At 31.5% G+C, this 71,361-nt stretch overlaps 1 long non-coding RNA gene across 1 annotated transcript; it reads right to left on the bottom strand.

The window, feature by feature from the left end:
• Window positions 1–18,057: 18,057 nt before the first annotated feature.
• On the bottom strand, window positions 18,058–40,523 carry LOC134245208 (uncharacterized). Its single transcript, XR_009987367.1, has 4 exons — window positions 40,467–40,523; window positions 21,033–21,087; window positions 19,931–20,012; window positions 18,058–18,076 (listed from the first exon to the last, which is right to left on the bottom strand). It is a non-coding gene; the product is annotated as an uncharacterized LOC134245208 (long non-coding RNA).
• Between the last annotated feature and the right edge of the window lie 30,838 nt (window positions 40,524–71,361).

The following is a 71,361-nucleotide window of genomic DNA, read 5'->3' as shown; positions in this document are numbered from 1 at the left end:
GAGTCTCCCATTGCATCCTACATCATTTCTTTTTTTTTGTACAGGATTTTCTTTACATCGGAGAGAATTCAAACAGTACTATAACATGAAAAGATGATACATATATATGAATGCGGGTTTATTACATTCCTTATATACCTACAGTTCTCCGGGGACAGCTTTGATTACTTATTATAATTTAAATCAATAATCTATAAATTGTCATTTTTCTCTTCTAAAATTTAAAAAAAAACATTATCGCTTAACTTATTGTAAAATTAATAATACATTAGCTATTATTGTTTAGTTTAAAAATAATTCTAGGATAATGAAATGACCATATATATTAATTTTTAAATCTTTATTTTCGATCCTAGAAAGGGAAATAACGCTGTAAAGCGAATCCTGTAGTAAGAGGACTATATCGGATATTTTGAAAGCAAGAATTAAAACTATAATTTTATTTATGTATTATTTATTTTCCCATAAATTCAACGTTTAATAGATTTTTTTTCGTAAACCCGACAAAAGACCTTACTTCGAGATATCGACCATGTAAAGTTTGGACGGGTCCATCTTTTTGAGCGAGGGTGTCTTAACTTAAACTGAACGTGAATTTTTTGTGTTCTTTTTCACCCTAGCTGGATTTCAAGGAATTTTAATCAAAATTCTTGGCTATATTTAAATATTCCATCCCCATCATTTATTATACCCCCCGCTTGAAAAGCGGGAGGGTATATAGTAATCGTTAATTCCGTCCGTCCGTCCGTCAGTTACGCTTTGGGGTACCCATCTCTTATCCGCAACTCCTCTCATACCACTGAATGAAATTTGATGAAACTTTCACAGAATCTTTATTACATATTGCCATTGTGCACCTCCTATTTTACTTTTTGATCCGACACATATTTTGGGTTTCCCGGCCACAGGAAAACATGGACTTTTTCACCAGTTATGACCATATGGGAGGCGGGGGGTGTCATTTAGTGAGCTCATCGCTCACAGTACCTCTAGTTGCTTTTTACTTTTGAACAAACTGACATTTAAAATAAAAAATATGTCCAGAGTTTAAAACCTATCAGAAAAAAAGAGATATTAAATACGCATTGTAGTGATCAGACATAATTAATCCTTTAAATGAAGCTCCGCCTACACGTGATGATGGACATTACTCTACACGCGCTTCGCTGACTTTTCTCTGGATGTTCAGTAGTCGCTTGTATTCTGTTTATTTTTATCAGACTAAACACATATTAAACATATAACAGAATTATCAGAATTAATGAAGCTCCGGATTATAGACTTCCTTATGTATTAAAGGTACATAAAAATATATTATTAAATTCCTTCAAAATCAGATCCTAATAAGAACATTTTAAAACTTTGAATGAAAAAAAATAAACAGATTTAATTGTTGATTTTTTTAAAAATTTTAAAAACAAGCAAAACATGCTTGCGATCTTTTGTATGCTTCCTCAGCAATGCTCAGTTGAGGGAGAAATGATGAACCATAATTATTTTTATTTATATTACATAGTAATAGTCGTCCAGTCCCGTCTCCGAGCACTGTCTACATGTACTTTCAAAATGTTAATTTCAGATTTCAAAATTAATGGCTGATCCCACCTCTGATGTTTCGGAGGTCCGTGTTTGCTCTGCTCTTATTTTGTATATTTGTTTAATGGACGTTGAGATTGAATACTGTTCGTTATTTCCATATCCTTCTTTGATAAAAGTCTATCATTAGGAATAAATTCAAAAATTAAGCCCCAAAGGGGGGAGGGGGTGTACTTTTATGGGGTACTCACAAGGGTGGATCTGATCAACTGCTGCAGTGGTATGGATGTGAATTCTCTATTTTTCTTTTTTTTTTAAAAAAACTATGTGAAATTATCACTTCAAAAACAAAGAACCAATCATATGATATGTATGGAAATACCTTATTATGGAATCTTTAAATTTTTTTTTCTGTATCATGTGAATACGTAATATCGCGATTACCTCGTAGTTATCTAACTTACTACCGCTCTTTTGCGGGGGAGTCGAGAAAGCTCAAATCTCACGAGATAACCGGGGCACATGGCATTGTTTACAGTAGTGCAATCAAATGATTTGAACAATTTTATGCCAAAAGTACAATGTATTGCCAAGAATTGAATTCCAAATAGTAGATTGTCAAATAAGGAAAGTTTAGATTATTTCATCAGCTTTAAAATGCCACGAATTTCAATGCAAATTTAATAAGAAGAGCCCGCTTAGTTAAAACTATTGTAAAAAATGTAACATTTAAGGATTAGCTCAGATTAGGCTGGTTCAGCGATTGTTAAGAAAGGTATTCCACCAGGATTTTTTACTTATCTGTCCTTAATAAATTCTACAATGATCGATCTTGCATTGTATTCAATAGCACATTTGTCCCCAGCCAACAGATGTTCCCTACCTCCATCACGAAAGAGTTCCAATAAGTTAAGTAATCGCGATATCAAGTATTATTCATATCTGGTGAGATGTTATTATAATAGAATTTATTAAATGATCAGGAATTTTGGTGCTCTCTGATTGGTCTAGACACCTTTTCCTGACATGTACATCCTTGATCAGAGTGACTTTACCTCATATGACGTTCTGGGGGGTTTATTCGGATTTTTCCTCTTGATCAACCATAGATGTGCATACAGTTTTTTCAACCAATCAGATTGCATGTTTCAAAGCATGTGTTGGTGTGAATGTAAACATGTCAGACGCCAGTACCAAGGAGATTAAACACTTTTGGTAGTAAATGGTTGAGTATTGATTGTTTAATAATATTGTTTTCCATTTTTAACTACTAGTTGTTATAAGCTATTGAAGTATAACAACATGTGAAAAGTTTTGTTACACTTTGCATTTTATTATTTAATTAGTGTTTCTATTTGATGTAGACAAGAACGAAAATGTCGAAAGTGTGGAAAAACTCCTGACCATTTAATGAAACGGTTATTGACTTCGGCCTCGCTCAACCAATACCTGACCAGGTCTGTATAGTCACGAGTAGACCTAATCAAAAGTCAATAATTGTATAATATGACATATTACGTCAAATATGAAAGCCCTATCATATGTCATTGAAGAGTTAATTCAATGTAGAACCATTTTTTTTAATTAGGTCAAACATGAAGGTAAATATCAAAGGGTCAGGAATCATAGCATGCTCAGAAATATCATGCCACAGTTAATGCACATGTAAAATATGAAAGCCCTATCTCTTCTAAATCAAAAGTCACATGGAAGACTGAATATTTTTGAAAAGTAGGTCATACTTCAAGGTCAAGGTATCATGGTCAAAATCATAATAAAAAACATACATGTACTAGTTCATTAAGAAAGGAATTGCCACAGGTAATATATGTATAATCTGAACATGTTGAAAGCCCCATCTCATCTCATTCAAAAGTTTTGACCAAGGTTTTTAAGTTTTTGTGACAGATGAACAGACCAACAGACTTACAGATGACAGATGAATATTGAGATTCAATTAATGAACTCTTTGTATTCGCTAAACATGCTAAAGTGGAGGACAAAAATCAAGAGAACCATACACTAAAAGGGATTTACTGACCTTGACATAATGATGCAATGCTTTCTATAAAAAAAAATTAGGTCTTCTTTTAATTAATTAACAATAATTAATATTTAGAAAGTTTAAGTATCATAAGATAAAAAAATCAAGTTTGACATGCATGTAGATCTATTTCAAAAAAAAAAAAGCAATATCGCCTAACTGCACCATGCAGGATGAAAATTCAGTTTTCTTTTAAGGTCATACCCAAGATATTTTGTTTTGTTAAGTAGTTCGAACTTTATTAGGTTCTTCCCTGGAGTTTAAGAGTTTCACTAAATGAAGGACCTGTGTGCAATACTTTTAATGTCTATACATGTATATGGATCCGTACACCTCTTCTTAAACAATGTTTGATGAAAAAAATCTGGAAATTATGTTTTGTAATTTTGTTTTTTTCTTTGAATAATGCAAACATTTTCACAATTTGATATCTTTTCGAAACCCCTGGTAACATGTGCTGATTTTTTGTCAAAGAAAATGAGGTGAGATTAAAAGTTAAAATTTAGAATATCTTGATAAATTATCAGTAGGTAAGGTACCTTGCCTATGTCCTTAATTTCAGAACTTCTTTTTTTTTTTTAAATTAGAAACAGAAAGAATTTTTGTTGACTTCCTATATATAAATTCTAATATTAATTATAATGAACATAATTTATGTAAAACCTTAATTTATTTGTTATCCAATGTACTTTTTAATAGTCGAGCTGGTGGATGTGATCGTGGTGATAGGGATAAATTTCAAAAACTTACTAGTAGTAAATAAAGTACCATAGTATATCTATGAATGCTTTTATAAAAATGTTGTCTTATTTCATCATGTTCATTGTACTTGTTTTTTTTTTTTTTTTTTTTTTTTTTTTTTGCTGATATTAAGTGGTTATTTCAGTAAGGTTTATCAAGAGAAACATACAGATGCAATTAAATTTCATTCTTATTATTATTCTAATTCATTCTAACAATTATTGCAAATTTATTTCAAACATTTAGGTAATCTTTCTTTGTGTGATAAGTGGTGGATCAAAGGCATGTATATTTTACCGATAAATGTTTTGATAGTTGTGGTGGATAGATATATTTTTAGATATTTGTAATGTGTCAAAGGAATCAATAATGATCATGTGATGATTATGGTTAATTGATTTTAAACATTTAACGTATATTTCATATGTGATCAAAATCTAAACTTATAAGTGGTGAATCCAAGGGGGTGGATGTTAATCATTTTTAAATATTTGTGGTGGATGCAGGATCAAAGAATGTTAATGATCAATGATTATGGTTAATTTATTTCTGACATTTAGCTTATATGTCATGTGTATTCATGATCTTAATTTTAAAGTGGTGGGTTTTGAATATTTGTGGTGGGTAAAAGGATATTGATGATTATGGCTAATTGATTTCAAACATTAAGCTTATATGTCATGTGTGATCGAGATCTAAACTTATATAAGTGGTGGATCTATGGGGGGTGGATATTAATTTTATTTTGTTTAAATATTTGTTGTGGATCAACTGACAAAGGATATAAATCATTATGGCTAATTGATTTCATCATTAAGCTTTTATGTCATATGTGATCAAGATCTAAACTTATTAGTGGTGGATCCATGGAGAGTGGATATTAATTTTATTTTGCTTAAATTGTGGTGGATCAACGGATATTAATGATTATGGCTAATATTGAGTTCAAACATTAAGCTCATAATTGATTTCAACATTAAGCTTTTATGTCATATGTGATCAAGATCTAAACTTTTAAGTGGTGGATCCATGGGGAGTGTATATTAATTTTATTTTGTTTAAATATTTGTTGTGGATCAAATGATTATGTGTAATTGATTTCAACATTGAGCTTATATATCATGTGTGATCAAGATCTAAAGTTATAAGTGGCGGATCCATGGGGAGTGGATATTAATTTTATTTTGTTTGAATTGTGGTGGATCAAAGGATATTAATAATAATGGTTGATTGAGTTCAAACATTAAGCTCATATGTCATGTGTGACAAAGATCTAAACTTGTAAGTGGTGGATCCATGGGGAGTGTATATTAATTATATTTTGTTTAAATATTTGTTGTGGATCAAATGATATTAATGATGAAGGGTAATTGATTTCAAACATTAAGCTAATATCATGTGTGATCATGGTCTAAACTTACACGTGGTGCAGTAAATATTTTATTTTTTCAATATGTGTGGTGGATCAAAGGATTTTTATAGTTTTCTTTTATGATATTTAACTGATTGATTTCAGCTACATGTAATTAATATTTTGCTTTATGATATATTAATTTATTGTACCTGAATTAATTAAATCCAACCATATAAGTGGTAAATGCAAGGGGAATGGAGATTAAGAAATCCACAAACTAGACACGATAAACATAAAAATCAAATATTTTCCCATCAGTTAAAGGAAGAGAACCTCTTTGGACACTGTAAATTAGTTTCTTTTGTATATATTATGTTTGTATTAAATTATCTTGTTTCATTTCCTTATTTAAAGACTACCTACATATATTCAGATTAAATGTCATTGATCAAATAATCTGCAAAAATTTTATAATAAATATTTCATTATAGGAGACAGCTGCCTAATAGAAACCTGTTTTCATATAAATCTTCTTTTACATAAGCATAAATTTGAAGAATGAATACTTGAAAATTTGAAAAAAATAATAGATATTTGTGATAACTATTCACTTTTATAGAACGACAAACAGAGAAGATACTAAGGATCCATTAGTTTAAGAAAAAAACCCAAGTTTTTAAGAATTATCTCCAGTAAAAATATCAATATATGGGATTTTAAACCCCATGTCTCGGATAAAGAAACTTGGGAGAAAAAACCCCACATGACAATATAAGCAACATATGGGTTTAAAAACCCCACATTGAATTTTATGGGTATATTTCGCCCATGGGGGAAATTCTAAACCACATCGGGTTTTTGTTGGTTTTTTCATGGGGTAATTTTAAGTACATGATTCCCAATGGATATTTATTTTTGACACTAAATATCTCAAAAACTAGCAGAAAATGTTGCATTTTTTATTTTAGAAATTCATATAGGTAGAAAAATCCCACCTTTTAAAAAAAATCCTAGAGGATAGCTTCAAAGGAAAAGGGTGCACAAGTTCGGAAAAATGTCCATTCCGAAGTTGTCTGTTCCACTGTTCAATATTCATTTGTAAATGTGTGTTTTCATCTATATTTTTTCAAAGTGATTCTTTCTTTGGACCATGTTGACACAATATAAGGTTTATTGCTGATTTTTAGCTGTAGCTAAATGCAGTTGAATCAAATTCAAATAGGAGAAGAAGAAATCCTATAGGAATTTAAAATTTCCTACAGGATATTTTTCTCCCTTAGGAGCAAGTAAATAATTCAAAAGTGAAAAAATTTCCTACAGGAATTTCTGACTGAAAAAGAGAATCCTACAGGAATTTAAGAAATCCTATGGGATATATTTTTCCTAAGGGATTTTTTTCTCTCTCCTTTAGGAAACTGTATTCCTACAGGAGATTAAATTCTCCCATAGTAATTTAATTTCCTGTAGGATTTCTTAAATATCCCACAGGAAATTAAGAAATCCTGCAGGATTTTGATAATATCCCTCAGGAATTTTATTTTTCCTATAGGAACTTTATTTTTCCTATGGGAATTTTTTTTTCAAAGGTGATTATCTCACCTGACAGGTGATATTTACCTGTAACAAAGGTAGTTATGAACTCTGTGAGTGATGGTCTACCACTTGGTATACATGATTTTTATGTGATATAAGGATTTGGCGGGCGCCAAAATGCCACTTTTGAAGTGGCATAATTATCCGGCACAGTGTTTATAATTATTTCATTGCAAAAATTATCTTTGGTATTTATATTTCTATTATTATAACTCAGCTGTTACATATTTCATGAATTTTCCCTGGAAAATAATTACATTAAGTATCTACATGTATGAAGAACGATTCTAAAATATACTGAAAGGAAAAAGAAACGCACTTTTGAGGTGAATTAAATTTGTTTTTCCTAAAATACTTTTTAGTTTTCCTATCTACCTTTTAAAATCATCTTTTAAAAAGATATAACCAAGTTCTCATATGATTTTGTCTAATTATTCATGAGTAATTGAAGCTCAAATGACGATACCCCCCAAAAGTGAAAATCGAAAACTCTCATTCTCTTCAATGTCTATCTCGTGCATTTGTCAGAGTCTTGTTTCTCCTTTGCATGGAATTTCATCAGAGTGTTTATCTTTCAAACCCTGGCTATATTTAGCATGGGTAACAAGGCAAAAAATAAGTCAAACGGCGCGCGCATGCGCCTGTGAGAGGAATACAACCGTAAGTTGACTGGCTCAGAAAACGAAATTGCGGAATTGTTTTCTTTCAAATTCCGTATGAATAAAATGATTATAATCGTCTACCCTAAAAATGGCTATTTTTGTGGTAGCAAGGTGGCGATTTAAGAGATGGCAGGACGAATAGCCCGCTCGTAACATGGCTCTGTTTCGCGTTATCGTCATCGTCACGGTTGATTGAAAACCATTCCAGACCCTCTCTGACAACGGGTAAAAATTTTTATGGGGGGAAAATTTACAAGAATGCTTAGTAAGCCGTTGTTGCCTTTTTCATTAATTAGGCATTTCGAAAACAAGACCCCATTGAACTTCCGTAAACTGTGCCAAGATTGCAATAAATTCATAATGTGTCTTAACATTGAAAAACGATGTGCATACCTCATATGCATCAAATAATGCAACAAGATTTGTTTACAAACTCGTCATTTTCAAATTGCACGTGTTTTGGGCTTTTTAGCGTTTTCCCTACGTGACGTCATAAATTTTACGATTGAGTAATTCTGAATATTGATTTTGATGTACAGTAACTAAATTTCCCTTCCGACCAATTTTCGTAATTCTCGGTCATCTGGTCAATTTTTTATCAAAAATTATAAAATTAGAAAACATAAAAAAATATTTCTACAGTAACACGTATTTAAACTACATGAAGGTTCGAGAATTATGTACAGTACTGCAAAAATTCAGTTAATTATTAAATATCTTTAGAGCTTATCAAATTGATGGTGTGGTATTAAATTAAAGAAAAGACCAACTGTTTGAATAGTCTATTATTAGAGAAGAAAAATTCCTTCCTTCGACGTACCTAAACATATGTTTAAAAATATGTTTTTTGATATTCAGTATAATTAAGACCTACCCCCCCCCCCCCCCCACGGTGCCTTTGCTCCCGAAATAAAATTCTTATTGAGTTTTTTCAGTATATTTTAATATTTATTTTTAATTTTTATTGTAACACAAGAAATTCAGTCTTAAAACCAACATCAAACAGTCTTTTAACAATACAATTTTAGTATCAACTTGTGCCGCCAGTAGTATTTTAAATTGGCAGGGAATATGTTTCACATTCAACTTAAAACATAATCCTTTCAAGTATATATTCGAATTATTTTTTTTCTGCGTGAATGCAAAAATAAGATCTAGAAATGATAGAGATAATATTAAAATTTCTTGGAATTGACTCTTTGCCTTCGGCATGTTCGGTCAAACGCGATTTCCACACCTCCACTGTGTCGAATTATTTTGCTTGACAGCACAAGCACGCTACTACATATGTAGCACGGACTTCTTGTGAACTGTGTGAACTTGATGATGGAAAAATAAAAGCCAATGATCACTGTCATATTGGTTTGTTAATAAAAAAAATTACCTTTATTGTTTAGAATATTTAAGAAAAAATAATCAGAATTGTTATTTGATACAACATATATCTGAGAATCGAGGGGGTTATCTCTCTCTCTTTCTCTCTCTCTCTCGCTCTCTCTCTCTCTTTCGTACATTTCTCTGTTCAATAAAAACTATGACAACACATTGCTTATTTAATTTTGAAAATTTAATCTACAATGGAATTACAAATAATTTGAATGCCTCTTTCCAACATCTTGAATCACGGCCGGGAAATGTCTACAGATACATGAAGAAGTTAGCTGAAATAATCGTCATAAAAGAATAAAAAGGCACATAAATATAGAATATTTTGCAGTAGAATTAAATAAAACGAGAATTTTTATGCAGTACGATAACAGTCGATGTCAACAGATAATTGTGAATTTAAAAAAAAAAAATCCGTTATTTTACTCGGAATCGCTTTGGCTCGGAAATACATGTACGGTTGTTTCAACCCCGTACAATGTAATTAATTCATTCTATAAGTAGAAGTTTTATCTTCAGAAGTCCAAATTATTTTATAAGTGAAAAGAATAAGCATAATTATTTACTATATAAGTAGATTAATTTATGATTTAAGTACAAGCGGTAACAAATACACGTTTTACGGCGATTAAAATCATGTTATTAAAATATCGATTTAAACATAGGTATGTGCAGAAAAAAATGTTTTTTTTTTATTAATTAATTAATTTATTTATTTATTTATTCATTCATTATCTATTGTTAATCTCAGTAGTAGTATTATCTTATAAAATCCACATTATTTTATTAGTTAAAAGAATAAACATAATTATTTACTACATCAGATTAATTTATTTTTTTATTATTATTATTTATTTATTGATCTATTTATTTTTCTTTTGTTTATCTATTGTTTATATATTTTCTTATTTTGACATTTGATTTATACATGTAGAATTAAAGAATAATTTCAATACAAGGAAAAGACCAAGGCATTCCGAATAAATCGTTCATCTTACGCTCACTTTGCGCTCGCGTTCGAGCTCCGTTCGCGTTCTGCGTTCACTCACCGTTCACCTTTCACACATCCTTCACCGTTCGCACATCGGTCACTAGTAATAATGACTAGCTTTGCCTATATTCGATTTTTTTGTTAATTTGATTACAGGCTCTGCGATATATCTAAACAAGCTAGTGAGAAAATAATGATGTGCCTTGCTTTATAATGTAGGGGGATGTATTTTTAAAATTAAGTAAAACATGAAGGTCAAGGAATAGAAAAATCATTAAGTGATACACTTTGCAGAAGGAAATATAAACAATTCGTAGCTAGGTTAAAACGCCCATGAGAAATACGACTTAAAACATTCCGAGAAAATCTATATTGTGTAGATTTTATCTTAATGAACATAAAGTTTAATTTCATGGGAATTCTACTTTTGCATATGTATGAATTGGGTCTCTGCCACGTTAGGCCAAGTTGATTTCACGTACATAGCTGTTTTGTTTGTCCGACAAACTTCTTCCTGTATCTTCAAAAAACAAGGTTGGTCAACTCGGCAAGAAATTTCTGTACAACAGAAAATATTTCTATTTCTAGAAACCCATTTCATAGATAAGTGGTTGAATATTTTAGCCTTTTTAAAGAAACCATTCAATGTTCAATTCAGTGTTGTTGTTTTTTTTAAACAATCAAAACATGTTAATATTTTTTTTTGTATTTTCGGATAGTTTATTATAAATACCAAAAGTCATAGTCTATACGCATGTCAAACTGTTGTGTAATCTTATTAATTAGAGGAATATTTTCAAATCTCTATATATCATCCAAATCAGATCATTAAGAATTTACTAGGCTGGCATTTCAATCTAAAATGTAATTATTCAGCACAAAAACCCTTTCCTTTATTTAACACTACGTTGAGTACAACAAATTAATTCCTGAAAGATGAGTACATAACCAATTTATCCTGATAATGATTTCAAATTATATGTACGTTTTAGATTGATATTTAGGAAGGTACAGTTTGACGAATTGCAGTATTTTTATGAACAAATGTAATAAAATAAATGTTCCTACTTGGTATTAATCTTTTATTATCTTTGATTTAAGTGATTACAATATTATATTCGATATCTTTTAAATGTATATAATAAAAGCAAGCTTAAACATATTAAAAGAACCCCCCCCCCCCCCCAAAAAAAAAAAAAAAAAAAAAAAAAAAAAAAAAAAAATTGTAAACTTTTATTTGAGTTCCAGTTTTAAGTTATATAATTTTTGTTTAAGATAATTCAGTTCTTGAATTTCTGAAATAATGAATGAAATATAAAGAATAGAATTGAATTAAACCCTCCACCTCCCATACCAAGCCTACAGCAAGGATACACAGACAGCAATGGAAATGGAAATTAAATTGAATATAATATAAAATGGATAATTGTGATTTTTTTTCCCTTCAGATTATCATTTCGGATGTCTTCTCTTTTCAATTATGAAATCAGAGTACCGTTTGTTTTCTTTCCGTGAATAAAAGACTTATTCATATACCACCTATTTATCAAAATTGAGATTTTGTATTAAAATCAGAGTAGCGTGTTAAACTTAATTTATTTTTAGGTCCGAGGCAACACAGTGTAAGGCCATGTACAGTAATCTCTTTTATGTGAACTTAAATGGTTTTTGTATGCAAAGCAGAAATATGTGCAGCTATTTTATAGTCAAATTCACAAAGAACCACTATTAACCATAAACACAAACGCTCATATGCACATGCTAAGCTTTAGATTAATTCATTTCATACACAAATGATGTAGTAATTATCAATATCAAATATATTAAATGGAAAATATAATATTGAGTATATTTTCTTTATTTTATATACATATGCACTCCAGTAATAAATTAAGTTTGATATGTTCACATAATGTGTGAGCCATAGGCATTTATATCATATGTTGATCAATATTAATCATTGAGTCCTTCAAAAAACTACTTATCGTAAGTAATTTATTGATTTTGAAAATAGGACGTTAGCTTGATCAAAAATATCTGGTTAAAATGCAGTTAAAAAATGAATGTATTTATTAGGAAAGTTTATCAAATAAACTGGACTTATATTTGAGTTAGAGAATTTCAAGGTTTATATCAGAAGAAACTTATTACACTGCACTGTGTTGGGGTTTAGCAAATATTATACAATTATAGCCTTTTGATGAGGTCAATCCCTCGATATATAGACGTTAGAGAAAGCATATCGACCGAGCACGAAGTGTGCTTGAAGCTTAGAACAGTATTTGAACGTTGACAAATAAAAAATAATCATAGAAATCAGAGTGTTCATTGAGGGCGGAGGCTATTTACGAAACTTGTTTCACGAGTCATACCATTATAGATATTACAGTTTTACAGCTTTGACAATGTCACAAGATCAATGACATTTTTATGAATATGTGTAACAAAATAATTATCATACCTGCTGCTTTTGTTCGCATTGTGCATTTGAAATATTCTATGAACACAATGAAAATGTAAAAATAAAACTCGAATGTACTTTCTTACGTTTATTGTGACGTCCTTCCTAACCCTCTTATGCTACCAACACAACACAAGGACAGTTATCCTGTTATACAGAAATTTCTGTCTCTTTAATAAAGAAATAATATGCAGGTTTTTGCACACTGTAAATGACTACCTTTGCCAATATTCTATTGGTGGACTTCAAGTGATTCGAATTTTTGTTGTTTGCTGTTAGGTTTTGTTTGTTGACAGGTTCTGTGATATCTCTAAACAATCTGGTGAGAAAATCATGTTTTGGTTGTGCTTTACTATACAAGTAAAATGTGGGTCAAACTTTAATTTTTTGAAAATTAAGTAAAACATTAAGGTCAAGGGGTAAGAAAAATCATGAAGTAATACACCTTTGGGAAGGAAATATAAAGAATTCGCAGCTAGGTTAAGAACGCCCAAGGGAAATACGCCTTAAAATATTCCGAGAAAATCTTTATTATTTAATATTATTTTTATGAGCATGAAGTTAAATTTCATGGGAATTCTATAGATACTTTTGCATTATTTCTGCTAAATTTAGCCAAAATGACTTCACGTACAGAGCTGTTTGTCGTATGGCACGTTTAAAGTAAGAAAAAAAAATGTATGGCTACAAGAACAGTAGAAGACAAAAATATTTCATATGTAATTAAAAACACGGGCTTAATATCTCTAGACAGCGATGTCCTAATTTATGATAACCGTTAATAAATAAATACGATGTGATTTTTTTATTTACTTGCTTTGATCTGCCATTTTATAAGATCTTAAACACTGAGCCAATTTTTTTCATCTGTATCAATGAGCCTTTATACTATCAAGAATATACTATACTAGAACTGGGGTTCTACCATTTTGTATGTAAATACATTTCCATGTTTAATGTGATTTATTTTAAAGTTAATACAAGACAGTTCATAACACTAGGATTTTACTTTTTAAACATAAAGATTGGTATGAAAGAATGTTAAATTACATTTGGGAATTTTTTTTGCTTTTGCTTAACGGAAAAATGAAGGCCTAAACTTGCTCACTTTATAAGCTTGTTTTCCGCTTATCGTTCTTGATTTTGTGTTTGCATGACGTCACAACGACCCATTGATGTAAACAACGCGTTAGATCTAGTGTAATTTTACTGTATTTTATTGAGTTAATTGTAGTTTTTTTTGTGGACATAAATGTGATTATGTTTTTAGATGAGCTGTCTGATTCTAAAGAACAGTTTACTCTATTTAAACTTTTTGTTAATTGGGCACAGCAACTAAAAACGAGAGCTATTCATTGTAAGTTGATCCTGGTGAACACCCTGATGAAATCAAGATTTTTCACTCAAACCAGGATTACTTACTGAGTATTTTAAATTAATACTTAACCTTAGAAACAACAATCTCCTTGCTTGTTTTTTTTAATACTTATATGATACATTATGTAACCCCCCCTTTCCTAAATTAACACGGGGATGTTGAAGTTTATGACAAACATTGATCTATGAAAAGTCGTCGTATTTGAATGCACACTTCTGCTAACTGGAACACGAGAACTCATGAAAATGATATAGAGAAATAGGAGGTTAATTACGAACTCATCGCACTTTTGCTGTCACAAGAAACGAAATTTAAAAAACTTACAAGCATTACAAGCATGCACGTAAATATACCTGTACTGTGATGTTACAATGATGTTACGGTACTGATACTTTTATAACAGTTGTGTAACTGCAGCTAAATATAAAATACTCATACAGTGCGTGAATAAGATGATCCTTGAAAAGAAACCCATGCCCCCAATGTTTATTGTTTGCGAGACTGAAGCTAAACAATTTAAGAATTAAAAATGTTTACAGTTAAACATTCCTTTTTGCAACATTTAATCTTTGTTGATATAGATTTAGAAAATTTGATTTGTAAATACATACAGAAACGTAGGATTACATATATAAATAGAATTGTGTTTAAAGTCCGAGGCTAAAAAGTCACATAGTACAGTGTTATGTGTAAATGTATCGACATTGGTAAAAAAAAAATACAGGATGAGAAAGAGTCAATGAGAAAGGGAAAGCCAAAGAAAGAGTTTAAGGAATAACGGAGAGAGGAGAAGGCGACGTAGCGATATCATAGAATCATTTCATTTGCATAAACAGTTAATAAATGACATGATTTATCCTTTGGTGTAGTTTCACTTTCACACACCGCTGTCAATGGAATCTAGCTTTATTTACATGTATATGCGCATGCTACCGATCGATAATCGATAGTGTTAACATTCTGATCGTTCATGAATAAAATGGAAATTTAATAAATCATCTTTTCGTGTTGGAAATTTACTCAACTGTAATGCTATTTGACAGCCTTTATATTTAAATATTACTCGAGCACTCTTTGGCCATCGTTTTTCCCTCTCTCTCATTAGTAGAAGGATGACAAAAACTACACGGATAAACATGCTAAAAGCTTGCAAATATGCAACAGGATGTTTAAATACAAACACTATCTGGTTTGAAAATCGTATATTCAGGCACAATTTAGTCAAGACAATGCTATTTCTTCAAAATTACGCTGCATAAGACATGATCGGCTATATAAATATTAGAACTGAATGTAGCGAGTAGGTCTTATTTACGTCATAAGCAAAGGAAGATAAGCCGCGCTAGCTGAAATTCATCTTCGCAGTCAAGTATCTTTTATCGTCTCTGCTGCCTCCAACTTGCCTTAAAAAATCCAAAATGTTATTTCAGGCTGATTAATGGTCCTCAGATGAACTCGTTTCCGTATTAAACCCAAAATACGCAAGACATTGTTTCGTTTGACCTTTAAATTCACTTTTGGGCATCAATTTTTATTTTAAAAAGATACATAATTGGCACTGGTAAAATGGATCGTTCAGTTCAACTGTGTTGACCCGCGTACACTCTACAGGAGAACCCCGACAAAGTACAGTGTACGTGCGGTATTCGTTACACATAATTACATATTATTGATAATTCAGGGCTAGACAGTTTGGAGTTAATTGTTTCAATTTCCAGTAAACGATTATTAAATTCTCAACACCTAAACTTCGACCACACAATAAATACCTTCGGTCCTATGGCTATTTTCAGCGAGGTGGACATGCTAATTTAAAAGCAATGATCTAATAAAATGTTTTAAAATTGGAAAGAGTAAGATAATTCATAAAAAAATTACTGATACCAAAGACAACAAAATGTTTTAGCGCTACACGTGTAGCACTAATCCATGAATAGACCAGCCACTCCATACCTGGTGATCGCGCTAAATTTTGAATAAGCCAATTTTTTCTACACATTCAGTATAAGGGAAATCTGTCACCATTTAATTAAATAGGTTTTCTTCAAGACACATTCCTTAAACCAAAAAGGGTTTGGAGCAACTTCCCGATGCCAAGGAATGATACAAAATTTAGCCGTTTTTGATAAACTTTGTACATTAACATTATTCGAATTAAAATGTAGAAAAAAGAAATAGCTTAAAACGTGCTCCCAGCACTTTTCAAAATGGTAGGGACAATGGCTACATATATCTTTAAAAAATCGTAATTTATAGTTTAGCGGATATCGTTGAACTTTTGACATTTTGGAAATCATGTACCTTTGATTGTAGTACGATTATGAATATGTGCAGCACTGGGTTATTATATACTCAACCAAAAAAAAAAAAAAAAATAAACGCATATTCAGAATAATGTGAAAATCTAAGTTTTCAGTTTAAACCTTATTTTATTTAAGCAAATTTAGAAAGTGTTTTTATAAAAACTAAATATGTTCTATGTTGCAAATTGAAAAGTCAAGTTGATGTCATTTTCATCGCTCCCAAATTCAAGGGGCATAACAATATGTACTGTGCGACGTCTCAATGCTAGTGGGTTTTCAACGTACGGATATCGTGGAGGAATACCATCTCTTTTCAGTCTCTTGCAAACAATTTATGCACTTTTATGCTGATTTTTCATCCAGCAATTGTAGCAGCAGTTTGTACAGCACGTTCTGAATAGCATGAGGTGCTGAAAAGGGGGGGGGGTGTCTGACGGTCCTGCCTGGTTGTGGTTACCCACGGATGACCAGATAATGGTCTTTAGACGTTACTTTAACGGTTGCAAAGACTATTGATTTATTCCAAATACAGTTGCAACTTCCTGTTGCGTAGCTCCGTTTAGTATCATCGTTAGCCTGGTTTTGATAATCATTGTTTCACCATGGCATTGCAGCATCAACACTGCATTCAAATCTTACATCTGAGTTTGATAGGATTGTTAATAGTTTCTCTAAATCCAAAATATCAACGAAGATAGACATTCGATTTAGAAGAAATTATGAAAAACACTACTTTTATAAGCATGATTAATCAAGGGAGATAATTCAACACTTGGGTTTTAAAACCCCATGTTGTCCTTTAAATAGGTCACAGGTATCCAATGATATAAAAAATAAATGTTCGATGTACATTTAAAAATGTCTAAAAAACGTTTCTTTTTTTGTTGAGTATATACGGCTTATTCTTTTTAAATTCAATAACTCTAATGAATTGATAAAAACAGTCAAATATATGACTAGATTATAATTAGATCACCCATATCTTATTTAAATTTTCTAATTTACAGACAAACAACGTAATTTTGCATGTGCGGATCCAGAAGGGGCTGCGGGTGTGGGATGTGGAGGGGGTCTGAATTGCAGAAATATAAATTTATAAACAGAAACAAGTAAAAAGTGACCTTCGCTCTTATACAAAACAAGCTTAGTCAACTCTGCAAGATATTTCTGCAACCAACGGTACATATTAAAGGTTCTTTTTTCTAGAAGCCCATTTCAAAGATGAGTGGTTGAATATAAGTTTAATTTCAGATAGTTTATAATAAAGACATAGTCTATACGCATTTCTAACTCTTGTTTAATCTTGTCTATAAGAGGAATGTTTTCAAATCTCTACATATTGTCCAAATCAGATCATTAAGACTTTTCTAGGCTTGTATTTGAATCTAAAAGGTAGTAAATCAGCACAAAAACCCTTTTCTTTATACAACACACAATTGACTAAAAAAAATGATTCCTGAAAGATGAGTACAGTGTAGTTTGACGAATTGCAGACTTTGCAGACTTTGTTTGAACAGATGTAATAAATTAAATGTTCTTACCTGGTATTGAACTTTTATTTTCTTTCTCTTCTTCTTTGTGTATGTTTTCTTTTTTACTTCATAGATGGATATGTTCAATCAACACACTGCAGATAAAGAAGAAAAAGCATTTAGTAGAAAAAGTATATGAAACATAAATTAGTTGTGAATTTGCCTAACTCCTAAAAACACAATTTCAAGTATGGTTTTCCAGTTTTCGGTCATATATTTATTTGTCACATGATCACTAAATGGTTGTGAATTTTGTTATGGCTGCCTCCCCCTATTAAATTATTGTTTAAATTACATAAACGTATCGTTATTATTAAAACATTTTTTGATTAGTAAATTCAATTAAACAATTAAACTGGTATCTAAGTGACATTTAAGTAATTACAATATTACATTGTTTATGTCTTTTAAATATACATCAAAGAACAAGCTCAAACATATGAATGATAAAAAAACAAAACTGTAAGTTATATTCTGGATAAAGGAAGAAAAACCTAAAATTACTTGGATATCTTGAATTCCAGTTTTTAATTTTTGATTAAGATTTCAGACATTAAATTTCTGTAAAGATAAAACTTGGTTAAATGAAAGATGAAGAATGGAATTGAATTACACCCTCCACCTCCCATGCCCAGCCTGGAGCAAAGATACACAGACAGGGAGGATATAATGAAAATTAAATTGAAAATCATTGAAAACGGATTACACTGTATTGTGATTGTTCCTTTAGATTAACATTTCAGATGACAGTCCACTCTTTTCTCATTATTCCAATTGAAATAAAGAAAAAAGCAACAGTGCACAACTTGCTCATAGCACTTTTCGAAATAGTAGGGACAATAAGCTACATATGTCTAAAAAAAATCATTATGTATAGTTTAGCGGATATCGTTGAACTTTTGACATTTTGGAAGGCTTGGGCCATTGATTATTGTATGATTATGAATATGTTCAATACTGCGTTTTTGTTTGAGGCTTATTCCTTTTCAATTTAATTAAACTTATAAACTGATAAAAACATTTAAAAAATATGATTAAATTTTACTCAGATTACGGTTATTTAATTTCAATTATCTAATTTACAAACTGCATAATTTTACATGTGCAGATCCAGAACGGGGGGGGGGGGGGTGTCTGGAGAGTATCCTAACCCGACTTGGAAAATCCAGAGTTACAAATTTATAACTTGAACTAAGTCAAAAGATATCTTCGCCCCCATACAAAAAGTAGACCCCTTGAAACCCAGATATATGTGAAACTGATATGAAATATCATAAGTGCTTAGTAGTCAACTAATCAACTATCTAACACACACCCCTACACACCCACCACTTCAAACCCACCCAACGAAATAGGATTTTACGTTAGGGCATGATTTTTTTTTGGCTTGTTCAACAAATTTCTGTCTGCTTAGTTAAAAAAACCACACACTTAGTCAACTCGGCCGGATATTTCTGCAACCAATGGAACATATTGTAGATTCTTATTTCTAGAAACCCATTCCATAGATAAGTGGTTGAATATTTTTGCCTTATTAAAGAGATCAGTCAATATTCAATTCAATGTCTTTTTACGTTTAAATCAAGCAAAGCTCGTCTTTTTTGTAATTTCGGAAAGTTTATAATAAGGATCAAAAGTCATAGTCTATAGGCATGTCTAGATAAGAGGAATATTTTCAAATCTATATATATATATATCATCTGAATAAGATCATAAAGACTTTACTAGGCTTGTATTGAATCTAAAAGGTAATTAGTCAGCAGAAAAACAATTTTCGATGTACAACACACAGTTGAGTACAACAAACTGATACCTGAAAGATCAATACATAACAAAAGTATCATAATGATTTCAAATTACATGTACGTTTTACTTTGATATTTAGGAAGGTGCGGTATGACGAATTGTAGACTTTGTCTGCACAAATGTAATATCATAAATGTTCCTACCTGGTATTGAACTTTTATTATCTTTCTCTTCTTCTTTGTCTATTTTTTTTTATTTTATAGATGAAAATGTTCAATCAACACACTGCAAATTAAGAAGAAGAAAACGCATATAGTAGAAAACGTATATTAAGCATAAATTTAAAGTTTTGTGCCTGTTGTGAAATTTGCCTCACTCCTAAAAACACAATTTCAAGCATGGTTTTCCTGTTTTCGGTCATATATTTGTCACTTGACTCATACATGGCTGTTAATTTTGTTTTGTCTGCCTCGCCCGTTTCAAATTATTGTTTAAATTACATAAACGTAGTTATTATGAAACCAATTTTTTGATTAGTAAATTCAATTAAACAATTAAACTGGTATCAAAGTGACATGATATTTAAGTGATTACAATAGGGCCGCCACGGTTCAGACATTTTTCGGTTCGAAAATAAATTCTCGGTTTTCGTTTTTTTCGGTTCGATTTTCATTTTGAGAATTTAAATAAAACATCTTTATATATATCAAAGGATAATAAGGATTAAGGACATTGTAGAAAGTACTATTTTGCCGACACAAATTTCTATCCATTTTATTCAACAGAACAAGTTGTTAAATGTAACAAAAAATAACAAAGTAATAAACTTCTTGTTTAAAATAAAATAAAATAAATAAAGTTATTGACTAGAGTTATCTTGTTTCAAACAATTGAAAATTCAAAACGTGAAGTATTCCCACACTTTTGATTTGGTTTTCCTTCCACATGTGTATGCCATGTTTAAATGTCTTCGATGTTACCTGTATTTTCTTTGGTTAAAGAACATTTCATTGAAATAAACAACCAATCACAACGCGTGTTGCAAGCAAATTAGTATTATATCAAAGATTAAAAAAAAAGGAACCGAATTCCGGAAAAACTGACTTGAACCGAACCGAACGCCATTTCGGAGCGGTTAACCGAGTTTTCGGTTAACCGTGACAGCCCTAGATTACAATATTACATTGTTTATGTCTTTTAAATGTACATCAAAGATCAAGCTCAAACATATTAAAAATGAAAAAACCTAAAATTGTAAGTTTCTATTCTGGATAAAGGAAGAAAAATCTAAAATTAATTAGATACCTTCGATTCCAGTTGTTAGTTTCTAATTTTGGTTGAGATTTCAGATATTGAATTTCTGAAAAGTTAAAACTTGATTGAATGAAATATGAAGAATATAATTGAATTACACCGTCCATACTTAGGCAGCATTGTCACAGCCACTGGTGGAACAGATGAAGACATAAAAGCTAGAATTAATAAAGCCAGACAAATCTTCACCACCCTCAAGCCTGTGTGGAGCTCAACAGCACTATCCACACACATAAAACTCCGCATCTACAACACCAATGTTAAGTCTGTGCTCCTCTACGGGTCTGAAACATGGAGAGTCACCAACACCACCTCCAACAAACTACAAACCTTCGCTAACAGATGTCTGCGCCACATATTAAACATCAGATGGCCAGAAACTATAAGCAACAAGATCCTGTGGGAAAAAAGAAAGACCAGATCACTTAACAAATAGCCCGCAGAAAGTGGTGATGGATTGGACATACCCTCCAAAAACCACCAGGAGACATTACACACCACTCACGGAAACGGAACCCACAGGGCAAACGGCGAGTTGGGCGTCCCAGGAAAACTTGGCGAAGGTCATGTGAAGAGGAGATCAGGCAATGTGGGCACACTTGGGAACAACTGAAAAAGGCTGCCCAGAATAGAGTGCGGTGGAGAACTGTTGCCGAGGCCCTATGTTCCACCAGGAACCAAAAGGAACCATGACACCGTCCACCTCCCATATCCAGCTTGGAGCAGAGATATATAGACAGCAAGGGTATAATGGAAAGTAAATTGTTTGTCATTTAGGGGACCTTAAAATTGATTATTATGTTTTTTACCTTCAGATTAACATTTTAGATGACTATCTACTAGGGATGTCAAATCCGTCAATTTTCAATACTCGGTTACTCCGACGTTTTTCCGATCGAGTACCCGGGTACTCGGTAAAAGTGTTAATAATAATGAACAAGTAAATTGAAGACTGTAAAATATTGTCAACTCTTGTAGAAATAAAACCAGATGCACTGATAGGAGGCTTATCCGTAAAAGTATTTCTGTTGTACTAATGATGAGCACTTCGTGCCCGACGAAATTTAATATAGCATTTTTTTTTAATTCAATTTATTCATCAGATCAATACAGGAAATAAATTCATAAGTTGTTCACAGTATTTTTGTTTAAAAAAATAATCTTCTCCCTAATTGTAATTTAACATTTTGTCGCGTTTGACGACCAGTTATCACTCATCAAAGCTGCATACGGTATCAATTTGAACTTTATCAAGTTCTCCTAACAGAGCGGATTTACGATTTTTTGTACACTTTTTTGATCCTAGATTTCATAATATTACGGGACGGTATTTTGTAGTTTGGTGCAACGATGGACATCAGTTTTTCTTCAAGCCTTTGCCTTCAACCAGTTGTATTGTCATGTAATCAAACACAACCGTATCAACAATCTCACGTGTAATATCATCCGCTCTTTTCCCGAGAATTTACGGCTTCTCGGAGAATTGACAAAATTGTTTAATTTATTAGACATAATGGATCTTAAACGATGTTTAGTGAAAACAAATAATTAAAGCCAAAAATTAAGGAAGAAGGCAGCCAAAGGTGAGAAAAGCCAGGAACCCCAGGTGCTTCTTCACGATAATTACTGTATAAACACTGCCACAGGCAATAACGGTCATTTAGAGTCCTAGTAAACCTACAAGTGCAATGAGAATTTTAGGTTTTAAAAGAGATTGTTTAATGCATTAATAAATAAGCTTAGAAATATTCGAAAATATTCATGCGAGTAACAGAGTACCGATTTTAGTATTCGATACTCGGACGTTCGATCGAGTACCCGGTTAACCGGGTAATCGTTTACATCCCTACTATCTACCCTTTTCTATTGAGAAATCTAAGTCCAAGTCGCTTTCTTTTCTTGAATAAAAAGAATCATACATGTACCATTTATTTATCAAAATTGAGATTCTGTATTAAAATCAGACTAGTGTGTTTAACATGCTTTATTTGTTTAATTTATTTTCAAGGTTCGAGACAATACAGTGTAACACCATGTACAGTATTTTTCATCATGTGAACTTATACGGATTCTGCAAAGCAGAAATATTAGAGGTACTTTTGCAGTCTTATTCACAAAGAACTACTGTTCATCATAATGCAAACGCTTACATGCACATGCTAAGTTTTAGAATAACTAATTCCAGACACAAATTATATCTTATGTTTAATAAAAAAAATAGTTAATGGAAGATAAAATGTTTAGAATATTTCCAATATTTTAAATACTTATGCACACCAGTAGGTTGATTAAGTTTTATATATAAAATGTAAACTGTAGCCATTTGTATTATATGGAAATCAACGTTGCTCAATAAGGCATTGAAAATACAATTGATTTTAAGTAATTTATTTATTGTGAAACGTGTAGTCACTAGATTGATCAAAAGCATTTTATTTTTATTCAGTAAAAAGATTTTAATGCTTCTTCCAGGCAATTTTTTTCAAGAAACTGGACTAAAATGTGAATGTACAAAGTTTATACCACCACAGAAATACTTCTTTACATTCCACTTTGTTGGGGTTTAGCAAATTGCAACAAATTGTTCTCATGTCATTATAAAATACCACAGGTGTGATTGTGGCAATAAAATTTATTTTACATAATGTTGAATTATGGAAAACACTGTAAAAATTTGCTTAAAGAACAACTGATGAACGTTGGCAAATAAAAAAAAAATCTCATAGAAATCAGTGTTTATTTCGGGCGGAGGATGTTTACAAGCACTTGTGTCAAGAATCATTACATTACAGGCATTTCAGTTTGAAATGTCTGACAATGTTGCAGGATCAATGAACTTTTAGAATATATGTAACAAAATAACTACCCTACCTGCTTCTTTTGTTTACATTGAAAATGTTAAATATTCTATGAACTTAATAAAAGAATAATAATAATAAAACTCAGATGTACTTTGTTACGTCTATTGTGACATTTTTGCCTAACTCTCTGATGCTACTAACACAACACAAGCACGGTTTTCCTGTATTACAGAAATTTCTCTGTCAGGTGAATAAACAAAATAACACTTCAACTGTGTCAACCCGCGTACGCTTTATAGGTGAACCCAGACAATGTACATTGCACGTGCAGTATTAGTTACAAAATACTACCCTGATATAATTACACATTAATGATCATCCTGGGCTAGAAAATTTGAAGTTAATTGTTTCAATTACTAGCAAATGGTTATACAAGGCTCAACCCCTTAACTTCGACCGCACAATTAATACCTTACGTCCTAAGCCTATTTTTAGCCAGGTGTACCCCCTAATTGAAAAATAATATTTTTAACACCACATGTGTAGCGTTAATTCATAACTACGCTAAACATCCATTGCTGGTGATTGTGTTAAATTTTGAATAAGCCAATTTTTGTACACATTCAATATAAGGAAAATCTTTCACCATTAAATTGAATGTGTTTTCTTCAAGACACATTTCTTAAACAGAAAATGGTTGGAGCAACTTCCCCATGCCCAGGAGTTATATAAAATTTAGACGTCTTTTGATAACCTCTTTCTATTAACATTATTTGAATTGAAACATAGAAAAATAAGCAACAGAGCACAACCTGCTCCCAGCAGTTTTCAAAATAGTAGGGACAATGGATATATATATCCCTAAAATACCATTATTTTTAGTTAGGCGGATATCGTTAACTTTTTGACATTTTTGAGGTGTTGTGCATGTGTAGAACAATTATGAATATGTGCAGTACTGCAGTTTTTTTATGAGGCCTAATCGTTTTAAATTTAATAAGATTAATAAATTGATTAATACATTCAAAATTAGGACTAAATTTTGGTCAGATCACCAATATTGAATTCAAATTTTCTTACTTACATGCTTCATAATTTCGCATTTGCGGATCTAGAGGGGTGGGGGGTTGCAATTGGAAAGGGTCCGGACCCCACTTGGAAATTGCAGAGTTATAAATTTATAACTTAAACCAAGTTAAAAGTAACCATCGCCCCCACAAAAAAGGTAGACCCCTTGAAACCCAGATATGTGTTAAGCTGGTATGAAAAATCATATTTATTTAGTAATCAACTACATAGCACACACCCCTACACACCCACCACTCCCAACCAACCCAACGAAATAGAGTTTTCAGGTTTTGGTGAGATTAACCTTTTTTTGCTTATTTAACAAAGTTCTGCCTGTCTGGTCAAAAAACAAGCTGAGTCAACTTGGAAAGATACATGAATTTCTGCAATCAAGAAGAAAAATTAAAGATTCTTATTTCTAGAAACCCATTTCATAGATAAGTAGTTGAATATTTTTGCCTTATTAAAGAAATCATTCAATCTCAGTTCAATGTCTTTTATTAATCAAGTAAAACACATGAAATACATTTTTTTTGTAATTTCGGATAGTTTATAATAAAGACAAAACGTCAAAGTCTATACACATTTCTTACTGTTGTTTAATCTTATTTATAAGATGAATATTTTGAAATATACAAGCATATGTATCATACAAAAAAGATCATTAAGACCCTACTAGCTTGTATTTGAACCTAAAAGGTAATTAGTAAGCACAAAACCGTTTCCCTTATTCATGTACAATACACAGTTATTAACAACAAAGCGATTCCTGAAAGATGCGAACATAACCAAAGTATTTTAATGATTTCAGACTAGATGCACTTTTTATATTATTATAACGTGCAATTTGACGAAATCCAGACTCTGTCTGAATAAATGTAATAAAATTTTATGTTTCTTCCTGGTATTGAACTTTTATTATCTTTCTCTACATCCTTGTCTATGTTTTTTTTTACTTTATAGATGGAAATATTTAATCAAAGCGCTTCAAATTAAGTAGAAAAAGCATTCGTTAGAAAAAGTACATAACGAAATTATAAAAAAAAATTCTGTTGTGAAATTTGCCTAACTCCTTAAAACACAACTTCAAGCATAGTTTTCCTGTTTTCAGTCATATATTTGTCACGTAATTTTTATAATAATTAATTTAAAATTTTGTTTTGTCTGTCTCGCCCCTTTCAAATTAATGTTAGAACATAAACGAATATTTATTTAAAAAAACCCAATATTTTTATTATTAAAGTCCATTAAACAACTATCTCAGTGACATGACCTTTAAGTGATTACAATATTATATTGTATATGTCTTAAATGTACATCAAATAACAAGCTCAAACATATTAAAAAAACAAACAAAATTGTAATCATTTATTCTGGATGAAAGAAGAAAACGCTAAAATTAATTGGATATCTTCAATTCTAGTTGTTAGTTATATATATATTTTTTTAGATTTCAGATATTAAATTTCTGAAAAGATAGAACTTGGTTGAATGAAAGATGAAGAACATGAATGGATTACATCGTTCACCTCCCATATCCATCCTGGAGCAAAGATTGACAGAGAGCAAGGATATAATGGAAATTAAATTGAATATCACTTAAAATGAATTATTGAGCGGTAATTTGGAAGTCTATTTCACAAAAAAAACCCACTGTTCCTCATAAACAAAAACATTTACATGCACATGCAAAGTTTGAGAATAACTAATTTCATATGCAAATGATATCACTATTATTAATATAAAATATAATGGAAAATAGAATATTTAGAATATTTCCAATATTTTGAATACATGTACATATGGACAGAAGTAAGTATATAACCTTTCATATGTTGAATTTGTGGGCCATAGACATTTGTATCATATGTTGATCAATGCTGATCAATAAGACCTTGAAAAATTATTGATCGTAAGCAATTTATTGATTATGAAAATCAGACATAAGCGTGATCAAAAGCATTTGGGTTTTATTAAGAAGAAAAATTATGTATTAATTGGGAAAGTTTATCAAATTCACTGAACTTTTATGTGAACGTACAGAGAAAAAAAAAATTCAGTATCTTCCACTGTGTTGGGGTTTAGAAAATGGCAACAAATTATACTCATATCGATATTGATATATCAAGTATAAATGTTTCAATAAAATTTATTTTTACATAAAGTTGAATTATGGAACACATTGTAAAAGGAACCGTTTTTGAACGTTGACAAATTAAAAAAAAAACAACTTATACAAATCAGTGTTCTTTTGGGGTGGGGGCTGTTTACAAGCACTTTTGTCAAAAGTCCTAAAATTAAAGAAATTTAAGTTTTATATCTTTGACGATGTCGTAAAATTAATGAACTTTTTATTAATAAATGTAAAATAAAAATTATCCTACCTGCTGCTTTTGTTTACATTGTAAATGTTAAATATTCTTTGAACTCAATGAAAACATAAAAATAAAACTCAGATGTACGTTGTTACTTCTATTTTGATATTTTTGCCTAACTCTCTATTGCTACAAACACAACACAAGCACGGTTTGCCTGTTTTACAGTGATTTCTCTGTGACATGAATACAAATTTATAGACAGGATTATCGTAATAATGAATACCTTTGCATATATTCTATTAGTGAACGTAAAGTGATTCGATTTTGTTTGTTTGCTGACGGGTTCTGCGATATATCTGAACAACATGGTGAGAATAGCTGGTGAAAGAATAAAGATAAGTTTATAACCAAAGGATTATACTGATTTCTATTTATTTCTGGTTAATATGTAAAAATATGCAGTAGTAAAAATTACTAACTTGCCACAAAGACACGTGATAAATTAATCTTTTAACCAGATAATAAAATTTTAGATTATTTTCTTATTTCTTGTCTAAATTTTTACTTTGAGTATTGTTAAATAAACACAGTACATAGTAAAAAAAAATAAAAATAAAACTTTTTTTTAACCTCGATGTGCATGTTGAGATAGTTTTCCTTTAATCGTTAGCACGATTTCCAGCACCTGTTTCCTGTTAATCATTGATATATATTTGTCATGTGATTCATACAATATTTGATTTTAGACTGTGCTTTCGTATGTCTCAAGGGCTTCGTGTCATTATAAATAACGAGGTTAAAGATGTATGGCTAGAAGAACATTAAAGGGCAAAGACACTGTAAAAATACCCAAAAAATTGTTAATTCCTATTCTGGATAAGGAAGAAAACACTACAATTAATTGGAAATCTTCAGTTCCAGTTTTAAGTTTTATAATTTTGTTTCAGAAATGTCAGATATTGAATTTCAGAAAAGTTACCAAAAAAATTGGTCGAATGAAATATGAAGTATAGAAGAGAGAGAGGGGAGAGAGGGGGAGAGAAAGGGGGGGAACCCTCCACCTCCCATTCCCAGCCTGAAGCAGAAATACGCAGGCAGTAAGGATATAAATGGAAATTAAATTGAATATCACTTAAAATGGATGATTAGGATCTTCCCTTCAGATTAACATTTTAGATGACAGTCTTCTCTTTTCTATTTGGAAATCTAAGAACAGTTCATTTTTTTCCTTGAATAAAAAGACTCATAGATATACCATCTATTTATTGAAATTGAGATTTGTATCAGACTCGTGTGTTTAACATGCTATTTATCTAATTTATTTTCAAGGTTCAAGACAACACAATGTTAGACCGTGTACAGTGTTCTCCCTCATGTGATTTTATACGGATTTTGTATGCGAAGCAGAAATATCTGCTGAAATTTCGCAGTCTAATTCACAAAAAAACCACTGTTCATCGTAATTACAAACACTTACATGCACATGCTAAGTTTTAGAATAATAATTTCATATTATTGCATTGTCTTATCTCTATAAAATATAATTCAGGGAAAATATAATATTTGTCCAATATTTTAAGGGCATATGGACTCCAGTAAGTAAAGTACATTTTATATGTTGACATAATTTGAGGGTCATTGGCATTTTTTATTATATGTTGATCAATGAGGCCTTGAAGAACCCACAGATCGCAAGAAATAAATGATTATGAAAATAAGACATTAGCTTGATCAAAAGCATTTGGATTTTATTCCTTAAAAAATGAATGTATCTACTAGGAAATTTTTTACAAGGTTTATACCTGGAGAGAAAAACTTCATCACACTACACTGTGTTGGGGTTTAGCAAATGGCAACAACTTTTTCTCATATCGATATAAGATTCCGCAGGTATGATTTTTCAATAAAATTTATTTTACATAATGTTGAATTATGGAATACATTGTTAATGTGTGCTTAAAGAACATTTTTTGACCGTTGACAAATAAAAAAATCGTTGAAATCAGAGTGTTTATTGGTGGCGGGGGCTGTTTACAAGCACTTGTCATAACATTATAGACATTTCAGTTTTACATTTTTGACAATGTTGCACAATCAATGAATTTTGTATGAATATATGTAACAAAACAATTATCCTACCTGCTGCTTCTGCTTACAGTGTAAATTTTAAATGATCTATGAACTGAATGAGAACATAACAATAAAAATCAGATGTACTTTGTTACGTGTATTGTGAGTTTTTGCTTAACTCTCTAATGCTACTAACACAACACGAGCACGGTTTTCCTGTTTTATAGTTATTTCTCTGTCACGTGAATACAAATGATTATATGCAGGATTATCGTAACAATGACGAACTATATTATATTGGTGAACTTTAAGTGATTCAATTTTGTTCGTATGCTTACAGGTTCTGTGATATATATATATATAAACAAGTTCGTGAGAAAATCATGTTTTGGTTGTGCCTTTCTATATAACGTAAGTAAGGTATTCATCAAACTTTTATTCTTTTAAATTAAGTAAAGCATTAGGGTCAAGGAATAAGAAAAATCATGAAGTGATTCACTTTTGCTAAGGGAAATACAAAGAATCTGCAGCCAGGTTAAGAACGACCATGATAGATACGCCTTAAAATATTCCGAGAAAAGTTGGTCCCTCAATACAAAAATGGGTGAAACTGTTTTATCCTAATATAAGCTCCACAATTAATCAAAGTCGTAATTTTTCACAAAGCTTTAATATACAGAGAGGATGTAGACAAGGGGATCCTCTATCACCTTATATCTTTATCTTGTGTGCTGAAATTTTAGCAATAATGAGTAGAAAAAATAAAAAAGAATCAAGGCAATCACTGTAAAAATCATGGAAAAGAAAATATCCAAACTAGCAGACGACACCTCAATCCTTTTAGATGGTAGCAAAGAATCATTGACGGAAGTGATGAAAACATTAGAGAAATTTACCGAAATGTCTGGTTTATATATCAACTGTTCAAAATCCCATGCAGTTTGGATTGGTTCCAAAAGATTTAGTCAAGAAATAATTACTCATGAGCATAATCTTAATTGGGAATGTACAAGATTTACCTTACTTGGAATTCATTATGATGTTGATTTGAATAAAGTTGAAAGACTCAATTATGAACCAAAATTAAGACAAATAAAAGCTATAATTAGTCAGCGGAAGATGAGATATTTGACACCTATTGGAAAGATAACTGTTCTTAAAACTTTTGTTTTACCGCTGCTTAACCATATATTAATGGCTATTCCTAATCCACCAGAAAACCTTTTGAAGGAATTGGAAAAATTATTTTTTCTCTTTTGTATGGAATGGTCCACAACACAGACTAAAAAAAGATGTCTTAGTAAAAAAATATGAAGAAGGCGGACTAAAAATGATAAATCTTAGAGCTTTCACTGCATAACTTAAGTTATTTTGGATGAGACAGCTTATTCTGTCAAATAAAGGTTTACAACATTTTTAACTTATATAGCTTTGATAAAAAATATTAAGTTTTAGATTGATGTCTTTGAGGGTTGGATTGAATTTAAACAATAAACACTATACAGTATGTACTAAGGTTGCAGGAGACATATCATTTTTTATAACCCTAAAATTGCCATATGTTGGAAAGTAATTTATAACAAAAATATGTATGATCTGAATATTAGATTTATTAATGATCTTATAGATGAAAAAGGTTCCTGTTATAATTATGAGGAATTTCTGGCATATATCCAAATGTAAGGCTTAATTTTTTCGAATTTGCCGGTATAATACATGCTGTAAAGGCATGGATGAAAGCAACAGACACTAATGATATAATTGCAAAATTACCTAACCCATTAATTTTGTCCAACACTCATATTATTTCAAAGTGTAAAAAAGCAAAACAGTTTTACGAAATAATAAATGTAAATGATATTTAACCCACTGGGAAAACAAGATGGAATGAAATTTTTAATTTAGGGGAAAGTGAATGGTAAATGATTTTTAAACTTCTATTTAAAATTACAAAAATTAGTAAACTTCAATGGTTTCAATACAGAATTTTAAATAAAATACTAGGTACAAACTCATATCTTTGTAAAATTAGGAAAAGAAATGATAACTTATGTTCTTTCTGTAATATGGAAGAAGAAACAATTACACATTTTTTATGGGTGTGTGACAATGAACAGACCTTCCTCAACAGTTTTGAAAGACACTGCAAACAAAGCACAGGGTTGCAACTTTCATTTACAAAGGAACGTTTTATTTTGGGATTTCTAGTAAAAAACAAAGATATTCATAATTTGCTGGCCCTATCGATAAAATTTCATCTATATACAATGAGATGTTTAGAAAAAAAAATTAGATGTCAGACTTGCGACTTCACATATTAACATGCATTCTCTGTAAGCACCAAAAAATTTACTATAGGGCTTGGAAACGACATATCTCTGATTTTGATGAATTTTGCACCACAGGTGCACCTTGGTACAAAACCAGCAAATATGGTGTTAGAAGTTTCCCACGTGCACCCGGTTGCCATGGAGAGGGATCCATTGAATTTGGCCATTTTCGGCCATTTTTGACCAAACAAAAGCATGAAAATTGAAGAAATATGAATGCATTTTTATCTTTATGTAGTAAACTCAAATATAAATCTTTGTATCATAAGAAAACATCAATTGTTAAAGAATACAGGGCATATAACCAGTTATTCCAGAATTGACCCCACTCTTAGAAAATGGTTCGGCAAAATAGCATAGTTTCTCAAAATGTGAAAAATGGAAAATTTGGCATTTTTTGAGAAATTTAAGGCTAAATAAAAAAAATTGTCTACGGAAATTTTTCAAATCATGTGCGTGTCGTCAAACTTCAGTATTAGTAGTGTCCACTCATGAAAAAATTGGAGTGGGATCTCAATACTATTTTTAGTAACATGTATCTAAAAATAGACATATTTCAGAAAAATCCAAAAAATGAAATTTGGGCAGAGTTTTAGATGCCATTGCTGGGTAATTATGAAATATACTGTTAAAGTCAATGTGCTAATGTCAGAGACTGGACACCAATAACTACCATGCATATTATTTTCAGGGATTTCCGTTTTCTATTTATAGCTTCAAATGCCTAAATATAGACATGTCTCATAAAATGATGAAAAATGTCAATTTTTCCATCATTTTGAAGCTCCACTGAATCATAAATAATAAAAATATGGATCTCTCCAATATTTCATCAATAAGAACAAGGAATAGTATAATATCTCACAAATTATTGAGGACAGGCTCTCATCTCTATAAATAGTACAAATGTCTAAAAATAAACACATATGAAATTAGCTGTTTAATGTTGATTTTCCACTAATTCTCAAATTACAGATGGGAAATTTACCAACTTACTGTCACTAACTGTAACTGATATTATGTGACTGACAAGAACAAAAGAACATTCAATGGAATGCAGCATGATAAGCAAAGGTTTCCATTTCTATTTATAGTAACACGTGTCAAAAAATAGACGTAATGCAAAATATAGTGAATATGTCGTTTTTTGTACTTTTTTCTAAAATTTTGGATGAATAATTGCTGACTATCTGTTTTTAATTGCTATTGGCATATGGTGACCAACAAGTAAATGAAAGTCGTATATCGAAAACAGATTGAGAAGCAGGGGTTTCCATTTTTATTTATAGTAACACATGTTTGAAAATAGACGTACTGCAAAATATCAGAAAAATGTAGTTTTTTGTACTTTTTTCTCACATTTTGGATGAACAATTGCAGACTATATGTTTTTAACTGCTAATTGGCTTATGGTGACCAACAAGTAAAAGAAAGCATATACGAAATACAGAATGAGAAACAGAGGTTTCCAATTCTATTTATAGTAACACATGTTTTAAAAATAGACGTGATGCAAAATATCGCAAAAATGTCACTTTTTGTACTTTTTTCTAAATTTTTGGATGAATAATTGCTGACTATCTGTATTTAACTGCTATTGGCATATGGTGACCAACAAGTTTAAGAAAGCATTATATCAAATACAAAATGAGAAGCAGAGGTTTCCATTTCTATTTATAGTAATATGTGTTTAAAAAATAGACTTACTGTAAACTATCAGAGTAATGTCATTTTTTGTACTTTTTTTTAAAATTTTGGATGAATAATTGCTGACTGTCTGTTTTTAACTGCTATTGGCATTCAGTGACCAACAAGTAAAAGAAAGCATTATATCAAATACAGAATGAGAAGCAGAGGTTTCCATTTCTATTTATAGTAACATGAGTTTAAAAATAGAAATACTGTAAACTATCGGAAAAATGTAGTTTTTTGTACTTTTTTTCACATTTTGGATGAGCAATTGCAGACAATATGTTTTTACTGCTATTGGCATTCAGTGACCAACAAGTAAAAGAAAGCATATATGAAATACAGAATGTGAAGCAGAGGTTTCTATTTCTATTTATAGTAACATGAGTTTAAAAATAGAAATACTGTAAACTATCGGAAAAATGTAGTTTTTTGTACTTTTTTCACATTTTGGATGAGCAATTGCAGACAATATGTTTTTACTGCTATTGGCATTCAGTGACCAACAAGTAAAAGAAAGCATATATGAAATACAGAATGTGAAACAGAGGTTTCTATTTATAGTAATACATGTTTGAAAATAGACATGCTGCAAGTTCTCGAGAAAATGTAGACTTTCACACTTTCTTTCTAACATCAGGGATGGTCAAAGTGCAGACAAACGGCTTTTATTTGTTATAGACAGAATGTGACTAACGAGTGTGAAAAAGCTTTAGCCTAAGTGTATAAGAATAATGTTTAAGCGTATTTTACATTTCTACCTATAGTAACACATATTTATAAAAAATCAGGAAAATAAAGAATCATTCGTTTTTCTCAAATTAGGGATATGAAATTTGCAGCTAAACTATCATTAGCTGTAACTGACATGGCTAATTGTATTCGGCGCGCCAGCGCGTCCACCTCATTCCAATACATATATCACAAAAGTATGTTCTCCCTGCATTAAAACAATCAAATGACAGCGATTTTCTTCATAAATTAAGCATTATTGTTTATACTCAGGTCGACAGCCCCAGCCCGATTGAAATTCTTTTGTTAGGTGGATCCAGAAAATTTTCCCTAGGAGCCGGTGTCTCAAATCACTATGTCAGTTTAAACTAGATCAGTCCAAATTTTCACAGTTTTTCAGAGGTGCTAAATCATGAATATTTAATGGATCTTATTCTAAGAGAAGAGAGAAATGCTAAAACATTTTTAATGCAAATGTAATTGCTCATAATATTTTCATAAATGAAACGAAGGCGCATCCTAATAAAAAAAACCAGACTAAATATACGGACCAGACACGAATCATGAACTTTTTCTGTCAGTGACCTTGACCTTGCATTAATGGCCTTGAATCAAAGTCATGACAGAAAATCAGGTAATAAGCAATGTTTGTGTGAAGCAGTAGATTCAGGTTTAGCCATAAAAAAGATATGGACCAGACACAAATAATTTTTTTCAAGTGACCCTGAACTTCCCCAAATGACCTTGCGTCAAGGTTATGACACACTCTTAGGTCATGAGCAGCCTGTGTGTGAAATGAGAACCTACCAAGTTTATCCATAAGTAAGGTATGGACCGAACACGATTATGAAATTTTTCTTCAGTGACCTTGAACTTCCCAAAATGACCTTGGTTCAAGGTCCTGACACACCCTTAAGTCATGGGCAGTCTTTGTGTAAAATGAGAACCTACCAAGTTTATCCATAAGAAAGATTTGGACTGGACACGAATAATGAAATTTTCATTCAAGTGACCTTGAACTTCCCTAAATAACCTTGGGTCAAGGTCATGACACAATATTAGGGTAATCTTTATGTGAAATAGGAACCTACCAAGTTTATCAATAAGAAAGATCTCGATCGGACACGAATTATAAAATTTTTCTTCCAGTGACCTTGAAGTTCCCCAAATGACCTTGGGTCAAGGTCATGACACACACTTAGGTCATGGACAATCTTTGTGTGGAGTAGTAGATTCTGATGTTCCTCATTAAGGAAGATATGGATCGGACACTTTTGCACAGACAGATGGGCAGATAGACAGCTGGACAGACGGACAAACTGATTCTTATATATCCCAAAACTTCGTTTGGGGGGATATAATGAAGTTGAATATTCCAGGGATCCAGATCCCCTTTGATCCATGCATGCCTTACCACATATTGTTCAAAAGTAATCTGAAATTTGCCCAAGTTTTTGAGTTGGCTTACTTTCGATATCTCTCTTTATACATGCATGTATTTATTTCTCTAGACTTAAACTAAAGCATTTAAAAAAAAAAATTGTTGTTTTGGTTTTTATAAATTTATTTTAAGTATAAACACACATGTAGGTGTTGGAACTGGAGGGGGGGGTCAAAGATAGACATCACATAGGTAATAAATAATGGGGAGTAGATTTAGCCCCCCCCTTTCAGCAGACATTTTGCAGTGTAATCGAATAAGGGTAAGTGGTAGTGTTTAAAAAAATGGTACTGAAAGAAGTTCAATCCCCCTCACATGAAATAGGATTTCATGTTTGGCCCCCCCTCTACACAATTTCCTTCTAACATATGAATGTAACAAGGTATTTTGTTATGACCCTAGAGTTTTATCTCCTTTTTAAAGACTTGATTTTCATGGCAATAATCTCTAGGGTCATAACAAAACTGAACTTCTTTCAGTACCATTTTTTCTTTATAAATTCTTGAGCCACCGCCTCCTAGGGAAAATTTTCTGGATCCACCTAACAAAAGAATTTCAATCGGACTTGGGCTGTGGACCTGAATATAACCGATAAATTTTAATTTATAAAGAAATTCGCTGTCATTTGAGTGTTTTAATGCAGGGAGAACATACTTTTGTGATATATGTATTGGAATGAGGTGGACGCGCTGGCGCGCCGAATACAATTAGCCATGTCAGTTACAGCTAATGAAAGTTTGACTGCAAATTTCATATCCCTAATTTGTGAAAAACGAATGATTCTTTATTTTCCTGATTATTTATAAATATGTGTTACTATAGGCAGAAATGTAAAAATACGCTCAAACATTGTTCTTATACACTTTAGCTAAAGCTTTTTCATACTCGTTAGTCACATTCTGTCAATAACAAATAAAAGCCGTTTGTCTGCACTTTGACCATCCCTGATGTTAGAAAAAAAGTGCGAAAGTCTACATTTTCTCGAGAATTTGCAGCATGTCTATTTTCAAACATGTGTTACTATAAATAGAAATAGAAACCTCTGCTTCACATTCTGTATTTCATATATGCTTTCTTTTACTTGCTGGTCACTGAATGCCAATAGCAGTAAAACATATTGTCTGCAATAGCTCATCCAAAATGTGAAAAAAGTACAAAAAACTACATTTTTCCGATAGTTTACAGTATGTCTATTTTTTAACTCATGTTACTATAAATAGAAATAGAAACCTCTGCTTCACATTCTGTATTTCGTATATGCTTTCTTTTACTTGTTGGTCTCTGAATGCCAATAGCAGTAAAAACATATTGTCTGCAATTGCTCATCCAAAATGAGAAAAAAGTACAAAAAACTCATTTTTTCGATAGTTTACAGTATGTCTATTCTTAAACTCATGTTACTATAAATAGAAATGGAAACCTCTGCTTCTCATTCTGTATTTGATATAAGGCTTTCTTTTACTTGTTGGTCACCATATGCCAATAGCAGTTGAAAAGAGACAGTCAGCAATTATTCATCCAAAATTTAGAAAAAAGTACAAAAAATGACATTACTCTGATTGTTTACATTAAGTCTATTTTTTAAACACATGTTACTATAAATAGAAATGGAAACCTCTGCTTCTCATTTTGTATTTGATATAATGCTTTCTTTTACTTGTTGGTCACTATATGCCAATAGCAGTGAAATACAGATAGTCAGCAATTATTCATCCAAAAATTTAGAAAAAAGTACAAAAAATGACATTTTTCCGATATTTTGCATCACGTCTATTTTTAAAACATGTGTTACTATAAATAGAATTGGAAACCTCTGTTTCTCATTCTGTATTTCGTATATGCTTTCTTTTACTTGTTGGTCACCATATGCCAATTAGCAGTGAAATACAGATAGTCAGCAATTATTCATCCAAAATTTTAGAAAAAAGTAAAAAAAAACGACATTTTCCCGATATTTTGCATTATTTCTATTTTTAAACACGTTTTACTATAAATAGAAATGGAAACCTTTGCTTATCATGCTGCATTCCATTGAATGTTCTTTTGTTCTTGTCAGTCACATAATATCAGTTACAGTTAGTGACAGTAAGTTGGTAAATTTTCCATCGGAAATTTGAGAATTAGCGGAAAATCAATATTAAACAGTTAATTTCATATGTGTTTATTTTTAGACATTTGTACTATTTATAGAGATGAGAGCCTGTCCTCAATAATATGTGAGATATTATACTATTCCTTGTTCTTATTGATGAAATATTGGAGAGATCCATATTTTTATTATTTATGATTCAGTGGAGCTTCAAAATGAGGAAAAATTGACATTTTTCATCATTTTATGAGACATGTCTATATTTAGGCATTTGAAGCTATAAATAGAAAACGGAAATCCCTGAAAATAATATGCATGGTAGTTATTGGTGTCCAGTCTCTGACATTAGCACATTGACTTTAACAGTATATTTCATAATTACCCAGCAATGGCATCTAAAACTCTGCCCAAATTTCATTTTTTGGATTTTTCTGAAATATGTCTATTTTTAGATACATGTTACTAAAAATAGCATTGAGATCCCACTCCAATTTTTTCATGAGTGGACACTACTAATACTGACGTTTGACGACACGCACATGATTTGAAAAATTTCCGTAGACAATTTTTTTTATTTAGCCTTAAATTTCTCAAAAAATGCAAAATTTTCCATTTTTCACATTTTGAGAAACTATGCTATTTTGCCGAACCATTTTCTAAGAGTGAGGTCAATTCTGGAATAACTGGTTATATGCCCTGTATTCTTTAACAATTGATGTTTTCTTATGATACAAAGATTTATATTTGAGTTCACTACATAAAGATAAAAATGCATTCATATTTCCTCAATTTTCATGCTTTTGTTTGGTCAAAAATGGCCGAAAATGGCCAAATTCAATGGATCCGTCTCCATGGCAACCGGGTGCACGTGGGAAACTTCTTACACCATATTTGCTGGTTTTGTACCAAGGTGCACCTGTGGTGCAATTTTCATCAAAATTGGAGACATGTCGTTTCCAAGATTTTTTGGTGCTTACAGAGAATGCATGTTAAACTTTTCTATGAAACTCAAAAATATTTAGCTTATAAAAATGGTGACAGAGAGAAGTTTGACACCGACTGGAATCTGTGGAATCGAATGTTTTCATAAAATATTATAAAATGAAAATGTCTCATCTATGTAAAGGAATTTTAAAACATGCCAACTCCCCCCTTTCTCCCCCCCCTCTCTCCCCTCTCTCTCTTCTCTCTCTCTATTTCATCTCTCTCTCTATATAAAACCAATCTGTAATATATTAAACTGTACATTATGAATTGTGAAACAGATTGTGTAAAATAAATAAAGAATTAAAAAAAAACATTCCGAGAAAATCTATATTATGTACATATTATTTTTATGGGCATGAAGTTTAATTTCATGGGTATTCTACTTTACATATGTATGTATTGGCTCTCTGCAAAGTTAGGCCAAGTTGAGTTCACGTACATAGATATTTTTCGTATGACAAGTTCGAAATTAGAATAAAAAGATGTATTGCTGCAAGAATATTAGAGAGGAAAAATACTATATGTGCACTTATAAAAGAGGGCTTCATATTTTAGCCGCTTTGGCACAGAGAGGGATGCACTAATTCATGATTATCGTTAATAAATGAATACAGTATGAAGGATTTTTTTATTTACTTGCTTCGTTCTGCCATTTTGTAAGGCCTTGAACACTGAGTCCGATTTCTTCATCTATATCAAAAGGGTTTTATACTATTAAATGTATCATTATGTACGTAAATACAATTCCATGTTTAATGTATTTTTTTTTCAATTCAACTTTTGAGCATCATCTTTTATTGAAAAAGGATATATAATTGGTATTTGTCACTGGGACCATTTACTTCAACTGTGTTGACCCGTGCACGGTCTATAGATGAACCCCGACAAGTATGTGCAGTTTTATTTGAGACCTAATCCTTTTAAATTTAAAAAGACTTATAAATTGATTAATAAATTTTAAAAAATATGACTAAAGTTTAGTCAGATCACGCTTATTTAATTTCAATTTTCTGTTTTACAAGCTTCATAACTTTGTATGCACGGATCTAGAGGGGGTTTTGGGGGTTGGAGGGCGGTCCAGACCCGACTTGGAAATTGCAGAGTTATAAATTAATAACTTGAACCAGGAAAAAGTGACCTTCGCCCCTATACAAAAGGTAGACCCCTTGAAACGAAAATATGTGTAAAGCTGGTATGAAATATTATAGCCATATTAGGTATTTAGTAGAAAACTAATCAACTACCTACCACACACCCCTACATTCCAACCACTCCCTACCCACCAAACGAAATAGGGTTTTTAAGTTTGGGCGAGATTAACTTTTTTTTTTTTGCTTGTTCAACAAATTTCTGCCTGTCTGATAAAAAAACAAGCTCAGTCAACACGGCAAGATATTTCTGCAACCAACGGAACATATTAAAGATTCTTATATCTAGAAACCCATTTCATAGATAAGTGGTTGAATATTTTTGCCTTATTAAAGAAATCATTTAATATTCAATTCAATGTCATTAATGTTTTTAATTGTTATTTTGGATAGTTTATAATAAAGACCAAGATTTATAGCCTATACTCATGTCTTACTGTTGTGTGATCTTATTTATAACATATATATTTTGAAATCTCTATGTACATGTATCATCTAAATCAGGTCATAAAGACTTTACTAGGCTTGTATTTGAATCTAAAATGCAATTAATCAGCGCAAAAACCTTTTTTCTATGTACATGTACTACACACAGGTGAGTACAACAAAGTTATTCCTGAAAGATGAGTACATAACCAAAGCATTATAATGATTTAAAATTACATGTACGTTTTAGTTTGATAATGAAGAAGGTGCTGTCTGACAAATTGCAGACTTTGTCTGAAGAAATGTAATAAAATAAATGTTCCTACCTGTTATTGAACTTTTATTATCATTCTCTTTTTCTTTCTGTTTCAATCAACACACTGCACATTTAGATGAAGAAAAAGCATATATTAGAAAAAGAACATAAAAAATAAATTGAATTTTTTTGACGGTAGTGAATTTGCCTTACTCTTTAAAACACAATTTCAAGCATGGTCTTCCTGTCTTCATTCATTGTCACGTGACTTTTATAATAGATAATTGTAAATTTTTGTCTGTCTCGCCCCTTTAAAATTATTGTTTAATCATAGCGTATATTTGTTATGAAGAAAATACTATTGATTAGTAAAGTGAATTGAACTGGTATCTCTATGACCTAACCTAAAAGTGATGACAATATTATATTGTTTATCGCTTAAATGTAATCAAATAACAAGTTAAAACACATTAAAAAAACAAAATTGTAGACATATATTCTAGATAAAGGAAGAAAACGTTAATATTAATTGGATATCTTCAATTCCAAATGTTAGTTATATAATTTTTGTTTGAGATTTCAAATAATGAAGTTCTGAAAATATAAACGTTGTTGAATAAGAGATGAAAAGAATAAATGGATTACACTCTCCTCCTCCAAAACCAAGCCTGGAGCAAAGATACATGACAGCAAGGACATAATGGTACGTTAATTAATGATCACTTTAAATGGATAATTGTGTTTTTCCCTTCAGATAAATATTTAAATGACAGTCTACTCTTTTCTATTGGGAAATCCAAGTACCGTTCGTTTTTTTTTGTTTGAATAAAATGACTCATACATGTATCATCTATTTATCAAAATAGAGATTTTGTATTAAATCAGACTAGTGTGTTTAACATGCTATGTTTTTTAAAAATTTGTTAAACCACTGCAAATTAAAAAGAAAAAAAATTGCATTTGAAGAAGTACATTTTGTGTCAGTTGAATTTGCCTAACTCCTAAAAACACAATTTCAAGCATGGTTTTCCTGTTTTCATTTATATATTTGTCACGTGATTTAAATAATAGATGATTGTAACTTTTGTTTTGTCTGTCTTGTCCCTTTCAAATTATTGTATAAACATAAACGTATAATTAATATGAAACCAATTATTTGATAAGTTTAGTCAATTACACGGGTATCTCAGTGACATAACCTTTAAGTGATTACAATGTAATACATTGTTTATGTCTTAAATGTACATCAAATAACAAGCTCAAACATATTAAAAAACAAAATTGAAAACTTGGATTAAGAAAGAAATCAATTAAAGTCAATTAAACTGGTATCTCATTGACCTAATAAGTTATTACAATATTATATTGTTTATCTCTTAAATGTTATCAAATAACAAGCTAAAACATATTAAGAAAACAAAATTGTAGAATTATATTCTAGATAAAGGAAGAAAAAGCTAGAATTAATTGGGTAATTTTAATTCCAGTTGTTAGTTGTATGATTTTTGTTTGAGATTTAAATAATGACTTTCTGAAATATAAAACTTGGTTGAATAAGAGATGAAAAATATGAATTGATTACACCCTCCACCTCCCACACCCAGTCTGGAGCAAAGATATACAGACAGCAAGGATATAATGGTAATTGAATTGACTGTCATTTAAAGTTATATTTTTTCACTTAAAATTGATTATTATGTTTTTTTTATTTTTTACATTCAGATTAACATTTTGGATGACAATCTAATCTTTTTCTACTGAGAAATCAAAGTCCAGTTCGTTTTCTTTCTTTGAATATAGAGACTCATACATATACCATATATTTATAAAAAATGAGGTTTTGTATTAAAATCAGACTAGTGTGTTTAACATACTATTTATTCAATTTATTTTCAAAGCCCGAGACAGTGTAAGACCATGTACAATGTTTTCCATCATGTGAACTTATCTGAATATTTCATGCAAAGCAGAAATATGCGAGATAATTTTGCAGTCAAATTCACAAAGAAATACTGGCCATCATAATGCAAACACTAACATGCACATTACATTCCATCGTGTTGGGGTTTAGCAAATGGCAACAAATTTAACTCATATTATTTTCAAATACCACAGGCACAAGCACATGTGAAATGAGTCATTAAATTATAGACATATTAATTTTACGCCTCTTACAATGTTGTAGGGTCAATGAAATTTTTATCAATATATGTAATAAAATAATTATCCTAACTGCTCTTGCATTCTCCCTGTTTTTTTTTTTTTTTTTTTTGGAAAAAGGTTTACCTTGAAATAATGAATATTCCATAAACTCAACCTAAACTCAAAAATAAAACTCACATGTACTTTGCTATGTCTATTCTGACATTTTTGCCTAACTCTACAATGCTACTAACGCAACGTAAGCAAGGTTTTCCTGTTTTACAATAATTTCTCTGTCACTTGAATACAATGAAACCCCTTAAAACTTACTTACGATTTTACAACTCGACACATTTCTTACCCATCAAATGCTTTATCATATGAATAAAATAAATCAAAACATAGTATATTAAATGTTCTAAATAACTCCACTTTTAAAAAGTAGAACGAAACTATGTTCGTTAACGTACATTTCATGCATGGTTATTGCAATAATGAAGGCGTTTGCCTATATAATGGTGGTGAACTTAAAATTATTCATTTTGTTTGTTTGCTGACAGATTCGACGATGTATCTGAACAAGCTGGTAAAAAAATCATGTTTTGGTTGTACTTTACTGTATAATGTAGGGGAATATAATCATGAAAGTTTAAATTCTGAAAATTTAATGAAATACATGAAGGTCTATGGTGATAAAAAACATGAGTCAAAACGATTTTATGAAACTGTAGATCTTATCTTTTATTCTATTCTATTAATGTGATTAAGTTTCTAAACACAAGTCTCCCAGTGTAGAAAGAGAACGTTCTGCTTCATTTCGAAATCTACGATCCTTATTTTTAACACAGGAATGTAAAATTCAAGTTATTCATTCTTTGTTATTAATTTTGTCCAATTACACAGGTAATCTGTAAAGAGGAACAAGTGTATTCTATAAACCTTGATTGTACTATCACATGATTCTAATATTATTTTATAAGAGTAGTGTTTCCAATTTATTATATAATTAATTCAACTGATTTTAGTTTTCCGTATCAAATTCTATAATGATGTTTTTTTCTTTATTTCCGCTTATGCAATAATAATAATTCAATATAAATCTTAATAGATTAAAAAAAATATATTCAAACAGCACTACACATAAAAATTAGAAAACCTTAATTTTTCACCATTGCATTAATGACAACATCTATTAATTTAAAAAAATAGATGAGTTTATTGAAGAAAGACAGCAGTGATTGTTATACGGGGGAAGGGCGACAACTTGCATAACTGCAGAGTAACTGTATAGCGAGCCTCTAGTGGGCGGGGAAAAGTAGCATCATATATAACGGGTTCTCAGACTAAACTTCTTTCTCTCTAACACCCAGCCCTCCAGATACAGTGGAAAGTTAAGACAAAGAATTTACAAAAAGAATTATTCTCGTCAAAAAATTCGACAAAACATTAACAGACCAATATGTTGAGGGCAAGAAAGCAATCCGTAGTGGAGAGGACGAAAGCGTCAACTGGTAGAGGAAAGCGCGGGTTGAGGGAAAAGATGGAAGTCCCGGCGACACCGGCCGCTAAAAAGCAGAAAGTTGACCCACCAGAAGACAAAGCAGAGGAAAACAACACGGGTGAGGAAGTTTTACTTAATTTAGAGGAAGCTTTTTCAGAATTACCAAATACAATAAATAGCGTTAATGATTGTTTGGGTTACAATGTTTCGGAAAATCTAAAGCAAAAAATAATAGCGGGAAATTATGTGGACTTGGCGCAATTATTAACAAATACAAATCTAACAGACTCTCAGGAAAAAAACAATTGTTTTCAAAAATGGGGAATTGGTAACTAAAACAAAAAATGAAAAGAAGATAGATGATATAGCTAAGTGGACGGACGCGTTCATAATATACATGGGGATTTACGTTACTGCTCATCCAGCAAAGACTGTGGATTTATTAAAGTATATGCAAACAGTAAGGACTGGGGCTATGAGGCACGGGGGGCTAGGCTGGAAAAGCTATGACGAACAGTATCGTCTCAAAAAGAGCAAAAATCCCACAAGTAGCTGGGGGGTAGTTGATTCAGAACTTTGGTTGCTTTGCATGCTTGGTAAAGAAACGGACATTCATGCATCAAGGCCAGCTGGCAGACAAAGCACGTCATCTTCGAAATGTTATGACTACAATTTTAAGGGTAGCTGTTTCAAATCCCCGTGTACCTACAATCATACTTGCATTAAGTGTAACGGAACACACCCGTTTTATAGCTGTCCTGTAAATAATTCTGGGGGATTTCGTACCCAAATGCAAAGCCAGCCTCAACAAAACCACACAGGTTTATTTCCCAGGTTTCCCTCTGCACGATTCAGCAGACCAAATATTAGAGCAAACAATACTAGATCAAACAGTCAACGATTTATGGGCCCTAGGTACAACGCCAATTAAATCTGATATTTTGGAAAAATTACTGATTGGGTATCCAAAAAAGAAAGTAGCAGTAGAATTGTATGAAGGTTTTACTAAGGGTTTCAAAATTCAATATTCAGGTCCGCGATTTCATGTGTTTACCAAAAATCTCATTTCGGCCAATGATTTCAAAGTAGAAATCAGGGAAAAAAAATATTTAAAGAAATTAAATTGGGAAGAATCATGGGTCCTTTTAAATATTTGCCAATTTCAAATTTGCGCATTTCACCAATTGGGGGAGTACCAAAATCGGATGGCTCAATTAGATTGATAACACATTTATCACACCCTCAGAAAACAAGCGTTAATGATTTTATCAGCAACGAGTTTGCTTGTGTAAAATATTCTTCGTTTGATAAAGTAATAGATATGATTGCAGATTTGGGAAATGGGGCTCTTATTGGAAAAATGGACATTAAATCAGCATTTCGCCTTTTACCGTTGAATCCGGGGGATTTTGATTTGTTTGGGTTTTATTTTGAAGATCGATACTTTGTTGATAAATGCCTTCCTATGGGTTGTTCAGAAAGTTGTAGTTTATTTGAAAAATTTTCTACATTTTTGCACTGGAAAATTGCCGATATAACAGGTTTAAAATCTTTAGATCATTATCTTGACGATTTCATTTTTGCTGGTAGGAACAACACAAATGATTGTAATACTTTAATGAACAAATTTCAAACGATGTGTTCAGAATTGGGTGTTCCTATTGCGCACGAAAAAACTATAGGTCCAGTCCAAGTATTAACCTTTCTTGGGTTAGAAATAAATACTTTGCAGATGCAGGTAAAGGTGCCCCAAGAAAAACTCGATTCGCTGCGCGACGCTTTAGAAGGTTTACTAGGGAGAAAAAAAAATCACACTCAGGGAAATGCAATCTCTTGTAGGAGGTTTAAGTTTTGTGTGTAGAGCCGTACGCCCAGGTAGAGTTTATCTAAGAAGGTTTTATGATGCTATGTCAGGAATTCGGGCACAACATCATCACATCCGTATATCAGCGGAATTGTCAGACGACTTAAGAACGTGGTTAAGATTTTTGATCAGTTTTAATGGGACACTTTATTTCCCAGAAAGTCATTGGTCAAGTAACCATTCTCTGGAATTATATACAGATAGTGCGGGGTCCTGTAAGTTGGGATGCGGGGCGTATTTTGCTGGAAATTGGGTATACTTTGCCTGGCCACGACATTGGCATTTTAAAAATATTATGAGGGATATAACATTTCTCGAATTAGTACCAATTCTGCTGGCAATTACATTATGGGGACCTGCATTAAGCAACAAGAAAGTGCTCTTTCGCACTGACAATAAAGCATTAGTTCAAATTATTAATTCTCAAACTTCTAAATCCAAGCGCATAATGTATTTATTAAGACCACTAATCATGAAATGCATGGCATTTAATTTCACATTTCGAGCAAAGTTTATTCAAGGCACGGAAAATCAAATTGCTGATTCTATTTCTCGTAAACAGTGGGGCCGTTTCCGTGGTCTAGCACCAAAGGCAAGGCGATTCCCGGATCGAATTTCAAAGGAATTTCTGCAGCTGATATACGACAGGAAGTTAGCAATCTGCTGACCGCATCCATATCAAAGAACACGCAGAAAACGTATAGCACGGCACTAATTAAGTTTGACAGTTTTAGATTAAAACAAAGCATGGAGCCTGCCTGGCCGCCAAAGTTGTCAGACATAGTAGAATTTATAGCAGCGTCATCTCTAGAGGGATTGGCGTATTCCACAATACGCACATATGTCTCAGCAATAAGTTTTTAATGCAAGTTAAAAAATTTTGATGACCCCACCCACAATTTCATTATTAATAATAGCTAAAATGTTAGAGGGAAAAAAGAGAACAAGCGCGAAGCCTGATTCACGTTTACCGATAACCCCAGGAATTCTTTCAACAATTATCAATGGACTTCATTTGTCCTGTAGAGATTCATATGAAACGTTATTATTCACTTCAGTTTACACTTTGGCATTTTTTGGTTGTTTTCGTGTCGGCGAAATTGTTTCATCAAATAAACAGGCCAAGGGCATTTTAGATATTAACGATATTAAGATCCAAAAAGATAACTCATTAAAAGTAATACTAAGATATTGTAAAACAGACCAGTGTGGGAAAGGGACAGAAGTGGTACTTTCCGCAACAGGCGGGCCCTTATGCCCAGTTAAAAATTTACATCGATATTTATCGATACGACCTTCCTCTGCAGGAGGGCAATTGTTTTGTCATTTTGATGCTTCTCCGCTTACAAGATATCAATTTACAGCTGTACTTAAGAAAACACTGAAGCTTTGTAACATAGAGTCAAAGCATTATAAAACACACTCGTTTAGGATAGGGGGAGCAATAGCACTGGCAATTGCAGGTTATTCAGACGATGTAATAAAAACATCAGGCAGGTGGAAGTCTGCAGCTTATAAGTCATATATAAGAATACCATGTACAAAAATTCCTTCAGTAGTATAGACTACAACTTAATTTATTTTATCATGTTTTTATATTTCATACAACAATAGCTTCTAGTGTATGGTGTGTGGGGTCCTCAATCATCAGATGGGCTTTTCTGTCATCAGTATTAAGATCGGGTGGACAAAATCTTGGATAAGAAAGGTTAGGTATTCAGATATGGTGGCAGGGATACTCAGGCCTTCGTTTAGCGACAGTTAAAGAAAAACTAAATCATATTTCACGTTTTGAAGGTAAACCAGATTATCTTATTCTTCATTGTGGGGGTAATGACCTTGGAAGCAAACCGCTTTACGAGATCAGAAATTTAGTTTCCTCCATTGTTGACTTTATTTTGCAAAAGTTCAAGGGAATAAAGATTATCTGGTCACAAATTTTACCAAGAAATAACTGGAGATTTTCTAAAGACATCAATGCTATGGAAAGAGCTCGTATTAGACTTAACAGTTTTGCAGCTAATTTAGTTTTAAAAAATGGTGGGTTGTATATAAAAATATAATGATATTAAGAAAAATCACAAGGAACTATTTAGGGAAGATGGGGTACACCTGTCAGAGTTAGGCAACAGTCTGTTTCTAAATACTTTACAGGGAGCTTTGGAAAAGTTTAGTCAGGGAGGGGGGCCTGTTTACCCAGATAGTTAAATGAAAGGTGGGCACTGGCTTATAAGGTGCCACTTCCCCACTTTGGTGGCGGTGGACATCAAATAGTTGAGGTTTGATGTCCATGTGGCGGCTTGCGTGGCACCTTTTTTATTATCAAGAAAATAAAATGAACATTTGCATGAAATTATATGACATCTATCAAACTTTGACAGCCGTTTCCCGGGGTCAAGGTTACTTAAAGTAAATAACGTTAAATTGTTAATCAGCGTCTGCTGTTTCCCGGGGTTTTGCTGATTATGGATGTTGACTGAAGAGTTGAAGTTCAGATATGTGTTGAACAGTTGAAATACAAACGAGTTGAAGTTTGGTATTTGTATTGAACAGTTGAATTTGAACATTGAGTTGATGTTGTGTTGTTGATATGTTGTTGGTGTTGTGATGTTGATATGTTATGGCTTGCCCAAGTTGAAATGGCAGCCAAATTTAAATTTGAAACACAAAGCCGTGCCTACATATACGCCACAGTTAGGAGATAATAAATTCAAATAAGTTTAGAATTTTGTGTTGTTGTCTTTTCTTCGATAATGACAACATCTATTATTTTTAAAAAAAATAGATGAGTTTATTGAAGAAAGACAGCAGTGATTGTTATACGGGGGAAGGGCGACAACTTGCATAACTGCAGAGTAACTGTATAGCGAGCCTCTAGTGGGCGGGGAAAAGTAGCATCATATATAACGGGTTCTCAGACTAAACTTCTTTCTCTCTGTTAACACCCAGCCCTCCAGATACAGTGGAAAGTTAAGACAAAGAATTTACAAAAAGAATTATTCTCGTCAAAAAATTCCCTCCACACCCACCCGTTATAAAAAAATAGATGTTAAGTAGTAGAATGCATAACATGAAATGTATTTGTTTTTCGCTTGCTGTCGCTTCTTTGGTTGTTTGTTTCAGTGGAAGTTCTCGGACGTCTGCCTTCCCTATGAAGAAATCGGCACGGAAATAAGAAGCCGAGAGGGATACCATGGGGATGGTTCATTACTTGGTAGTGGAATTCCAGCGGCCTTCTATCTCTGATGATGGATCCTTTTTCGCTCGGGTTAGACGGATTGGCGGATTTCGGATTGCGTGGCACCTTTTTTATTATCAAGAAAATAAAATGAACACTTGCATAAAATTATATGACATCTATCAAACTTTGACCGCCGTTTCCCGGGGTCAAGGTTACTTAAAGTAAATAACGTTAAATTGTTAATCAGCGTCCGCCGTTTCCCGGGGTTTTGCTGATTATGGATGTTGACTGAAGAGTTGAAGTTCAGATATGTGTTGAACAGTTGAAATACAAACGAGTTGAAGTTTGGTATTTGTATTGAACAGTTGAATTTGAACATTGAGTTGATGTTGTGATGTTGATATGTTGTTGATGTTGTGATGTTGATATGTTGTGGCTTGCCCAAGTTGAAATGGCAGCCAAATTTAAATTTGAAATACAAAGCCGTGCCCACTTATACGCCACAGTTAGGAGATAATAACACTACTGTAACTAAAAAGCACTGAGAATCCAACAAAACCCTGAGGAAGTACTGAGTGGTACTGAGAAAACCCTGAGTTGTACTGAGGCTACTACTGAGAAACTGAGGAAGTACTGAGTTGCACTGAGGTTTTTACTGTGCATTCCGTTGTGCTACTGAGGAGCACTGAGGTTAGCACTGTTGCTACTGTGGAAGTACTGAGGGGCACTGAGGTTTGTCTGAGGGAACTGAGCTGATACTGTCTGATACTGAGGTTTTAACTGAGGCTACTGTGGACATACTGAGAGGCACTGAGGTGTTCAAAACTCAATAATATGAAAATAAAATAAGATAAAGCGTGGGCAGACAAATAATTGTTTTTGAACCATATCTTCCTTATAGTATAAATATTTCTTTAATCTTTGATTTACAGAACCACCAATAATATTCCATGACTTAGAGTAGTATATAATTTTAGTGCATATCTTTCATTTTATTTTCATATTCTCAAGTCTAATATTCAAGAAACATTTGTATGCATTTGTCGAGTTTGCAATTATTGATTGTAACAATAAATATTGCTACACTAGGTAATAATATTTTTTATAAAAAATAGAAATGTTTAAAATATATATTACACATAATTTCTTTGTAAAGACTACTCTCGCATGAATTGAAAATACTTAATATGCTCATCTATGTGATATGGTGTGTGTCGACCTTATTTGAATCTCATTTCATTTCATGAGTTAAAATTGTATTTTGCAGTAAAGGGCGGGAGTATTCAAATCTCCTTGATTTTCCAAATGTCTCCTATTTTTACTGGTAATTTCATTTTCTGGGGAAAAAAAGAGTTTCTCTAGTCTTCTTTTTAAGCTAAGCTGGTACAAAACAATTATCTAATACCCGGGGGTATTTTGCTATGCTAACTAATTTTAACTGCGTTGTATTTGTTTTCTTTAAACGATCAAAATTGCACAGTTATAATTACCACATATGCTTATGATATAGGGTAAAGAGGACAACAGGTTTTCCAGGCAACTTAATTGAAGGCAAACATTTGGATCGTGACATCAGAACAATGTATTTCCGTATAATTGAAAGTTCCGTCTTAATATATGTTTTAATTGGTTTTAAAAAGCATTTTCTTGACAATGCATATTTTGAAAAAGATATCAAAAGATTTGACTTAAATTTATCATGAACTTAATTTGTCAGCTAGTTTAAATCAGTGTATTCTGCAAAGCAAAGTTAAATTAAATTGACACTTTTCATATTCTATTTTCGACAAAATTGTATGACATTACATGTATGACATTAAATAGAAATTGATATAGAGAAGCTTATTTCATAGAAAAATAAATTAAAATCATCGCAAATTAATCAGGTAAGTTTCAATCGATACGATGCCCTTGTAGTCACGGGCACCTGTCCGCACGTGTCACAAGTGGGGACACGTGTCGCGAAGACACCTGCTACTGTGTTAGTGTATTTTTTGTATATTCTATGTGATTTGGGAGGGTTTTCAGCCTAGGGTTAACATTTGGCTGTGTTAAACGGTGTATACACACCACTGGCGTAGCATCCTTACAAAGAGATTGCTGGTCTTCATTAATAAAGGCTGATTAAAACATTTAATAAAATTAATCTAGACTAGACACAAAATATTGATAAAACTATTAATATATATTCAATGAGGGAATTTTCTTTTATTTCTTTTTTTTGCGGGAAATACTGATTTAACAGCAAAGTTCTTTACACTTGAAAAATTAAAGCATTTTTATCTGAATCTTATAAAAATTATTTCTGTTTTTTTTTTTTTTTTTGGAATTATATAAAAAAAAACCCTGAGGTTCTATCACATTGTAATATCAGTCCTGGCGCATCTAAAATTTCTAATCATTTTTGGAGTACATAAAGTATTGAATTCACTATTTGTGTTTGAATTTTCCTCAAATAAAAAGATGATGATAATTTGTTACGCAGATATATATTGATTAAGGAAATCTACGTTAATGTTTGATTTAAATTAAAATTTCACATCAAGTTTTCTACACATATTAACGATAATGTCTTGATGCATACAAATATTACGATTTCCATCCACAGATTATACAACTTCCTATACCCCCCCCCCTCCCCCCGGTAAAGCGAAAGTCGGACGCTTTTTCGAACCCGCACCTTCGGTACGCGCTCCAAACTCGTAACACATAACCGGAAAGTTTTACGTCGCATATAATGAGGTTTTTACCCTCTGTCTATTCTTAATTTTCATTGGTTAAAAGCTTTCTAATGCTATAATTCAAAACCAAACACGGAAAGGCAAAGGCTGATAAAGTAGGACAGCGACAGTGAAAGTTGGACATGCAGAATTTAAAGTCGGACACATCTTAGTTTCGGCATTTAAAGTCCAATTTACTTCATTTTTTAGGTGTTAAATTGTAGTGGAGCATGCACAAAGTATCAGGGGGTGGAGGTGGGCTGACCCTCACTTTCCCTCAAAAACATTTACTTTACACTATTGAAAATTCAAGTTCATTGAAAGGCTGTTTGTCCCACCGCTACCTTTTTATTACCGTCAAATCAGGGTAATCAAGTAATATGTATGAATAAAATTCAGTTTTGAAAGATGTTATTAAATGGAACGTATCCTCCCATCAACCTCCAAAATAGAATTTTCCTTGAGTTTGAACCATTACCCTCTCCTTCTTTCTTGTCGTTTCCTTTCCTCACTCAGGTAAGTTGATTTTTTTTAATTTAATTTTCTAGCCCCTCCCCAGCTTACAAAAATGATACCAAGTGCCCGGGAAAAAATTCGTGAACATTTAGTTATTTTTACGTATAATATACTTAGAAATCGTGTGGATTATTTCGATTTTTCCATTTATATACCAAGAAATTTAAATTAGCATATAGTACATGTATTTTGCGATCTATAATGTATAAACCCATGGGTTATCGTGTGAATATTTTTTTTATATTGCCCCCAAAATCAATCCCATTTTATATAAATGGTTATAGTCAGAAAACTATATACCCCACTATCTTTACATATAGAATTAGTAATCTGTAACTTATTTAATTTTCAAGAAAGAAACCTTTCTTTTTCCTGAATGAGTGATGAGTTATAAACATGAAACTCAAATAAAGCCACGAAAAAAATTACTTTATTGTTTTTTTTAATAGATTTTCTTTTCTTCTCTTACTTTCCCCTTCTTTTATTTTCCACGGTTTATGTATACAATATTTCATTTCTCTGCAATATTATATCAGTCTGTTGCTGTTTAGATTTAATGAGATCGTTTTTGCTTTACGTGTTTTTCATTGTTTTTTTCTGAAATGAAACAATTTCTATCAGGTAGGTGATGAAAATGGGTTTTTTATTTCTTCCTTCCAAAAAGATGCAGCGAATCGGCAGAATTTGATTTACAAAAGCTTAAATACTCTTAAATTGCCAGTAAGTTTAATAAAATTACAATAAATTGTTCTATTTTTTTAAAATATGACAATCAAAATACAATTTATTCAATATAATGTGCTGTTCGACTTTAAATTCTCCTCTCTCCGACTTTAAATGACCGAGTATGTAAAGTCGGACAGTTTAATTTTCATGGTTTTATAAATAAATATCCACCATAAAGTTATTATTATGGGAATAATTAATATTTATCATGTAAAAGTATGATTTAATTACAAAATATACTGGCAATCACAGAGTACCGACGGCAAACTGAAGATTTCGCCAAGGATAACTAGGTCACTGTCGACAGGTGCGCGCTCGGTGCGCATGCTAATTTTATCCGGATCCATGAGATGCGTATGTATCCTGCAAATTTTAGACATTATTTCAAACGTTTTCACGACTATATATGTACGAAACAACCAAAAACATCCTGTAGACGGAGATACTGAAAGAAAAATACACATGACACTAAATAGAAACGATTTTATTCTGAAAGAGAAAACTCTCCGACATTCGATGCTGTCCGACTTTAGCTGTTCCTCATTGTTGTGGTACAGTATTTAGTGTTTGACGATTTTATGTCAACACCGCAATAATCTACCAAAGTCAAGATCAATAAGTAATGTATACCAACTGTCAATCATAAAAAAAGTTAGCTATAATATTGATGAGCTACATGCGTTGACAGATGTATGCAAAATGTACATCGAAATTCCGTACATGCAAAATGTACTGCATTCGTAACAGTGAAGAAAATGTTTTTCTAGTTTACTGACTTCTATTTCTAAATTTCTAATACATTATCAGGAAAATACCCCAACCCCCTCATTAACACTATATGTACAGTCATAATATTTACCGGTATTAATAGGTACACAGCTTTGCGTACGTTTATAGATAGTCAGCATTATGTACATACATGTACTTAATTGATTAATTGAAACGTTTACATTTGAATTCAAAATGAAAACTTTTCCATATCAATTATGCATAATACAGATAGAGATTAAATCTTTAAAGCATTCGCCAATTAAACCTGTAAAATATATTAATGCAGTTATAACAGTTCAATTACCAGAAGCGTATGAAAATCTTGCTGTGCGAGGGAATATACATTAATTCGTAATTGTTTCTTTTTGACTCTTAAAAATATTAAAATGAATAAGTGGAAGGTAAATTTTCTTTGCAAAAGACGTTTTTTGTGCATTGAACTCTAACTTTTAGGCCGCGCATGATATACACATTGTGCAGACCTGCGTCAGTCATGCAGTACCCTCCCCCCCCCCCTCCTCCAGTTTATTGACAATGTATAATACCGGTAGTCATTTTGTTCTGTTTGATGTGATTATAGTAAAGAAGATATACAACTTACATGTAAATGTACAAGCGATACTTTACACGGTCTGTCATTTCATTTATTAGTTACTTTTTTAAATTTTATTTTAATTTTATGTCAAGGTCACATGAATACTTGGCTTTAACATGTTAAACACGTGATTCTCTGCAAGCATGGGATTAGGTGCTCGTGTACTTACTACCTGAAATGTCAGATTTTATATCAAGTTACCGCTTGGCTTGTTTAAAAATATTTTATTGTTTAGATGTTACAAGAAAGAATCGGAAATAAGTTCTGAAAACTAAGAACGTCCTCCCCTTTACAAAAAAAATCAATTACAAAAAATATTGTTCAAAATTAATTTTCACTGGATTTACCTCGTAATATTACTCATTTATTTTCGAGAACTGTCTTATCAAATAAATCGATGAATAGATATTTTCGCTTGCCAATAATCAGGTCATACTAATTTTTTCTTAAAGTGGAATGCATAATTTTTATTTTCATTCACCGTGGCTTCGTAAATTTGCCGTAAATCTCAGATGGTTGTACAATAATGGTTGTAGGACTGCATTAAACTACTATGCGTTTTTTTTTTTCAAATTTTTATGCTTTTCGTATACTACATGTGAGTTTTATTTTTATTACTACTAGGCCCTTAGCTGTCCATTTACTGATATTACATACTAGTTCAAGAACAATTACTAGTATCTGTGACAAAAATGATATGCCGTTAATTATCGCCGGTTAAGAATCTTTACCAAACCATCACTGAAAATAAAGTATTTTGATGCTCGTTCCCGATGTCCGAAATTTACGGTGACATCCGATTGTTTACAACAGTGAATCACGCGACCTTTCCTGAATTGCATTGACAGAAAATAAATTCTTAATTCTGACAATTTTTTAAGTACATCGTACATACATGTATAAGGTTGTTGTAGAGAAATTTGTACATTCAACAAATTAATTCTAAACACTTAATACTGTATACTTGATATAACATGAAAGGCAATTATAAAAGAACATACAAGCCTCGTGTCCTTTTTTACTTCTCTTTTCGTTTTCTTTTTTTCATTTTGGTAACATATTCAATCTTTTAATTAGTTTTTCTTTCTGATTAGTTCGGTTTATTTCTTTATTTTGAAGAGGGTCTTGGGATAATGAATTATAATGTCTATCAATTATTAGATACGTCTAATTAATTACGAACACTGTAATTTTAGATATTTGTTTATAACAGATCTGATTAGTAGAGATAAAAATACATGTTGTATCAAAAATAAATAAATAAATAAATAAATAAATAAATAAATAAATAAATAAATAAATAAATAAATAAATAAATAAATAAATATATATATATAGTTTTGAAACCCAGTTGGATTATATAGAAAATAATTATGAATGCATCGCAAATTTAATCTAATAAAAATTTAATTTTCTGGTTTTAATTAGATTTCTTTAAAGTGTGTGAGAAAGAATGAAAAAGAGGGGCCGGGCTGATCTGAGGGTGTCCTCTGAGTCTACACGTTGGGTCAACATTGCGTAACTGACTGCAAGTGATATCCGGCAGGTGCCCGTCTGTATATATATTGAAGTGACACCTATTGTCTTGTTTCTCGCTACTGCATTGCGCAATTCACAGAGCTTCCATTTGTGTAGTACTTCACAGAGGTTCCGTTACCAGTCAGCGCCAATGTAGTACTTCAAAGCGCTGCCGTTTGTGTACAAAATTCATATTAATATTCATGAGTACGGTGCTGTGTTTGAATAAAAGTCTTCTTTTAATTAATAAAATACATTGCATGTACACAATTATTTACTAAATAATTGTTTCGGATTAACCCTTTTTAATTAAAAAAAAGAGTTCACAGTATGGCTTGTCAAGAGTTTTTTTTTATATATAAATCTGATGGTAGTAGTTATTTTTCAAAATAAAAGGAAGATAAAAGTCACATTTTAAGTTGAACATAAGTGAGTAATTCATTTTCCTGTAAACGGGTATCAATATTTATAAAAGGAAGGGAGTCTACTGAATCATTCGTGACAATTATTATTGCTGTACACTAACCGATCGGCAGTAGGATTTTATCACAGCAAATAAATACTGCAGCGTAATTAGAACCAGTAAAAATAAATAAAAGATAGATTTTCTTTAAAGGGAGTTCAAGTTTATTTTCATTTAATGCATTTGATGTCTTTAAGAAAACATATGCAGCTATGACAACGATAAATTCCCGGTATTTCACCGTTTTCATCAAAAAGATCTTTTACATATAATATACCACTCTTGATCCATTGTTCAAAACATAGTGTTTTAGAATCATATCGGAATAAATTATTATGCCAGATAAATTGGGATAAAAATTCTTCCTTCAGAATTCTGTTGTTTTGTTTGGGTTTTTTACACTTATTAAACATTGAAAATACTTCCACATAAAATTGTGGGAAATTAGTCATTTCCCAGAATTTTGTATCATTTAAATTGCAGCTCGTTGTTTTAATGATATCATTTATAGATAAATTACTATTTTCCAATAGACTATTTAAAGTAAAGTGTGTGATTGTATCTTTATCCAATATTCTTCTTACCCACGAAGCTTTCGCAGCAGAAAATTTACTTTCAATATCAACGATTCCTATTCCTCCTTGTTCAATTTTACCAATTAATGTATTTCGTTTAATTCTCTCTCTTTTTTTCCACAGAAAGTTAAAAATGATTTTTGAAACTCTTTTAAAGAATTCTTTATCTGGATTAGGTAAAATAAACGCATTATAAACAAGCTTTGATACCGCTAAAGTATTTATTATTGTACATTTTCCAAATACCGGTATTGTTAAGTTGCGTTTTCGCCAAACACTTAAGATTTTTTCAAGTTTTTCAAGTTTACTTAGCCAGTTTTTTTCATAACACACGTCTTTATTAGGACCTAAATATATTCCAAGAGATTTAACACTTTCTGTTTCAATTTTTACACCGTATAGGTCGTTATTATTGCAATACTCATCAATTAAGGAACCAGTTAAGATGCACTCAGTTTTAGATAAATTAAGTTTCGGACCAGCAACTTCACTAAAATGTTGAATAATATTAAGAGTGGTTGCCAATGAATTGGTGTCTTTTAATGCATTTGCGCAGTCATCAGCATGTTGGACTATCTTAATATTTTTTGATGCATTCTCATTAAATGATAGGCCATGTATATTTTCATTATTTCTAATTTGGATAGCAAGTATTTCTAGTACGAAAATAAAGAGAAGCGCAGATACCGGACATCCTTGACGTATTCCCCTTTTCATTGAGCAAGATTTTGAAATCCAGCCGTTATTTTTAATTTTGAACGTAGGATTGTTATAAAGAGTTTTTATCATATCAATGAAGTTTTCTCCAAAGTTGAATTTGCGTAATGTTTTAAACATGAAGTTATACTCAACAGAGTCAAATGCTTTTTCGAAATCTAAGAATAACAATATGCCATCAAGATCGTGATTCATACAGTGCTCGTATATATCAAGTATCAGTCTAGCATTTTCTCCAATATATCTTCCTTTAATATATGCACTTTGTTCTTTTCCTATCATTTTTTTAGCAACAGGCTGTAATCGTAAAGCTAAAATTTGTGCGAAAATTTTATAATCCACATTTGTGAGACTTATTGGTCTGTAATTTTTTAATTTATCTTTTTCACCTTTCTTGTAAATAAGGGAGAGTATTGCGTCTCGTTGTGAGAATGGTAGAATTCCGATCTCAATACTTTTGATTAAACATGAGAAATATATATCTTTAATATCATTCCAAAATATTTTATAAAATTCTGCTGGAAGTCCATCAGAACCAGGAGATTTGTTATTTTTCATATGATGAATGGCTTCCTTACACTCAGACATGGTCGGTAATTTATCGCAATTATTTCTATCATTTTCATTCACTTTAGGACATTCAATATTTTCAAGGTATTTTTCAATGTCTTGATCACAGATTTTTTTACTCTTATATAATGCATTATAAAAATCGACTAAAGCTTTCATAATATCTCCATTTTCCATAAAGACAATATCGTCGTCATTAGTAACTTTATTAATCGTATTGTCGCCCTGTTGCTTTTTCTCTAAATTTAAGAAATATGCAGTACTTTTTTCGCCCCTTTCCATCCAGATAGCTCTTGATCTTATGTAAGCCCCTTTACATTTCTGTGCATATAATTCATCAATTTCATTTTCAAGCTGTCTTTTATATCTCATATTTATATGCGAGTAAGGTTTATTTTCCAATATTTTAATTTGATTCTCAATGAAATCAATTCGCTTTCTTTTGGATACAGCATTTTCTTTATAATAGGATATTGTGAAATTTTTAATTGATTTTTTCAAGCATTCCCATTTAGAAACCGGATCAGGATCATGAATTCTAGATATTTCTTGTTTAATAAAGTTTCTCATTTCATTGCAAAATTTTTCTTTGTTGAGAAGTGATGTATTCATTTTCCAATAACCACTCCCTCTGATATTTTCTGCGGTACAAAAATCAAAGTATAAACCTAAATGGTCACTAAATCTTGTCCCGTCATAATTAGGAGCTTTTCTTAATAAAATTTGATTAAATCTATAGCAGAAACTTTCTGACATAAATACGTAGTCAATTCTAGATTTTGGATTATTTTCCCCATCACACCACGTGTACCCCTGTTCGTTATTTTTATCACTAAAGGACCAACAGTCGATCAAATTTAATGATTTCACAAAGTTTCTAAGAGCCTTTACATTTCTATTATTTTCAATGATATCTATCTGGCAGTTAAAATCTCCACAAACTATTAAGTTATCTAAGCTTTTAGCATATTTATTTACCCATTTCAACATTTTATTTAGAAATATAATTTTGTCATTTTCTTTATTTGGCACATAAAAATTGGCCAAACTTAAAATTTGTTCAGATAATTTAACATTTACCAATAATTTTCTACCGTCAATTGAAGAATGTTTATCTAGTAATTCAATATCAAGATTTTCTTTAAACAAAATAGATACACCTCTACTATATACTGAATCAGAAAAACTATGAATTATAAATTACTTCATTTGCTTCAATAAAATGTGTTTCTTGCAAGAAAATTATATCAAATTTTGCATCCTTAATCCATTCAAACAACAAAATTCTTTTACCATAAGTATTTAAACCACGAGCATTTATAGAATAGAATGTTAGTGAGTTTGTACTCATTTACATAAAGCTATATTTGCTAAATTACCCCTGGTCCTTTACATTTCTCTTCCTGTTTGAGTTTCTCCTGGCCTCTCGAATGAAGCCGTCCAGATTTGTTTGATTTTCGTCTGGGTTCTTGTTTTTCGGAAGTGAGCTACTTCTGAGTCTTTTTGTAAGTTTTGATGTTATCTTACCCAGAATTTGTCCTAGCCTGTTTTCACCCGGCCATTTTTCCGGTTTTGTATGGAGGGTAGCATCTGGATATAGCCCGGTTCCCCAGAATATATCGTTAGTTGCTTCGGCGAATAGAGTTTTAGCATCTGAATTTTCCAGTTTCTCGCGAAGTTCTGGTACCTGAGTAGCTTTAGCATGTATGATCTCCTCCATTACCGTTTCTTTTTGGTCTTGCCACTTTTCTGGGATCTTCACTTTATCTCCTATTCTCTTAGCCTCAAGAGCTGTGGGAGCAATGCGGATATTCTCGGTAGCGTTGAAGTCTCCAGATCGAATAGCTTTCGTAAGCTGGTAGGCGTGCTCAGCCGATTTGTGGGTTTCCCCGAAGACCTTAACATCACAGGGAAAGAAGTTGGATAGCGGGTTTTCTTTTCCTTGAAACACCACTAATCCATCAGCAGGTTCGCTATAGTGCTCACAATCTTTTGATCCCGGCTTATGTCCGGTTTGTTTGCATACACGACATGCGATTTCTTTTGTACAGTCTTTGGCCCTGTGTCCTGTGTCCCAACAATTGTAGCATTGCACCTGAGATTCACCCTTTTCCTGTCCATAATGATACAATCTACACTTGATATCTGCACATTTTACAAATCTGGGCAAGGATTTTCCTGGTTCCAGGGGCTTAATGTAAAGAAACCGGTTGCCATTAAGCACGCTTGTCATGCGGTGTGTCGTGGGATGTCTGATTTTTTCGTACTTAATGTCACTTTTCAATTCTACTTGGAAACTGTCCAGCATTTCCAGAATAGCGCTGTCATCAACAGATAATGGCAAGCCGCTAATTGTGATCTTAAGAACTGGATCATTCGGGCTATTTGCCCCTGTAGTATAGGGATTTGAGTCATATACCTGTATAGAAAGGTTACGAAGCTCGAATCCTTCAATTGTCAATTTTGTCCTACTCTCTATACACTTTAGATACACACGCCAAAGGTCTCTATCACGCTGAATACAGTGGATGTTATCTCCGATCTTATGATGAATCGCCTCATATAGATCAAAATCAGTAACTCTGTTATTCTGATCAGACTGAAGATCCTTGTTCTTCAGATAAATTGGTTTGAGCATTATGTTTGAAACGTCTGAAGTCATGATTGTTGACAAAAGGCTTACCTGAGAAGTTCTCACTCGTGAACTCCGCGACACGGTAAACAATTGTATACACACATACAGTATGCAGAATTTCACAATCACATCGGAAAATCTCATAGAAATTGGCTGAATTTGATTATCAACACCTCTTATGCTGTTTAGTACACAAAATAAGGTTTAAAAGTCCCACAAATAGCTATAGAATTGTCAAAAACCGGAGCAGGTAAAAAGAGCGTCCATCTACCTGACCGTCACGTGACTTCCCCAACTTGCTATCATTCTGATTGACAAGCAACCGTCCCCCCCAAAAAAAATGAAAATTGCATTATTAGATATCATATTATAATTCTCAGTAACTACATGACTGTTATCAAATTTTAGCGCCACGTGTTTAACCAGGGACCTATATTAGTATATAGGTCCCTGGTTTAACATAGAGATCCCTAATTATTCTAACTACTTTCTTGTTTAAATTTATGAGTATTCAATCTTTACACATGATTTTCTGTAATCATGTGCGCGTGTGCTAAATAAATAGTAAATGAAACTTCTTTGAAATAATACTCGGACTTAAAGCAAAATAAACCGGTATTATTTTCCGCTGCCGGTGTTCATTTTATTATGCAAGCACATAGAAATATTGAAATTTTCAGTAATCCCCATGTTCATTTTCAAATTATATGTTAATTTAACATTAAAGACATCTTTATTTGCACAACAAATACGTAACCTATCAAATTTTCAGGTGTGGATGGAGATTTATTAGACGGAAACTACTATTTATCATGTTATTTAACATTGGTTGCATAAATTTTGAAAAACTAAATTTCAAAAATACTTTATTTTTATAATTAATTGGTTGATATCAAAGACAAATAAATCAGATATCAACCAATTAATTAGATATGCATAGAACACTTAAACCTTTTGAAAATTCCAAACAAAGTACGCAAATAATTTAATTAATTAAATGAACAAGAGGCGAATTTCAGTTTAATTGTCGACGGTTAGTTTCAAGATACTTGAACCTACACATTTTAATTTGAAAAGGGTTTAAAAATAAAGCAAAATAGCAAGTTTTTGAAAAAAAAAGCATCAGTGTCACTCAGGATTACCTCAGTAGCCACAGTATTAAACCTCAGAGCTACTCAGTACCAGCTCAGTGGCCTCAGAATGACCTCAGTACCCATCAGTACTTCCACAGTAGCAACAGTGCTAACCTCAGTGCTCCTCAGTAGCACAACAGAATGCACAGTAAAAACCTCAGTGCTACTCAGGATCTCCTCAGTTTCTCAGTACCGGGCTCAGTACCACTCAGTGCTTCCTCAGGGTTTTGTTGGATTCTCAGTGCTTTTTAGTTACAGTAGTGTAAATTCAAATAAGTTTAGAATTTTGTGTTGTTGTCTTTTCTTCGATAATTACAGCATTAAAATATGAGTTCATAACCAAGGCATTAAAATGATTTCTATTTTTGTTTTTGGTATGATATTTGGTAAGGTGAAGAAGTACGTATTTCAGTCTAGCCAGGAAGAAATACAGTAAAATTTTGATAAATATTACTACCTGATAATGAAACATTAATATTCTTTGTCTTTGTTCCTTGTCTAAAGTATTACTCTGTAGACGTGAAATGTTAAATGAAAAACGTCTAAATGAAAAAGAAGAGAAAAAACATTTTCTTTAAAAGGTTGACTTTGATGTTTTAATTTTGACAGTTTCCTAAATCCTCGGTTTGCTAAATTTATTTCGAGCACAATTTCCACTGCTAGCTAGTTAGATATCTGTCATTTGATTCGTATAATAGTTGATTGTAGATTTTATTAGCGTCTTGTCTAAACGCTTGGTGTCATTATATTTGATTTGAAATATTAATTTGACAAAATAATGTAAACATCTAATCAATAAAGAATTTGTATTTTTTGGAGAAAATAAAAGAGGAAAAAATGAAGACATTCAATAAAAATTTCTTAGATACAATTATATTACTTAATAATTCTTACAAAGATTTCTCAATGCTATCTTTAAATTACGCTTAACCGACTCAGGATATAAAATTTGCTCGGTAAGCGCAAGAAAGTTGATTTTTTATTCGGGAAAATTTGAAATTCTTGTTGATTGGATAAAATATTCAGGAGAAACAAATTCCTTATCATAATGTGATAGAAAAAGGTCGAGTCGGTTCATTTTGAATCAAGGATAGTTAATGGGGCTAATGACTATTTTTATAAATAATTGCTTTACCTTTATCAGGTTTTCCAATGATGGAATAAGATTTATATCAGACGTTTCCAAAAAAAAAAAAAAAACCAAAAAAAAAAACAAAAAACAAACAAACAAACCAAAAAAAAAAAAACCAAAAAACAACCAAACGAACAAACGGAGTGTCTATTTTTTTTAATGCATTAATTCACTTTTGAAGAAATTTCGCTCAATCTTAGGAAATGCGAAACGTACAGAACAGATTCTAAGGGTATGAAACATGCAGGATCCAAAAAATGACTTTCTATAGGATATTAGAGATGTCACATCAATTTAGAAGTCAAACCTCTCAGGAATAATTGGAAAAGAAGAGATTTCTTTAAGTGAGGATGACAGAGGGTTTTCTCCACAATCACCTTTGTCGAGAACAATTCCATAACAAACATTTCAGTTTAATATCTTTTACGATGTTGCAGAATAAGCGAACTTTTCATGAAGATATGCTATTAAAATAAGTTTCCCTACCTGCTATTGCATTTCCCCCTATGTTTATCCTCAGATATAATGTTCACTTTGTATAGTAAAATATGCAACGAATTCAATGTAAACATAAAAATAAAGCTAAGACGTACTTTGTTACGTCCATTGTGGCATTCTGCCTACATGTAACTCTCTTTTGCTAATAACATAATTCAAGCACGGTTTTCCTGTTTTACATATTAGTGTAGATTTTGTTTCCGACTTTATTACTTTATTACAGACCAATCATATTTAATGCTCGATGGAAAAAAAAAACTTATATGTAAAGTAAATCAATCAACCAATAATTTCAATGGATCACTGAAATTGATTGCGCAGATAAGTTCATAACATAACATTTAACTGTACCTAGTTTTGAAAAACTTGATATATTTCATGAAACCAAAAACTCAATCATATAAATAATCTTTTGAGTTTTACAATGTAGAAAGAAAGTATTTCCGTCTTTTTAAAAAGAATCATAGTATAAAAATTTTCAGCCTCAATGGTTAAAGTACATTGAACCTTTCATGATAGATTTTGTATGAATGATGAGGTATGTCTATTGTCTATAATATGTCTATAATATGGGGGGACTAAGAGCATAGTAAATTTAGTTTGTTTTCTGACAGGATCAGCGATGTTTCTAATCAAGCTTTTAAGAGAATCATTTCTTGTTGTGCATTGCCATGTTGGAGAATTAAGAGCCTTGTAATTTTTTTTTTTGCTGACAGGGTCTGCAATATATCTGATCAAGCTGGTGAAAGAATAAAGATAAGTTTATAACCAAAGGATTATACTGATTTCTATTTATTTCTTGTGAATATGTAAAAATATGCAGTAGTAAAAATTATTAACTTGCCGCAAATAAACGTGATAAATTAATCTTTTAACCAGATAATAAAATTTTAGATTATTTTCTTATTTCTTATCTAAATTTTTACTTTGAGTATTGTTAAATAATCACAGTACATAGTAAAAAAATAAAAATAAAACTTTTTTTTAACCTCGATGTGCATGTTGAGATAGTTTTCCTTTAATCGTTAGCTCGATTTCCAGCACCTGTTTCCTGTTAATCATTGATATATATTTGTCATGTGATTCATACAATATTTGATTTTAGACTGTGCTTTCGTATGTCTCAAGGGCTTTGTGTCATTATAAATAACGAGGTTATATCCTGATATTTGACGACGTAAACTTTTTGTCAAGTATGTTTTTAGTTTCTGCACACATGGCTCAGTTAAACGTAAAATAAATGGAGTCAATGTGCTAGAGTGCCTTTAATAGGACCTTTTTGCACAATAATTTTTGTCTTGTCTTAAAAATCACAATTTTTTCTTCCAAATAAATCATTGGACAAAAGAAATTAAACTTTAATTCTATTTCAAAAAGACGATTAAAAAATATGACAAAGAAAAAGTTACAAATTGCTTCGCACAATCAATTATTTGTCTATTTCTGCACTAAAAATATGATTTTTTTGGCATTGAAAATATAACAATTAAAAAAATTATTTTACATTCTTAATTTTTTTCAAAAAATTAAGCAGATTGATCAAGATTATTATCCTTTATATATTCAGAAAAGAATAATAAAACAGAGAGTCTTTGATGTAGATTTTTAGATACGTTAATTTTATGTTTAAATAGGGTCATTTTTTTCACGAGACTTTCATGATTTTTTTAATTAAATTTGTTACGATAGAATGAAAGAAATACACGAAATGATTAAATAAAATTATCAGAATAAGCATGACACATGACAATAACAAATAAGCTCTGTGTGCAATCAACATGGAAAAAAGAAATGTAGCAGAGTAAACACAGATCTATAAAACATCAGAGGTGGGATCAGGTGCCATGGAGGAGGTAGCATCCCCTGCCGACCGGCCACATCTGCCGTTAGCTCCTTGTCATTATCAGGGAATGTCGAGAAAATCCGTCGTCAATTCAGTGTATAAATAATGGACTAACAATGAGTATAAAAAACGTCAGTCCGCATTTGTCTCAATGATAAATTGTATGTAATGACAAGGTCATTGTATCGACCATAGAGATAACGTAATGATGAATGTAAACGAGACTGCTGAAATTCTTGCTACATCAACTTGTTTGTCTATAATTTACCTCGTTTTAGAGATTGCTCATACGTAGGGTATGTTCTTGTGTATCGAATCAACTGAGATATATACATCCCGTATGCAGGTTTATGAAGGTATATTGCTGCATAAGTAAGAGAAGTTGACGATAGAATAGTAAATGTCATCATGTTTATCAAATTATGTACAATCTTAATGAAAAAACTCTATAATGTTTCTCAAGTTGCTGAGAATAGTTTCTTAGTAAAGACTCATCAAATTTCTGAAAAAAGATATCCCCTGTTTAATGTGACATTTGATGTAAAAGGATTATAATAATTATGAGACACCTTTGCAGTAAAGCAGAGAGTTTGGCGTAAAAAGATGTGCAATATTTTGATGTCACTGAGATGCTTGGGATACATATAGTTGTAAATGTAAAACTAAGGAACATGGTAAGTTGCAGTGGAAAATCAGCTGGAAAGCAGTAGGGCTTAGAAAAGATTCATTACACATCACTATGCTTGGGTTAAGCATATGACAACAGGTTGCATCGTTGTAAAATAACTCGGATATGATCGTTTTAATAAAATTTATTCTACCTGATGCTTTGGAATTACCACATGGCATAAATTAATAAATATGTACTAAAAGAATATCATTAAAGAAAACAAACAAAAATACCGTTGCCTTTTAAGTTTTTTTTTTCTATTTCGGCTGATGGTCTTTTCAAAAGCATCTGTGTCAAGAGTCATACCATTAAATAATTTTAGTTCAACATCTTTGAAGATTGTCAACGTTTTTCTTTGAGTGAAATATTTACTATTTAAATATTAACTACTCCATGTACTCAATAAAATTATACAAATAAAGCTTCTTCTAATAGATATTTTTCAATCTTTAATTTTGAGCATTGTCATTTTTAAAATCGCACATTGATCATCACTACTATGAGCCTGGAACTGCATTGCTATGAATTCAGTCTTGTTAATCATGTATATAATGACACCCTAAAATAACAAAATATGTTTTTTTTATGAAATGGATGGTTTTAGAAGCATGCCAAAGAAATTGAATAAAAGATGTCATTGACATGAATATATTTAGAATTTCAAATGAAATTGTTTCGTCGTTTTTTTTTTCTCTCATTAATTAAAAAAAATATCTAGTACACAAATCAATAATAACTATATCATGTAAATTCTATAATTTTCTTTCGTAAAATATATTTTCTGACAATTGTCTGCGAACTGGCTGAGTTTTGTAATGTCAGATTTTTGTAGGGATACAAGCATCTTAGAAATTCATCAAATTATTTTATTCATTCTTCATTCTATTAATCTTAATTTATGAAATGCCTTTTACAGAGTATGAATTCCATTCTGGTTCCATGACAGAAACTTTGATATGCTAAGAATTGTAAAACCTTACATGTAACGGAAATATAAAAGGACACTCCCATCCCCACACCTACACTGCGTGTATTTTCAGCATTGAATTTTATTTTCTGTCAGCATTTACATGTACGGCGGATGTGACCGGTCGGCCGGGGATGTTCACTCCTCCATGGAACCTGATCCCACCTCTGATGATTTTTGGGTCCGTGTTTGCTCTGCTCTGATTTTTTATATTGTTTAAAGGATTTTGAGATTGAATACTGTTCGTTATCTTCATGTAAAAAGAAAACCCGACCAAGAACTTAATAAGATTTTTTTATCAATCAAAACAAATAAAATCATATTATGTGCATATATAATAGTATTAATCCACAATTTGATGGAAGGTTAAACAATACATTCCACACTGATAACTACGATGAAACTATAAGTCCAGTGATGAATTGGATTTTTAGAAATGATAATTGATCTGTTAAGAGACATGCAATGCTGACCGAGCTTTTTGTGAAAGAAAAAGTTCTTCATGGCTTAAGGGATTAATTTGGAATTATGCCAACATTATTATATCTCATCAGATTTTCTTGACAAGCTCTATTTAAGTTAGAATATTTAGAACATTTCTTTCATTCGGATATTTTGCTTGTTTTAATTTCTCTAAATGGAAGTGTCGTTGTTCAACAAGAAAAAGAAGACAAAGCAACATTTTTAAAGTTTTAATTGATTAATTTTATCATGATCCATGATACGGAAGATACTATACTGGTAAATTATTTGAAAAAAAAAATGAATTTCGTGATTAAATAATTTCATGCAAAAAAAGCTGTAGATAAGAGGTTTAAAAAAAAATTAAAAGTCCTTACAATCTTTCAGTTTCCTTGTTTTCTTCTTTTTTTCTTTTCTACATTAATAGGACCTTGTTCCGAAAGTACAACAATGTTTTTTTTTTATTAAAAAAAATCATAATTAAGTTAATAATAATATATAAAAAAGTTTTTTTATTTAGTCATAAAAGATCTCTTTTATATTCCGGAAGCACATTCATGCAAACATGCAGCTGAGATGTAAAAAAGTTCACAATTAAAATAAATGTCCCTCTCTGGTACCTCTGTTACATTGATTGTTGACATTAGAGTTATATTTTTTATTTATAGAAAATACATATACTGTTTTTCTCACATATTTTTGCTAGATTTGAGAAAAGTGGAAGATGTATGTTAAGTTTCAACATTTGAGCAGTATGCACAGATGAATCAATATTTACATGTGATCGACGCGATCGCGATGTACATGTATATTGAGAGTGGTGGAGCGGATCTCAAAAAGGAAGACAATTTTCCTTTGCAATTTTTTAACAATCAAGTTATCCCCTGTCTAACAAGTATCCTAAATCTGGAATATATATATATGTATGCACTAAATAAAATTTATTTAACTAGAGTATACAGATTTTATTATCCTATCAGAAAAACACCTTGTCGGCAGCTTCTGTGCAATGTCATGTATGTAGGAAAACTATATCGTATTGTATTGGTGTTAGAGATCGACGTATATAATAGATATGTTTGCTCAGAAACCAGTTCTAAATGTTTTTATTTATATGTATTAAAATCAAAGGGTTGGGAGATTCAGATATTGATTAAATTAATTTATAAATTCCGCATGTTGGAAACAGCGATATAAACTCTGGATGCCTCTTGAACGTCAAAACACGTGGTCAGTCTGCAACGTCACATCTTTATGACGTTATTTCTCTGTTTTAGCAAAAATGCAATGAGGCCCTTTTGTCATGGGCGCAATCACTTTGGGATGCCTCAAAATATAAGAGACAGGTTAGCCATTAAAGATATTGAACTTTAATTGTATTCAGTTAATACTTCTGACTACCAAGGCTCTATTTCTCCTCTGTTTCAAATATAAAAAGCTTTGTAAAATGTGAAGCGATCTATGTATACTCTCAAAAAGCATGATTAAAATGATCTATGTTAGCATTGTGAGGTAATTTCGACTTCTGATATTCTCTCCCTTCATGTTTCCTGCAATGCTCTACAAGAGCATAAATACTGTTTGACACTATCCATATTTCATGATTCTTAGTAAAAGTTGATTCTACATTTTACTTGAAATATGAAAATTTTAATTTTCTATTAATATAATGTATCATTTTTGGCAAACACAGTTTTAAGCATCGTTTTCCTGTTTTCCAGTCATTTCCCCGTCAAGTGAATTCAAATAGCATGGATGTAGATTTTGTTTTTTCCTGCTTAACGTAGAACCTACGTCGTATGACATCATAACTAGTGAATATATTTATCCTGTACTAGATCCATTATGACGTCATAATTAATTCAATGCCATTTTCCCCGTGTTTTACAGCTTCAGTAGAAATTGTAGAAAATACTGCATTTTGAAATTCACAGAATTCAATTTAAAATTATGCCGAAATAATCTTCATAATATTTGATATATATATATTTTTTGAATATAAAGCTTAATGACAATATATTTCTTGAATTAGAAAAAACTGTAGGCACCTTTCATTTAATAGATCTTGACCTAAATTAAGTTGACAAATCCAAGAATATATTGTGTGATGAAATTGCCATGTATACAACAAACTGTAATAATGTAAATGGTCTGTAACTTTTTTGAAGGAATGCAAAAATCTTTTTTTAAAAAAATCGTCAGCTGCCAACTAAATGGTGTAATATCTTGATGAAATGTGTCTAAGTCAAAGATGTATGTGTTGTAGATTGTGTGTACACTTTGTGATATCTATCATGAAATGATGTGCATTCCTTTTCATAATTATTTGTTACTTATTCATATTCTTGGAGTTTTATTACAATTTCTCTATTAAATATGATCTTTTAAGTTAAAAGTACAATTTTTTATAAACATTTTAAAGCCGAAAGTAGCCCCGCACAGTCATTTAATAATAAAATCCGTGTAAGTGCAAAAAGGTCAAGAATATTAGTATCGGTAAATAACCTATTTCTCATTAGTTAGAGGGGAAAGGTATATATTTTAATCACTTTTTGTAATCATTTGGGTATGTTCTTTATCATGTTAAAAATTGAAAACATTGTGACAAAGACTTCTGATATATATTTACAAATGTAGGGTGGAAAATTGACTGAAAATAAATAGAGTTCATTTGCCTATAGTTTTGAAAATGTGGACTTATCTTTTATTTCAACTGAATAAAAAAGAATTTATTCTCGGGAAATACTGTTTAATACTATTCAATTTATAAACAATAGAAACAATGATGTTTAAAGAAGCAATTCTGGGATTTTGTTGTCTTCTTTGCATGACAAGTACCCCTAAAATGACTGAAAATGTGAAGTCGCAATATGTATTTATCATTCCATGTTTAACTGGCTGCACTACATTTAATAGCAGGAAACATGGCATGTGCTTTTAACTGATCGATAAGCAAGTGCTAATTTATCATTATGAAAAGTTTGAAAATCTTATGACAAAGACTTCTCCGACATAGGTTCTACCTTAAAAACCTCCGGGTCACCAGACACAAGTTTTGTTAGTGATAAAAATTCTAGTGTAAACTCAACAACCAACTTTTTCAATCAATCTGTCAATCAAACAGATTTCACAGAATACTCCATGCATGACGTATGACTGGTAGAAACAAAATACTCGTAAAGTTCAATTTTGCATGATCAGATAGTACTTGTTATTATATGTTCATGCTGACTGAAGTTTTTCATATTAACTGTTTGTCCATTATTTATACACTGAATTGACGACGGATTTTTCCTTTATTTCCCTATCATGACAAGGAGCACAAGACGGGTGTGACCTGCAGGGGATTTTGCACCTGATCTCACCACTGATGCTTTTTTTTAGGTCCGTCTTCGCTCTGTTCCTATTTTGTATTGTTTTTAGACATTTGATCTTGAATAATTTTCGTTATCTCCATATTATTCATTGATATTATTTGAAATTATTAAATATTTGAAAAAAATATCAGGTATATGACTCTAAATGTTATAGCTAGAAGAAGTTATTTATCCATTCAATAATTTTGTGGCGCAATTCAGTTATTAAGAATTGACAAAATATGAATTATTCTGATGAAAGCCTTAGCCATAAATTACATGAACAAGAGAAATGATTGCAAGAAAAATTGTGATTACAATCTTAGGAATTTTCTTTTTTACTTTTTTAACATTCAGACATTTATCCTAAGATATTACATTTGTTTGAATGAATATCTCAAACAAAAACA

The sequence above is a fragment of the Saccostrea cucullata genome, unplaced genomic scaffold, assembly GCF_032062105.1.
Source record: "Saccostrea cucullata isolate Sc308-1 unplaced genomic scaffold, CSIRO_AGI_Scuc_v1 ctg2198, whole genome shotgun sequence".
In the NCBI taxonomy this organism is placed as follows: Eukaryota; Metazoa; Mollusca; class Bivalvia; order Ostreida; family Ostreidae; genus Saccostrea; species Saccostrea cuccullata.
The sequence above is the reverse complement of the archived record's forward strand: the minus strand, read 5'-3'. Positions and strand labels throughout refer to the sequence as shown.